At 40.0% G+C, this 72,089-nt stretch overlaps 1 protein-coding gene and 2 long non-coding RNA genes across 3 annotated transcripts; 2 read left to right on the plus strand and 1 right to left on the minus strand.

Annotated features, from left to right (window-relative positions):
* Positions 1-4,806: 4,806 nt before the first annotated feature.
* LOC117527474 (HMG domain-containing protein 4-like) lies at positions 4,807-22,922 on the plus strand. Its single transcript, XM_034189835.1, is given in 13 exon segments — positions 4,807-4,893; positions 10,990-11,126; positions 11,221-11,296; positions 11,402-11,986; positions 12,422-12,541; positions 12,544-12,624; positions 14,042-14,220; positions 14,383-14,467; positions 14,789-14,853; positions 14,988-15,084; positions 16,304-16,467; positions 20,281-20,403; positions 22,269-22,922. Coding segments are annotated over 12 exon segments (1,749 nt in total). The 5' UTR covers positions 4,807-4,893; positions 10,990-10,997; the 3' UTR covers positions 22,314-22,922.
* LOC117527478 lies at positions 12,295-22,371 on the minus strand. The gene is made up of 3 exons (XR_004565539.1): positions 22,223-22,371; positions 17,824-17,825; positions 12,295-12,307 (listed from the first exon to the last, which is right to left on the minus strand). It is a non-coding gene; the product is annotated as an uncharacterized LOC117527478 (long non-coding RNA).
* Positions 22,923-59,797: 36,875 nt separating the features above from the next.
* LOC117527832 lies at positions 59,798-69,017 on the plus strand. Its single transcript, XR_004565613.1, has 3 exons — positions 59,798-60,188; positions 67,443-67,528; positions 68,775-69,017. It is a non-coding gene; the product is annotated as an uncharacterized LOC117527832 (long non-coding RNA).
* The last annotated feature ends 3,072 nt before the right edge of the window (positions 69,018-72,089 follow it).

Consider the following 72,089-nt stretch of genomic DNA (forward strand, 5'->3'; position numbering starts at 1 on the left):
AACTACACAGGAGGACCTGGTCAATGACCTGAAGACAGCTGGGACCACAGTCACAAAGATTACATTAGTAACACATGATGTTGGAATGGTTTAAAATCCTGCAGGGCAGCGCAAAGGTCCCCCTGTTCAAGCCAGCACATGTCCAGGCTTGTTTTAAGTTCACCAGTGACCATCTGGATGATCCAGAGGAGGCATGGAGAAGGTCATGTGGTCAGATGAACCTGAATAGAGCTTTTTGGAGTCAACTCCACTTACCATGTTTGAGGATGAGACACCCCAAGAAAACCATCCCAACCGTGAGGATGGGGTGGAAACATCATACTCTGGGGGTGCTCTTCTGCAAAGGGGACAGGACGACTGCACTAAATTGAAGGGAGATGGATGGGTCATGTATTGTGAGATTTTGGCAAACAACCTCCTTCCCTCAGTAAGAGCATTGAAGATGGGTCATGGCTGGGTCTTCCAGCATGACAATGACCCTAAACACACAGCCAGGGCAACTAAGGAGGGGCTCCGTAAGAAGCATTTCAAGGTCCTGGAGTGGCCTGGCCAGTCTCCAGACCTGAACTCAAAAGAAAATCTTTGAAAGATTTGGAGAAGATCTGTATGGAGGAGTGGACCAAAATCCCTGCTGCAATGTGTTCAAACCTGGTGAAAAACGGGAAACGTTTGACCTCTGTAATTGCAAACAGAGGCTAGTGTACCAAATATTAACATTGATTTTCACAGGTGTTGAAATACTTATTTGCAGCAGTAATATCCAAATAAATTATTAAAAAAATCATACATTGTGATTTCCGGATTTTTTATTTATTTTTTTTAGATTATGTCTCTCACAGTAGACATGCACCTAAGATGAAAATTTCAGACCCCTCCATGATTTCTAAGTGGGAGAACTTGCAAAATTGCAGGGTGTTCAAATACTTATTTTCCTCACTGTACTTTCATTCTTTGAGATTTTGGTGCTGGATAGTGGCATGGATTGTTTCCATTCTCCTATGTTTTAAAGGACATGTCGCACCAAAATCATGAAGGGCTCTCAGAATGCACCAAATGTACCATTTTTTCCAAATTTCCCAGAGGTGCATGCCCCCAGACTGCCCTAGGGGACCTCACGCCTGTGGTGCTCATGCTGTGTGGCTTCGCTGTCCACTCAAAGAAAAATATTCAGTCAGAACATTTCAGCTGCTTGCAGCCATGCTTACCTCATTGACATTTGGGAAATGAAAGTTTTAAGAGTACTGAAACTGTGATGGGTATGTTTCTGCCCTGATGAAATGTCAGTCATTTATTTAACCCCCAACAATATCTCAAATGTTTATTTTTGCTTTCTACAGGTGGATGAGGTGACTGATTTACTGGCCAGTTTCACGTCACTCAGTTTACAGAAACAGAAGCTTGGGGATAGGTAGATGGTACGTCAAATAGAAAAAAGCTTGTGTCCTGCCTTGTTATATAGGTGACATCTGTTCCTCGCTGGACAGACTGTTTTCTCAGTGTTTTTTTTTTTTAATCTGATTTTTCTGAAAACCTGAAACATGATACTTGGGATCTGGCAAAAGAGAAGCGCATTAATATATTGTCTACTGCATGTGAAAGGTTCGTCCCCAGAACGTGCTTATAACAACCTTGAATGATTGTTTTAAGTGCTATGTTGAAATGATAAAGCCTTGTTTTCAGCCTTAACTCACTACTTGAAGCAGAGGCCATGTTTGTTGGTGGAGGCTAAGGCATTCAGCACCCTTGTTTAAATCTGTATTTTATGGTAACTGATAGCTTCTTGTCTGCATCTACCCAGTATTTCTTTTGTTGTTTGTCAGGTGTGCAGTACTATATGACTGACAAATTCACTGTATGTCAAAATACTACATTTTGATATGTTTAAAAAACATCACCAACAAGTAATAAAATTATGCAGGACCCACATTCAAATACCAATTGACAACAAATTTTTATTGGCTTTTGATGAGACTGACTCTTCTGCCAAATTCCACTGAGATTGGCAAAAAAATTTTACCTGGGTTGCAAAAGCAGTGCAGGACTGTTTGAGTCCATACCTATGTGTGTGTGTGTGTGTCTGTATGTATGTTTGATTTGTACATGATATCTTGACAAAGACTTCATGTCTCAAGGTGAAACTTGGTACACAAAGTCACCTCACCAAGACCTCTTACAAGTTACATGTTGCACATGTTTTGATTCTAATTGAAGCCACCAGTGGGTAAAGTCTGTAAAACCATGTGTACATGATAGCTTTCCAAACACTTTGTACATCAAAGGGGCTATCTGTATGTAGCTGTATTAATAATATCAAATTCTATTCATACGTAGCGTTGCCATGTTGGTGGTTAGTTTTAGGGTAAGGATTAGGGTTAAGATTTGGGAGAAGTTCTTTTTTTAACATGGGTATCCAACAAAGCACTTAATAGCAACTTATTCCCGAAGAGCCCACGGCATGTCTCTCCACCTCCCCAGCACTCCTCCAACTAAGCACTTTGAACAAGTGCCAGTTGGGATCTTGGCTGTGATTGGCAAGTGAACCCGGATCGCCGGCCAACGTGCAAACTCTGACTGATTTGTAGAGTGTGAGACACTGTGGTCTAAGCGGTGCAGTGTTTAAACTTTTGAGCTAGCAGCCTGGGTTTGAAACCCAGTCATGTCAGCCCCCTCCCACCTCTGACTTCAACTATTAAGTGGCTGCAGCAAAATTAAGCCACCTTGACACTTGCGCGAATTTGATCCCCGCACTGCCACGCAATTTGTTGTGCCAATGTGTCCCGCTTGAAGGCACACTATGTAAAATAAAGCCTGTGCCATATCATTTCATAGCCAATGACACATTTGCTCTCAGAACTTGGCTGATGAAACCATTCTCTGTGCTCCCAGAATCACAACGAAATTATCAACAGCTACAGGTTGTCTCGTGCTTGTCATGTAGTGGGGAACGCATTTTGAATCTGGTCTCAAAGGTAATTATTGATAATAAATACATATTGGATTGGATTGGTAAAACAATTGCATTTTATTCCTTCTTATGAGTTAGATAATGCATCTGTTTATTATAGCTGTAACATCTCTTCATAATCTAATCTCAGGTTCAGATGCCCTGCGCGGAATGACATGCAGTGTTTTCAAATAGGTTGCACAATGTTCACGACTGGCTCACACAAGTGGCACGAAATGTATGCATGCCAGAAATTTTTAACATTTAAAATTTTCTGTGCACACTGGCATGCAGCTGCTCAAAGTTCATGCAGTTTACGATGCATTTACTCATTGCCACCCAATATTGCGTACCCGTGCGGGGATCAAATTTGTGTGATTGTCAAGGTGCCTTTATAAAGATCGATAATAACAAATAATTTGGAACCACAGAAAGGTTATTTTGGCTCTGCATATGGATAGAAAACAAAAGTAAAGGGGTACACATCATAATTGTGACCTAGATTAACAAATTAGAAGTGCCACACGACTAGAGTTTTGTTTTATTAATACAACTCTGTACGGATAGATACTTCCATTGTACATCGAGGTCTGTGTATATCAAGCTGGGCTGCCTGGACAATTAAGCAAGCACTGTATTTATCTTGATACGTTCTCTTTGTGCCAAACATTATTAGCCAGGTTCACTGACAAATATTTGACGTATATCTTATTGAATAAGTCAGTGTGTTTGTTGTATTTTTGTTTTTTGTTTTTTTCTCAGCATAATCTTTGAATTGCATTGCCTTTTCTGTATTGCACGCTGTTTATCTGTGAACTGAACTGTACTGTAAAAATGTTTAAAAAATTACGTTTGGCTGTTTGGTGATGGATGTATCTGAATTTGTGGTTTAATAAAGTGTGTTTGATTCTCTTTGTGAAGTATCTCTCATTGTGCGATTTCTATCTTTAATACAAACCTCATGGCTGCAGGGGTGGGGGCCAAGTGGTTGGTCTCTTGGTTTCAGTGTGGAAGGTTCCTGATTCAAATCCCACCCCCGCCACATTTCTCCATGTAATGTGGAGTTGCGCCAGGAAAGGCATCCGTCGTAAATCTTGTGCCAATTCAACATGCAGATCACCTTGGATTTGCTCTGGCAACCCCGAGTGCAAACAAGGGAGCAGCCGAAGGGACTTACTTACTTGAATACAAATTTTATGACTGCTTTTATCACCCGCTGACCGAATGCCCGAATGGGAAATTATTTCGTTGTGATTTCCCTCCGTATGTACCAAAAAGGGTATAGGTGTTCTGAAATCAACTCGTCACAGTTTTTTGTCAAACTTGTCCTTGTTATCGGTTGGTAATATGCAGATTTTTATATCATTCCAGTTGTGCTCATTTTACCATTGTTGTTGATTAACAACCATAGTAATAAGTGTATTTGTTACTTTCTTGTGTTATCCTTGTGAATTTACATGTGTATAATCATTGTATCATTGAATTTTGCAGAATAAAATCAATCAAAGCTGTCAGTTTCATGCTTGGGTGCCTGCATTCTGAAATCAATTCCTGTTACATTTTTAGTAGAAATTTCATATTACTTGGTACAAGTCCTTGTTATAGGTTGGTAATATTCATATTTTCATATAATTCCAGTTGGGCTCATTTTTCCAGAGTTATGGCCCTTGATTAACAATCTAGACACTGCTGGTTTTGTGAGTTAGTGCCTGCATTCCGAAATCAACTCATATTTTGAGGAGGAATTTTGGGAAACTTGGCACAATTCCTTTAAATGTTATAAGAACGTAGCAAGTAGTTGTACCAAAGCAGTATCAGTATTGTGAACTCAAGAGCACTGATTAGCTGTCTCTCCTAAGTCCCGCCCCCTGCCAGAGTGCCGTATTGTTGTTCCTCTGACAATAAAGATGGCTACTGGACCCGCGTAAAATTGGAGCTCGCACAGCCAGGTAGTAAAATTTAATAAGCACATTTTTTGCTCATGCTTCATGGTATTCAGAAAATACACACGCTTCATTACGGAGTAGGTGAATGCATGAGCAGGATAAATTCCGTGACGGTGACTTTCTTGAACCACATGAAGCGGCTAAGGCCTACCTCTGTGCGAAAGCCTCGGGCTGTAGTTCGCGGCTCTGCCGGCCGAGCTGAGGGCTCCCACGGTACAGCTTCGAGTTTATAGATGCGCTGCAGCTGGTAGTCCAGGTGAATGGACAGGGGTGTGTTTGTGTAGATTTACAAAAGTAGGCAGGAATTTGTGTAGCTGTCATGTTCTCTCGTTGTGGCGGACTGTATGTAATAAGACTAAACGGAAGAAAGAGCTTCACTAGTTTGAGGATTGTTGAGTTTACTTGCAGAGTTTTGGCTCTTCAGCGTGGTAACTACAACCCCTGGCAAAAATTATGGAATCACCGGCCTCAGGATGTTCATTCAGTTGTTTAATTTTGTAGAAAAAAGCAGATCACAGACATGACACAAAACTAAAGTCATTTCAAATGGCAACTTTCTGGCTTTAAGAAACACTATAAGAAATCAAGAAAAAAGATTGTGGCAGTCAGTAACGGTTACTTTTTTAGACCAAGCAGAGGAAAAAATATGGAATCACTCAATTCTGAGGAAAAATTATGTAATCACCCTGTAAATTTTCATCCCCCAAATTAACACCTGCATCAAATCAGATCTGCTCATTGACATTGACCCTATGTGTCTTTTTGCAAGGAATGTTTTTGCAGTTTTTGCTTGTGCATTTATTGATATGTAATGACAGCCATCTCCCCAGTGCCTTTACCTGACATGCAGCCCCATATCATCAATGACTGTGGAAATTTACATGTTCTCTTCAGGCAGTCATCTTTATAAATCTCATTGGAAAGGCACCAAACAAAAGTTCCAGCATCATCACCTTGCCCAATGCAGATTCGAGATTCATCACTGAATATGACTTTCATCCAGTCATCCACAGTCCACAATTGCTTTTCCTTAGCCCATTGTAACCTTGTTTTTTTCTGTTTAGGTGTTAATGATGCCTTTCGTTTAGCTTTTCTGTATGTAAATCTTATTTCCTTTAGGCGGTTTCTTACAGTTCGGTCACAGACGTTGACTCCAGTTTCCTCCCATTCGTTCCTCATTTGTTTTGTTGTACATTTTTCGATTTTTGAGACATATTGCTTTAAGTTTTCTGCCTTGACGCTTTAATGTCTTCCTTGGTCTACCAGTATGTTTGCCTTTAACAACCTTCCCATGTTTGTATTTGGTCCAGAGTTTAGACACAGCTGACTGTGAACAGCCAACATCTTTTGCAACATTGCGTGATGATTTACTCTCTTTTAAGAGTTTGATAATCCTCTCCTTTGTTTCAATTGACATCTCTCATGTTGGAGCCATGATTCATGTCAGTCCACTTGGTGCAACAGCTCTCCAAGGTGTGTTCATTCCTTTTTAGATCCAGACTAACGAGCAGATCTGATATGATGCAGGTGTTAGTTTTGGGGATGAAAATTTACAGGGTGATTCCATAATTTTTTCCTCAGAATTGAGTGATTCCATATTTTTTCCTCTGCTTGGTCTAAAAAAGTAACCGTTACTGACTGCCACAATCTTTTTTTCTTGATTTCTTATAGTGTTTCTTAAAGCCAGAAAGTTGCCGTTTGAAATGACTTTAGTTTTGTGTCATTTGTGATCTGCTTTTTTCTACAAAATTAAATAACTGAATGAGCATCCTCCGAGGCCGGTGATTCCATAATTTTTGCCAGGGGTTGTAGATTCGGTGGTAGGTTGACACTAGATTTGTGTGGAATACACTTAAAATAGGTTGGCTTGGATTTAAAATAATCTCTTTTCTGTTGTGCTCGCAGCTAATTATCCTGTCTGTATGTTGCGGAATCCCGTGCTGACAAAGGAAAGGCCATGGCTTTTGATGAGATCAGGAGTAAAGAAGGATGGGTAATGTCTTTCTGCGTTCCCTCAGTATGAATGTGTCAGGAGTTTTTGTCAATGCAATCAAAAATACAAATACGAGTACTGGTAGTAGCAAAATATCCTGCACACTGGCAGCTGCATGTGCATTATTATTTACGCACAGTTCTGAGTACAGTAGTCACAAAATAACTGTACACTGGCAGCCGCATGTGCATTATTATGGATTTTTTTTAAATCCCACATTCTGGTATATTTTATGTTGTTTTATTTTGTCTCTGGTTTCACTTCATTTTAATGTGGTATGCTTAAGAGCCATAGTCTGTAACTGTGGAATGGTTTATAGAAGGGGGTGATATATCATTTTTTCAGTAGGCCACTGAAGTTTTTTTTTTAGGGTAAGATATATTGTCCAAACGGACAAAAATTATATTTTCATCCAAAGATCCCTTTGGGTGGAAAATTATGGCCCTTTTTAGGGTAGGGGTTAAAGGGTCCAAAACAGTGACATAGTCGAAATATGGATTTTGACCTTTGAATATCTTGTGTGCCCTCAGTAAGCCTCATTGATCTTATGGTATATGAATGTATGGATGGAGTTCTCTCATGTAGCGTTATATTTTTCAAGGCTAACTGAGGGCGCCGCCTATAGGTGCTTCAAGTCACAACTTTTGGCATTTTGGGCTACATTTGGGACCCTCCCAGGGCCTGCGCCCTGAATAAGCCTTGCTCATTTATGCATATTTGGATACACTGGGACAAGTTCTTTCCAAATTTGCATAAATGGCGGTGGCTGGCCCAGTCACACGGCACACGACGATTCCTGAACGAAGGGAAAAGTAAAAAACGTTACAATTCGTTGAGAAAAGGTGGACGAAAGAGCTTTTATCACCGAACAGTCTGCGAAGCAAGAGCGCAAAAGGGACGAAAGAGGAACTTACCAAAACGAAGCTCACAATCTCAACGAAACGCGCCTGGAGCCAGAGCGTGTCTGCTCCAGCACTCGGCTGGAACGGAGCTCATAGCGCCTGAGTCCTGGAGAAACTGCAAACAGAATCTGTGGAGATGTCGATGGACCACCTGCTCTGGTTCCTTGTCCAGAACAAAAGAGGGATCATCTTCATCATCATCAGAATCCACACTGTCTGTCGACACGATGCGTGCTCCGTCGTGCTCAATTAAAAAAAAAAAAAAAGTGTTCCGTGGTCACTGTTGTATCACTGTTTTATGTTCTAAGCCATATATATTGATTTATAACAGAAACTGTCAAAAGGGAGAATAAATATACGTGTAAAGATGATTGAATATATCAGTGCAGTAAATTAATCAGTGCGTGTGAATGCTCGCATTGACTCGTGCGGTTATTCCACCAGCTGATCACTGATCCACAACGTGAATTCTTCCTTCCAGAACAGCTCTTATATCATCATTTTGATTCATCTGCCTGTTGCCACATGTACAGAAGGACTGGATTATCATTCCTACACTCATATTGTTATATTTAATACAAAATAATAAGCGCACAGAGCAGCGCCTACTGCCGCTGATGCTGCATTCATGTACCGTCGGAAATTACACAACTTTTTCGTTGTTTTCAAATTCAACAGTTGCTTGTGGCAAATTAATTAATTATATCCACACAAAAGATTAATTCTGGCCTATGTAATGTGCCTGAGCCCATTGAAGCTGCCCCCCCCACAGATAAAAAAAATCCAAGCAAGCAGGCTGAGTTTGCCCTGTAATTTCCGACGGTACATGAACGCAGCAGCAGCCTCAGCGCTCACAAACCTGCTTCTGCACTGTGTGAAAACGTTCAGCTGCTCCAACGAAGTCAAATCAAACAATAATGTTACAAAAATTACACAAACGATTAAAAAAGTCAAGAACGACAGCAAACAAAACACAGACGAACTGAGGTTTTCGTTGCCCTTCGTTCAAATTTTCAACAGTTTAAATATCCTGACGAAGTGCCCGCTGCAGGAATGAAGCTGTGCGAAGGTTAAACTATGTCAACGACAGTCAACTAAAGTCCAGATTCTTGTTTCGTCAGGGCTTCTTCACCCTTCGTTATGACCCAGTCACACGGCACACGATTCCTTAACGAAAGGGAAAAAGTAAAAAACGTCACAATCGTTGAGAAAAGGTGGACGAAAGAGCTTTTATCACCGAACATTCTGCGAAGCAAGAACGCAAAAGGGACGAAAAAGGAACTTAACAAAACCCAAGCTCCCGATCTCGACCCAAAGCGCACCTGAGCCACAGCTGCAGCAGTGTGTGTCTGCATCTCTGCGTTCCAGGACTCAGCGCTGGGACGGAGCTCAGAGCACCTGAGTCCTGGAGAAACTGGAAACAGAATCTGTGGAGATCTGTGTGCACGTCAGTGGACCACCTGCTCTGGTTCCTCGTCCAGAACAAACGGGGGATCATGTACATCATTATCAGAATCCACACTGTCTATTGACACGCTGCGCGCTCCGTCTTCCTCCAAAAAAAAAAAAAAAAAAGTGCGCTGTGCTCACTGCTGTATCACAGTATTAGTTCTAAGCCATATATATATTTATTTATAAATAAACAGAAAAAAGGTCAAAAGGGAGAATAAATATAAGTGTAAAGATGATTGACTATATCAGTAGCAGTAAATTAATCAGTGCGTGTGAACGCGACTCACATGTGCGGTTATTCCACCAGCTAATCACTGATCCACAACGTGAATTCTTCCTTCCAGAACAGCTCTTTATATAGTCATTTTGATTCAGCTGCCTGTTGCCACATGTACAGAAGGACTGGATTATCATTCCTACACTCACATTGTTATATTAATACAAAATAATAAGCGCACGCAGCAGCCCCTGCTGTCGCTGATGCTGCATTCAAGGACCGATGGGAAATTACAAAACTTTTTCATTGTTTCAAATTCAACAGTTGCTTGTGGCAAAATAATTAATTATATTCACACAAAAGATTAATTCTGTCTTATGTAATGTGCCTGAGCCCATTGAAGCTGCCCCCCCACACAGATAAAAAAAATCCAAGCAAGCAGGCTGAGTTTGCCCTGTAATTTCCGACGGTACATGAACGCAGCAGCAGCCTCAGCGCTCACAAACCGGCTTCTGCACTGTGTGAAAACATTCAGCTGCTCCAACGAAGTCAAATTAAACAATAACGTTACAAAACTACACAAACGCTTAAAAAACGTCAAGAACGACAGCAAAACGAAACACAGACGAACTGAGGTTTTCATTGCTCTTCGTTCAAATTTTTCAACAGTTTAAAAATCCTGACGAAGCTCCCGCTGCAGGAACGAAGCTGCGCGAAGGTTAAAAGATGCCAACGACAGTCAACGAAAGTCCAGATTTCTGGTTTCGTCAAGGCTTCGTCACCCTTCCTTAAGTGCCGTGTGACTGTGCCAAGTTACGAGCTTTTCCATAGGTGGCACTCCTTATGTTAAGAACGCGATATTTGGCCATATCTCGGTGCGCCCCCTATGGATTTCAGTGAAACCTGTTTATATGTTCCTCTATATCTCTGCTATTCATGATAAAGATACCAAGAAGGTGTTTTTGTGGGTTAATGAGGAAAATGCACAAAGATATTCAAAGGTCAATATCCACATTTTGACTATGTCACTGTTTGGCCCCTTTAACCCCTACCCTAAAAAGAGCCGTAATTTTCCTCCCAAAGGGATTTTTGGATACAAAACATAATTTTTGTCTGTTTGGACAATATAGCTTCCCCTAAAAAAAACTTCAGTGGCCTACTGAAACATGATAGATCACCACACCATTTGAAAATTACATATTTCAGCTCTTAATAATGAATAACTGCACATTTGTGAGATGACCACATTAATATTATGTTTATGGTGACAATTAGAAATATTACAAAGTGTACATGTAATTGAGCTATCATGGATAAATATATATTGTTGTTCTTGTTATTATTATTGTTATTATTACCACTGTATTTTAAAAGTATGTTTTTAAAAATACTGAACACAAGTTTGCATAAGAAAAACCCCCCACAAGATTTACTTCCATCATGTAAACACTGTGAATCATTTTCCAGTGGACATTAATAAAATAATCACTTTTTGTTCTGAAAGTCAAGTGTAATGATAATTTCATGCATTTCAGATTTGTGTATGGAGGGAGACAGGGGTCTTGTAGCGGGTCGTAGTCAGAGAGAGAAAAGGAGATCTTACAAGGATCTTCTAAGGCAGGAGGAGGAGATTGCTGCTCAGGTCCGTAATTCTTCTAAGAAACGTCCCAAGGTGAGTAGTTGTATCTGTTCACAATATCTTAAGTAAATAAATAAATAAAATTCTGTATACATAAATGAAAGGTCAATCTATCATTCATTATCAGGACGCAGAATTGTTCATGCTGGCAGGGGATCTGCACAAAAAGAAGAAAAGACATAGTGATGACTATTACTATGGAGGTGAGTGGTGTTTATAATAAAGTGAAATGAGCTTTAATTGTTACAAGAATTGATTTTGTTCCAGTCTTTAGCGTCTTGTGTTTACCTTCTTCTTTCCTGTATTAGATCACGAGGATTCTGGTCCACCTCCCCACAAGAAAAAGCACAAGTCTATAGATCGCTCCCCGCCTCTTTCTTCCCCCTCATCCTCCCACTCAACAGATACAGCTATGGGACTCTTGCAGGCCATAACCTCCCCTTTAGCTACAGGTTCAGATCCCAGCCCCCACTTGCACAAAAAACCCTCCTACCCTTCGTTCTCTTCGCATTCATCCAAGGACCGTAAACGTGAGAGCAGCAGCAGTGGAAGCAAAGGAAGCCACTCTTTCTCTCATTCCCGCCCTGTTTGTTTATCATCCTCTTCCTCCAAGAAGCACTTCTCGTCTTCCTCAAAGTCATCTCTGTTCCATGGTGGAGCTCCCAAAGAAGAGCCCTTAACATTACGTGAGGCAGATGGGCTAAAGATGAAGCTCATCATGTCGTCAGAGAAAGAGGAGGGAGAGAACATTCCAATTACACCGCACTTATCCAAAATAGGTGTAAAGAAAGAGAAGGACAAAGACCGGCTGCAGCTTTCAAAATCACCTAAGAAGAAAATACAGCAGAGTCGAGATCCACTGCCAGTTGTGGGGAAAGAGGTGGAGGTGGAAGGTATGTTAATCGAAAATAATGGAATGTAGCCACACTACTTCAGTGTACCATATTATTTGGGACCCATATACTGTATACTGCATATTGATTGATACAGTATATTACGATAAAAAAGTGGCCATTGTAAGTTGAATAATAAAAATAACATCCGGAATCACATAGTAAATATATTCACTATAAGTTGGACAACCACAGTGTGTATTCCAGGGTCACTAGCTTCCTCTCCAAATGAGTATAGATCTAGTTAACCAAGTAGGTTAAGTTAATAATAAAGTTAGGAAGAGGGATGTTTTGAAGAAATGGACATAATTAAATATTTAGCTTAGAACATTGATTTACTGCCTACCAGTATGCCCAATTGCTTGTCTTGAATTGTTCAGACATCATGGGTTTTCTTGATTAACTTTCACCATTCTCTTCCCTGCTGTTACACAGGCCATTATGGAGGTGGGATGGGTGATGATAGCTCCTCATCTGGGGGAGAACTGGAAGCAGGTGAACTGGTTATAGATGATTCATACACACACCTGTCAAAGAAGAAGAAGAAGAGCAAGAAAAACAAAAGAAGAAGGACAAAGAAAAAGACAGGGACAAAGATAAAAGCGGAAGGGACAAGAAACACAGTAAAGGATCTGCTGGTGAGTCTATAGTAAAGAACAAATATACAGTAGGTGACTGTGAAATTAAGTCCTAAGTTTTAATTTGTGTAGTACACTGAACAAAAACGCTTTTGTTTTTATTCCAATTTTTCATGAGCTGAACTTAAAGATCAAAAACATTTTCTATACACACAAAAGACCTATTTCTTTCAAATATTGTTCACAAATCTATCTAAATCTGTGTTACTGAACACTTTTCCTTTGCCGAGATAATCCATCCCACCTCACAGGTGTGGCATATCAAGATGCGTGACAGCGCAATTGCTGCCTTAGGCTGGCCACAATAAATGAAGCGAGTGAAACACAACAAAGATGACTTTTGTTATGAATGTGCATGTTATGGAAGAGTATGGAAAGATGGACATGACGATGGACGTAATTTTGGAGTCATTCACCCTCATAAGTAAACTTAATGTTTAATGTAACACATTCAAAGTTCATGTAAACAGGCCTTTACTCACTTGTGAAAAGACACGTTTTTGGTCTCGTTCCAATTTGTGCAACCATAACATGTTCAAGTCTTCGGCATTCTGACTCAGGCATCCCAGCTGGGATATGTATCCTTATAAAAACTTATAAAACTTACTTCTGCGGTAGAGAGCTGATTCCGTACGTACGGTTTTGTCCACTTCCAAAATGGTGACTATGCAGCCTTTTCAACACAGGGTCATGTGATAGGTGCGCCCTCTAGCCTTTGTAATATAACTCAATGTCTTTGTTGCGTCCCCCCTACCCCACTGTGGCCATAATACGCTGTCATTCTGATACACCATTGAGTGGGAATAATATGTGGAGGCAAGCAGGGTGTACGTGTGTTGTGAATCTGCTTACATAAGGCACACCTGAGTTTTGCTTTTTTAGTAAATAGACATAGTGCTGGAGTTCAGACCACCAGGCTTTTGGTGGGTCTAAGAGTCAAACGCTTTCTTGTGATTGATGATATCAACGTTCTGACAACACCTCATTTTTATGCCAACATGTCCACTGGAGCACAAGTGGTCTCATTAGATGATGAGGGTGCTGGGTGTAAAAATGACAACAGTATTTGGTGGATACTAGCATGTCACAGCTAATAACTGTTAAATCGTCATTCTGAATCATGAGGTTAATGAAGATTCATACCCCTGTTGTCTCATTTTTCACTTGGATCAATCAAGCATTGAAATGGAAAGTAATTGTAAGCCAAAGTTGTCTTCAGGTTATATCAAATCAAATAAATTTTATTTATATAGCACCAAATCACAACAAACAGTTGCCCCAAGACGCTTTATATTGTAAGGCAAAAGCCATACAATAATTACATTACAATATGGGTGTAATAAAGTTTGAGCTCCATATAGAGTCACTCAAACATTGTATGCAATATACAATTTCACGTTTTTATGATTTTCTTCAGATGCATCCAGGGGTCACAGTCACTCTCATCCCACCATTGCTCACAGCACTGTTGGTCCGATGTATGCCATGGGAACCCCAATTCCATCCCACCACCACCAAAACAATGAAGGAATGATGGAGAAGAAGAAAAAGAAGGAGGAAAAAGATCGTGAAAGACATGAGAAGGATAAAGATAAGGTGGGTATTTAATCATAATCCCTGTGGATTTAAATATTCAACACAAAACAAGTTTATGACTGAATTTTGGAGTGTGTGACTATTTGATTTGGAGTTGGGGGTGTGTGCATTGTATTGTATGTGTGTGTTAGATTAAGTGTTCTTTTCTGGTTCCTGATTTAGCCCAAGAAGAAGGCCATCACCACAGCATATCAGGTATTTTGTAAGGAATACAGAGTCAACATAAATGCAGAGCAGCCAGGACTAGGTGAGTCAAATTGACTTTCATATTGCACAATCATAGACTGGGGAGTGTTAAAAATTACTGATAGAACACATTGAAACTGTTCATTTGCAGATGTCAGAAATGCATTATGACATGTATGCTTTGTAGTAGTTGTTATATTCAGTTGAACTAAGGCTATATGGGTATAAATGCACACATCACTTTACTTTTCTTTGAAGGAGCAGAAAAGAGGTGGTGGTTTTGTGAGAACATGGTGGTAGCCATTAAAAGTTGTTGTTGATAAACTGCAAAGTTTCTTTTTGTCGTGTACAGAAACAATGTCCTTGTTTGTTTCATCTCCAGATTTTGGTGAGCTCAGCAGAAAATTAGCAGAAGTATGGAAGGCAATGCCTGAGAAAGACAAATTAGTAAGTTTTGATCTAATGTCAGCCTCTGGTGAAATCCTCAATCTCTCCATTTTAGTAGGATTTTCGAGTTGTATTCAGCATCATTTTTGCTTGTAGCTGTCATGGTTTGTTGAAATGGTTGTTCTTGTGTACAGGTCTGGAGGCAGAAAGCCCAATATCTTCAGCACAAGCAGAACAAAGCTGAGGCCACCACACTCAAACAAAAGAGCTCTAGTGATGTTAAAATCAAAGGTATCAGCTTTGTATTGTATAACCTCAGAGCAAGCTAATGTAGACCTATGGGTGAGTTTAAAGACCCATGTTAAAGTTTATAGCCAAAAATGCCCCATAGTAATCAGGTTTTGTTTCCTTAAAAAAAAACAAACAAGATATTTTCCATTACTTACAGTGTAATCAGTAGTAATATGTCTTCTGTTATGCCTATGACAGAAGTCTATAACAAGCAGTTTCAGGCCTACATTTCATTTCCAGCATGGGGATTTAAACATCTGTGACTACAGATTTGTTGATTTGTAACATGAAACATATTTTGCTGTTGAAGGGTCAAACCCAAACACTCTGATTCCTCAATCAGCACTTGAGAAGCCAAGTGAGGAATTTAGGTTTGCAATTGCCCTGCATTAAGATTCAAGATCCAGGCTTTTAATAACTTCCTGGAAGAAGCCATCAGAAGTGTATCTGTATGTTGTGAAAGTGTTGAACTTGTAGAACCATTCCGTTACCTCAGCAGTGACGTTCATGTGCGTGGGTTCTTGGCCCTTGAGATCGATGCTGATGTCTTTGCAGAAGAACAAAGTTACAAGTCTTTAGTGTCCTGGTGCTTCCAGTCTTACTGTGTGTGTTTGTGACTTCTACGCTATCCAGTGAAGTAAGGTGATGACTGGATGTCTTTGGTACTGGTCTCTTCATATGACCTTCGGGTGCTGCTGGAATGACTTTGTGTCAAATAAGCAGTTACTTGGGGAGACTAAGATGAGGAGTATCACTTGCTTTCTGAGGGAGCGTCTGTGTCAACATTTTGTCCATGTGGTGCTTTTCTCTGTGCGTGATCCAGCACACAGGTGAATCTGTGTTGCGGACGCCAGTGGCTGGAGAAGGCCAAGGGCACACACACACTTAACCTGGCTGCGGCAGATAAATAGTTATTTTAGACGCGGTTGCCATTCAGGACCCAGGGTGGTTCTGCAGTGTCATGGATGCAGCCAAGCACAGCACCAGCACATGCTCCCATGCTTGATTTGACAGAAGGTCTCTTCAAAAACAGATTTTTGACAATATGACTCTTTTAACTAGTAAGATAGTTACTGATGGATAAATCTTTAAGTTGATTAGTGTTGTTAACTCCCAGTTCAATTTATTTATATACTACCAAATCACAATATGCTTTTCCTATCCCTGTTTTCCTGTCTTGTCATATTGTTAACTTAAAATCATGTATTCCTCTTGACAGCTGTGGCAGGAGGAACAACAGTTGTGTCACCAAGCAGAGCACCTGGCACGATATCCCTGTCACCAGCTCGGGTCCCAGATGTTGATCCAATTGATGCAGCAGCTCATCTTCAGCTACTAGGAGAATCTCTGTCCCTGATTGGTCACCGTCTACAGGAAACCGAGGTGAGTCTTCATAAGAACGTGTGTGCAGCCTATTTTATGTTTATACCTACAACTACCAACAAACCACCTATGAAACATTTTAGATTTTTGTAGTGACCAGCAGGGTCACCAACCCTGCTCCTGGATATCCCCTGTCTTGCACGTTTTCCAGCTGTTACTGCTCTGTACACCGCTGACTAACTAAGTTAGGTGTGCTCAGCCTATCAACAAAGAGGAAACACCAGACTTAACTAATAAGCTGTGCTTACAGCAGGTACACATGGAAAACATGCAGAGCAGGGTTGGTGAAGCCTGCCTTAAAATAAACATGATTAGGTCAAAATAACACATCAGTCTTTCTATTGGGATCACGTGTCTTTCATGTTTCAGCATTTAGATCAGGATTGCCCAACCTTTTTTGAACCAAGATCTACTTTTAAAGTTAAGTGTATCGAGATCTACCAAGCCATACCGCAAGCTGTAGCATAGGCACAATATATTGTGTACCAATATAATACAATTTTTTAGCACAAAGATAAAGTTTTAACAGTAATAATACATTATTGAAGTAAATGTGCATGGTGCAAAGAATAAGCACAAGTAGACCTAGGGCTGGTAACAACAAATGACATCATTGCCTAATTTGCATAATTGGCTTTTGTTTTCCTTAATTTGTGCTCTGAACATACCTCTTTCATTCGGTTATACAACCCCTGGCAACAATTATGGAATCACCGGCCTCGGAGGATGTTCATTCAGTTGTTTAATTTTGTAGAAAAAAAGCAGATCACAGACATGACACAAAACTAAAGTCATTTCAAAAGGCAACTTTCTGGCTTTAAGAAACACTATAAGAAATCAAGAAAAAAAAGATTGTGGCAGTCAGTAACGGTTACTTTTTTAGACCAAGCAGAGGAAAAAAATATGGAATCACTCAATTCTGAGGAAAAAATTATGGAATCACCCTGTAAATTTTCATCCCCAAAACTAACACCTGCATCATATCAGATCTGCTCGTTAGTCTGCATCTAAAAAGGAGTGAACACACCTTGGAGAGCTGTTGCACCAAGTGGACTGACATGAATCATGGCTCCAACACGAGAGATGTCAATTGAAACAAAGGAGAGGATTATCAAACTCTTAAAAGAGAGTAAATCATCACGCAATGTTGCAAAAGATGTTGGTTGTTCACAGTCAGCTGTGTCTAAACTCTGGACCAAATACAAACAACATGGGAAGGTTGTTAAAGGCAAACATACTGGTAGACCAAGGAAGACATCAAAGCGTCAAGACAGAAAACTTAAAGCAATATGTCTCAAAAATCGAAAATGTACAACAAAACAAATGAGGAACGAATGGGAGGAAACTGGAGTCAACGTCTGTGACCGAACTGTAAGAAACCGCCTAAAGGAAATGGGATTTACATACAGAAAAGCTAAACGAAAGGCATCATTAACACCTAAACAGAAAAAAACAAGGTTACAATGAGCTAAGGAAAAGCAATTGTGGACTGTGGATGACTGGATGAAAGTCATATTCAGTGATGAATCTCGAATCTGCATTGGGCAAGGTGATGATGCTGGAACTTTTTTTTGGTGCCTTTCCATTGAGATTTATAAAGATGACTGCCTGAAGAGAACATGTAAATTTCCACAGTCATTGATGATATGGGGCTGCATGTCAGGTAAAGGCACTGGGGAGATGGCTGTCATTACATATCAATAAATGCACAAGTTTATGTTGATATTTTGGACAATTGAAAGGATGTTTGGGGATGATGAAATCATTTTTCAAGATGATAATGCATCTTGCCATAGAGCAAAAACTGCAAAAACATTCCTTGCAAAAAGACACATAGGGTCAATGTCATGGCATAGGGTCAGTGTCAATGAGCAGATCTGATTTGATGCAGGTGTTAATTTGGGGGATGAAAATTTACAGGGTGATTCCATAATTTTTTCCTCAGAATTGAGTGATTCCATATTTTTTTCCTCTGCTTGGTCTAAAAAAGTAACCGTTACTGACTGCCACAATCTTTTTTTCTTGATTTCTTATAGTGTTTCTTAAAGCCAGAAAGTTGCCATTTGAAATGACTTTAGTTTTGTGTCATGTCTGTGATCTGCTTTTTTTCTACAAAATTAAACAACTGAATGAACATCCTCTGAGGCCGGTGATTCCATAATTTTTGCCAGGGGTTGTATTTTATGTTTATTTTTCTTTTCTTCTCCAGACCTTTCAAGTCGGCCATGCTTTACTGAGGTTTATAGTTGTTTATATTTGCATTGAAAGGCTTGCACCTTAACTTTCGTTGTACTGGTTACAATAACAGTAAAAAAAAATCTCATGCTGTAGGAGAAAAGTGATTAAAAAGATATGTTTAGAAATACAAATGAACTTTCTTCTATTGATTCATGGACTGTGAACCGACAAAAGTGGCCTCAAAGAGACACTCTAGCGGAGTTACTTGTTTTTTCCCCTCTTTTGTTTGTTTTAACTTTAGCTAACTCACTGCTGGCTGTGTGCCTCCTTTTCCGTGCGAGAGACAGCAGCACCCACTGCTCATTGAAGAGAAGTATATGCTTTCACATCAGAGTCTCCAGTTACACCAGGAAAAGTCACTAGATTTCTTGATAGTCCCTTTTTCGAAAAACAAACAAACAAAAAAGTTGCTGGAGGGGTCTGAATAGTTACTAAATTTAGTGACAAAGTCGCTCTTCTTCTGTGGTGTTTCTCCTTCTTAACAGCAGCCAGCATCCTTATTGGTGCATTGCTGCCACCTGCTGATTCAGTCTGTTATAGCAGCACTAAATCCTCTCTATAAGTCCAGATTTTTAAATTTTTTATGCGAACGACTGGAACTCATCAATTACGATCCATCGACTGGTTGGGCACACCAGATGTAGATTTTTAGTACCATATCAATAGACTGTGGCCCACAAATCACAGCATGAGGTTTGTTGTTACTTCCTGCTGGCAACATGCAACCCGGTGTTGCTGAATTAAAATCTGCCTGTGCCACAGTGTCAGGCTGCCCCATATGTTACCAAAAGAGGCTGTTAATCTCGTTTGTGTCCATTTTTGTCCAGTGTTCTGGACTTAGATGTTATGCTTGTCCATCAAATGCTTTTAACTTTGGCTCATAGCTTAAACTGAGTAAAAATCAAATGAAATGGGGTATTAAGCTTGTTCCGACTTTATGAAGGAATTGGGCTCTTACGTAACTCTCAACATCCATAATTTGTATGACTGTGGCTGTGTTACTTTTCCAATCACAATAGCTGGTGTTTTTGCAGATAAATCCTGTGGTGTCACAATTAATTCACACTTAAAATTTCATGGATCCACATCTAAATGACAGTCCTGATATTTTCACCAGCAGTGACTGGACCATCACAAATATTTACATTCCAATAAAAAGAAAGACATGTTCTTTGTGAGGGAAGTCGTATTGTCTCAAACTTCCATCTTTACTGTTAGAATCATAAGATCATCAATGTTAACCTAATTCAGACTGGGACTGGGAGCATGCAAGACCACCACCCATTGCTGCATCCAACACACCATGGAACCACCCTGGCTCCTGGATTGAACCCTCCCTGGGCAGACATCTTTCAGAAGACTGATTTACAAATAACATTTCCAAATATATGTGATAACATGAATGTGAAAGCACACAAAAAATCTATACAGTAAAATAGACAGTCACGACCAACTCCACAAATTGCTGTCACTTTGATTTTTCATTGCAAATTGTGATATCTGGGTTTGGGAAGATGTTACATTAATATGCAGCGGCATATGGAAGCAATGTGACTGGTATTTGTTCTGTGTCAGGGAATGGTGGCTGTGTCGGGCAGTCTTTCTGTACTTCTGGACTCTATCTTGTGCGCCCTTGGACCACTGACCTGCCTCACAGCACAGATACCACAGTTAAACGGATGTCCTCGAAATGTTCTGGTAGAGTACTGCCTGTCATTATCGTTGAATTCACCTTAATAGCGCCAATAGATTTCTGTTCAAGTTGTCCACAGTTCAATAAGCCAGTTAAGCATCATATGCTTGTTTGTCTGTGTCCACACAGTGCATGCCGGGCCAGGTCAAAGTTCACCACTACCCAAAACGCACCATACGCTCTAACAGCAATGTAAATTTTGAAGATTTTGAGCACTGGAAAGTTGTCATTTTGAAATAATTTTGCAAAAGACAGGGCTAAAAAAAAGGTGAGAAATGGAAGAAAGAACTTGTGGCCCTATCTTATGCACTCACACTACAAAATTCCCCCATAGTACAAACTAAAGATAACACAGCAGCGAATATCTCATACTGAAAGATGAGCAAAACTTGAATGGCCATGAAACACAGACTGAGACATGTCCATTTCTTTTTTTTTTTAATATATAGACTATATTCTGTGTATTAGTATATAGAATAATGACAAGCCCTGCAGTGATACTTCATGCTATGACACACTATGAATCATCAGATCTGTGCAGTAGTTTACTGTAATATAGACATCATCAATTATTTATCTGGTTTTATTTGGCTATACAGTTGTGCTCAAAAGTTTACATACCCTGGCAGAATTTTTGCTTTTTTTGGCCATTTTTAAGAGAATATGAATGACAACACAAAAACTTTATTTTCACTCATGGTTAGTGGTTGGGTGAAGCCATTTATTGTCAAACAACTGTGTTTCCTCTTTTTTGAATCAAAATGACAAGAGAACTACCCAAATGAACCTGAGCAAAGTTTACATACCCCTGTTCTTGCAGTTAGAAGCAAGTTAGACATAATAAAACACCGGCTGATTTCAATAAGGCAGCATACAGACCTTAATACTGTGTATTGCCCCTTTAACATCAGTGACAGCTTGGAGTCTTTTGTGGTAGTTATGGAGGAGGCTCTCTGATGGTAAAGCTGCCACTGAATATGTCTTGGACTTTATTTACATCAATTACAAAGAATACAAACAGTATGGCACTTTATGGTAAATCTGCATGGAGTAGACAGTTCTCAAAAACTGAGTGAGTGTGCAAGAAGTAGAAGAGTGAGGAAAGCCACCGAGACACCCAGACAACCCAGAAGAAGTTATAGGCTTACGTGGTTGTGATTGGAGAAATTATGCACAGTGTGAGCTTTGCACTGGGCAATACACAGTATTAAGAACAGGGGTATGTAACTTTGGATCAGGGTCATTTGGGTAGTTCTCTTGTCATTTTGATTTAAAAAGAGGAAAAGGTTGTTTGACAATAAATGGCTTCACCCAACCACTAAAAAAAGTGGGGGAAAAAAAGTTTTTCTGTTGTCATTCATATTCTCTTAAAAATGGCCAAAAAAAGCAAAAATTCTGCCAGGGTATGTAAACTTTTGAGCACAACTGTATAACAGATAAAAGTAATAATTATAATTTACTAATTTAGTTCCCTCAGCACGTCCGTCGGGATCTTACAATTCCAGTGGAAAAGTGGCAGCGCCTTGTTTTCACTCCTGTGATGAAAAAATTTGCTTTTTCAACTTCTGCATCCCACGTGTATCATCCATGGAACAATGTGGACCTGGCATGCTGCTTTAATTAAGGATGAGATCTAAATGGATGGAACACTCCGGTAATACACCATATGTCCTTTGATTAGTAAAGTATTGGTATTGGTGAAAGTATTGGTGAACTTTGACTGGAAGATTCAACATGGTCACAGTGCATGCATATTGACAATGCTGATTTGGCTTATTATGAAAGGAAAAAAAACCCACATGATTCAATAAGATGCATTTTTACAATGTTCAGGAGCAGTTTTCTAACCGTTTCTTTTTTCTTATGGCAGTCAAATACATTGGACAACATCGCTTACATCATGCCGGGACTGTGACTGAAGGACAGTGATCATTCCGGTCATCAGATCTGGCTGGAGATGTTCTTTATAGGACCATCATTAAACTTTTAAGTTATTGCCTAGCAATTGCAACCGTAGATAAGTTAAATTTTTACATATTTCTGGTGTCAGCGTATTTAAAGTGTATTTTTAAATGTCTCAGTCTTAATAATGGTGATATTTTTAAATGAAAATTTTTACGGAACACCTTAATATTTCTTGGCATGTCAGATTCTGTTTAATATTAACGTAAAGGAATGAATGGGAGTCTAATGGGTTTGAATGTTAATGTATGACTTTTGCAGTGTGTTATGTGCATCTGCACAACCAGTGGTTTGTGCAACATTATATTTTTTTACTGAAATGTACAGAAACAGTTTTCTTTTTTGACATCTGCTTTTATTTGCTCTTTTACCATTATAAAAAGCACCATCATTCCTTGCAGTTTTATATGTTTGATATATGACATTTAAGTTTCTTACTGTACTGTAGAATTTCACAAGGAAGAGGAAAAACTCAGTGCAGCATAGCAATCAAGAGTTATTTAAGAAGTTACAGTCAGTTTCACTTGAAGTGGCAAAAATAAAATTATAAATTTACATGTTCTGCTTTCTCATTTTACTGAGTTGATCTGGGGGATACAAATACATACAATACTTATGTTTCTGTATCTATATGAAAAATGACATTGCATGTCTGATTCAACATTTGCTGTTATAGCAGAAAAATGTCAATTGAATTTATTTTGACAAAACTTTGTCAGAGGATTGGCAAAAGTTTGGTTATTTACATAAAATGATGTAGCCAGGCAGATTAGGTAGTTAATTCAGATGGACTGTGCGTTTATGCTGCTTATTTTTATCATGAGGCAGTTATTTAGCCACTTTCTGTCTGAACTAAATATGAAGTAGAATGTTTCCCTTCAGCATGAGGCATATGATAAATTTTAAAAAGTTTGCACAACTTTATCAAAAGAGGCAGCACAACTTGTTTGACACTGACTGTTCACATGACGCCAGTGTTCTGGTTGTTGACCTTATTTATATTATAGAATTGACATCAGTAGTTTAAACAGTATTTCACTTATGTTCATACTTATGTTACAGATCATAGTTTTAGATCATTCTCTCAGAGTGTAACATGGCTCAACCCCATTACACCCCCTATGTCTTGGTTGCAAATGCTGTTAAATCTACATGTCTGCAATGCAGCTTAAATAGTAGGCTAAGATTGGGTATACTCCACTACTCCACAAGTCTGATCAGATTAGCTGCTTTGGCCTTATTCGGATAATTATTCACGTGGCCATGTCTTATTCAGAATATGGTCTTCAGTTAATATTGAATTTTACAGGCCTGTGTAAACGTAGCAACGTTGAAAAAAAATTCTGATTCAATTACAGTGGTTCTGTTGATTTTGATATTTTGATCAATTCTGTTCAAAAATAGAACAAATTCATCCTAGACTAATCCAAATCCCTTCCACCATATTTCATCCATATTGTCTCCAAACTGTTTATAACCTTGATCTTGAATTGTCAAGGTGACTGAGGGTCAAAGGTGTGACGTGTCATGTGACAAATAGAAAGGTGATATGACATATAAATATTTAATTGTAACCATCGGTGTAGCTGTAACCAACCTTGACTTTTAATTGTTTTTTCTCTTCAGATTAATCATTTTGTATGTGGCTGACCATCAACCAAGTTTGATCCCAATCAAAAAGAAGTTATTTGTTCACGCAAGAAGACGTGATATACAACCACTATAAAATCTGCTTCAAAGCTGCAGTGTGAAGAATTTAGGGGTGTGTGTTAGCAGAAATGGAATCTAGCATTCATAGCTATATGTTATTAGGTGTGTAATTACCTGTAATGGCAAATTGATGTTTTCACAAGCTCAGAATTAACCCTTCAGATCTCTACTTAGGAGGTGGGCCCCTTCCTGGGCACCACCATGTTGCAGTGTCCTATTGATTAAAATAGCCAAAAAGGCATCAGTTGGTTGCTCCCCTATACACTGCCTAATGGTTATTAGTACAGGCTAAAAAGTAAAAAAAAAAAAAAAAAATTCTGAAAGGTAGGGTTGTACATACTGCTTGTCATGAGAGAAGGCAAGGGAGCATGAATGCTAGTCACCAAAAAAAGCAAAACCATGAAGGGAAACAAAAGTGACACGCAACGGGATAGTGCAATCTGCAACTTCACCACTAGATGGCACTACATCTACTGTGGCTTGATTCTGTGTCAACATAGTAGCCAGTGTCCACCATACATGGATATACAAAAAGAAATGCATAATTTTTTCACTTTTTTTTTTTTTTTTTTAGCTAAACGATAAATACTTAGCATTTTTTATTTTTATTTTTTTCATAGCTCCCTTCACTGAAGTGGCGGCTTGGTTTGCACATACGCAGTTCCACCGAAAGGTGGCATCGCTGCGTCACTTTCAGACTCGTCCAACTGAGCCGTCAAAGTTGGCGCAGCTTCAATGGGATGCTAAAGAACGATTTTGTATATCTGGAAAAAAAAAAAAACAGCTGAGGTAAATGTTAGCGCGATCTTTCGCCTGTTTTTTTTTCTAAATATAGAAGGGAACAAATGGACTGACGCGAAAAAAAAACGTGTTTGACCCACATCATAGTTATTAAAAGTGCTGAGTCACACCGCGGAAACGCGGAAGTGTTCGTCCCAAACACGACAGAAGAGAACACAAGAAGAAAAATGGAATCGTATTCACAGACAGGTAAGTTACACGATGACTGAGCCGGTGAACTTGGCAGAAACACACAAACGTTTTCCGTGTTAGTTTAATGCGGTTTGTAATGGGAGGTAGCTGCAAAGGGCACTGCCACAAGTTGTAATTATTCATTAATAACCCCGTTATTAACACCACGACGACCTGACAAAAAATAGTAAGAAACAGCAGTTGCTACCTGTTCAGAGTGTGTAAAAAGCTGTTTAAGTTGTTGTGTTGACAGAGCTGAGGCTGGTGGTGCTGGGTCGGGAGGAGGCTCGGACCAGTTCAGCGGTCTGCACCATCCTGGGTGTGCAAGACGACCAGAACCGCTTCAAGCACAGAGGCCGAGCTGCAGGGAGGCAGGTACGATGACAAAGCAACAACTGCAGCTTTTAAAGGGGCTGTATTGTAGAGGTGGGCGGATCGATCCTAATATCGATACCAACACTGGTATTGCTATTGAACGATTGTATTATATTGTATTGTGGTTTGTCAGCCCTCTACCTCAGGAGATTTTGTTTTAAGTTGTATTAAGTGATATTTTTTAAACAAAAATGTTGATTATGATGATAAAGTATTTTGTTGTCACATATAATGTTTGGCGAAATTCTATCCTAGGTCTTTTGGATCTATGAAGCTTAAATATGAAAACTATCGGTATCGATATCAGCGTTACTGGGCCGTTATTTACTTGGTATCGTATCAATACCAAAATTCCCGGTATCGTCCACCTCTAGTAAAAAGATCGATACTCAAGTTTTTTTCTCTCCCGCACGCACTGACTGCTGCGCATGCAGATTCACCAAAGTCTACTCTCTGTAAGAGCAGCGCTGCATTGTGTCACACAGCTCGGAGGAGCACACTCTCCCCCTTCTGGTCTTTTGTTGCACCGTCACGTGGCTCAGTGGTGCCAGCCAATTTTGTTGTGGTATGTTAATTTTGTTGTATTGTGGTTTGTCAGCCCTCTACCTCAGGAGATTTTGTTTTAACTTCTGTTGAGTGATATTTTTTTAAACAAAAATGTTGATTGTGATAATAAAGTATTTTGTTGTCATGTACTATGTTTGGCAAAATTCTATCCTAGGTCTTTTGGATCGTTTGGATCTGTGAAGCTTAAATATGAAAAAGTATCGGTATCGGTATCGATATTGGTGCTACTGGGCCTGTATTTACTCGGTATCGGATCAATACCAAAATTCCCGTATCGCTCACCTCTACTATATTGTGCAAAAGTGGACATTTTCCTCTTAAGTGTGTTTGATGTTTTGTGTCATATAGCAGGAAAATAAAGTGAGAGCTGCAAGAAGCTGCTGATCACTGGAAGTAGACTTCAAAGTAAATCAAAGTCATCAGATGGCTGATGTGTACCATACATGGCACACTGACAATGACTGACTGATATAAGTTTAGATTTTGAACACTTATTGTCAGCAATATATGCAGCGAGCTTTGAGGGACCACACAGTTGAGGAACTTTTTAAAAAAGTATATATGATGTCATGTTACAACCCCTGGCAAAAATTATGGAATCACCGGCCTCGGAGGATGTTCATTCAGTTGTTTAATTTTGTAGAAAAAAAGAAGATCACAGACATGACACAAAACTTAAGTCATTTCAAATGGCAACTTTCTGGCTTTAAGAAACACTATAAGAAATCAGGAAAAAAAATTGTGGCAGTCAGTAACGGTTACTTTTTTACACCAAGCAGAGGGAAAAAAAATATGGAATCACTCAATTCTGAGGAAAAAATTATGGAATCATGAAAAACAAAATAACGTTCCAACACATCACTAGTATTTTGTTGCACCACCTCTGGCTTTTATAACAGCTTGCAGTCCCTGAGGCATGGACTTAATGAGTGACAAACAGTACTCTTCATCAATCTGGCTCCAACTTTCTCTGATTGCTGTTGTCAGATCAGCTTTGCAGGTTGGAGCCTTGTCATGGACCATTTTCTTTAACTTCCACCAAAGATTTTCAATTGGATTAAGATCCGGACTATTTGCAGGCCATGACATTGACCCTATGTGTCTTTTTGCAAGGAATGTTTTCACAGTTTTTGCTCTATGGCAAGATGCATTATCATCTTGAAAAATGATTTCATCATCCCCAAACATCCTTTCAATTGATGGGATAAGAAAAGTGTCCAAAATATCAACGTAAACGTGTGCATTTATTGATGATGTAATGACAGCCATCTCCCCAGTGCCTTTACCTGACATGCAGCCCCATATCATCAATGACTGTGGACATTTACATGTTCTCTTCAGGCAGTCATCTTTATAAATCTCATTGGAAAGTCACCAAACAAAAGTTCCAGCATCATCACCTTGCCCAATGCAGATTCGAGATTCATCACTGAATATGACGTTCATCCAGTCATCCACAGTCCACATTTGCTTTTCCTTAGCCCATTGTAACCTTGTTTTTTTCTGTTTAGATGTTAATGATGGCGTTCGTTTAGATTTCTGTATGTAAATCCCATTTCCTTTAGGTGGTTTCTTACAGTTTGGTCACAGACGTTGACTCCAGTTTCCTCCCATTCGTTCCTCATTTGTTTTGTTGTGCGTTTTCGATTTTTGAGACATATTGCTTTAAGTTTTCTGTCTTGACGCTTTGATGTCTTCCTTGGTCTACCAGTATATTTGCCTTTAACAACCTTCCCATGTTGTTTGTATTTGGTCCAGAGTTTAGACACAGCTGACTGTGAACAACCAACATCTTTTGCAACATTGCGTGATGATTTACCCTCTTTTAAGAGTTTGATAATCCTCTCCTTTGTTTCAACTGACATCTCTCGTGTTGGAGCCATGATTCATGTCAGTCCATTTGGTGCAACAGCTCTCCAAGGTGTGATCATTCCTTTTTAGATGCAGACTAATGAGCAGATCTGATTTGATGCAGGTGTTAGTTTTGGGGATGAAAATTTACAGGGTGATTCCATAATTTATTCCTCAGAATTGAGTGATTCCATATTTTTTTTCCCTCTCCTTGGTCTAAAAAAGTAACCGTTACTGACTGCCACAATTATTTTTCTTGACTTCTTATAGTGTTTCTTAAAGCCAGAAAGTTGCCATTTGAAATGACTTTAGTTTTGTGTCATGTCTGTGATCTGCTTTTTTTCTACAAAATTAAACAACTGAATGAACATCCTCTGAGGCCGATGATTCCATAATTTTTGCCAGGGGTTGTAGGACTTCATCATAAAGTCACTTCAGTCACAAATATTTTACTGATTAGAGCTTTTGATCAAATCTCTAGCCATATTGGTAGTGGAGATGTTATTTTAAATGTGTTTTGTTTGTATTTCATCTTGACCTTTAACTAACTGTTCCAAAAGTTAATCATCTTGACATATTAACGCAGGTAATATCTATATATTAACCCTCTGGGGTCCGAGGACATTTTTTGGACAGTTCACTCACCTGGCATAAATGTTTTATTATTGCTGTTAACAGCTCTCCCTGCATCCCACAATCAAGTTTTATGTCTCTTCTTTTTCAGAATAACCTGTGCTTTCAGAATATATATGTTTTTGTTGTTTTATAAGTGTAATAAAGGTTTACAATCAAAAATAGGCAAGGAAAAAATAAAGCGAAAAATAATTTTCCACACACATTTATTCAAAACACACAGCAAACTATAATAAACAACTATTTTGACACTTTATTAAGGTAATTTCAGGTCTTGTGTGAAAGACTGCACAACAAAAAGGTTCAAACAATAAACACAAATGCACATTTTGAACAATATATACAAAATGGTCTATGCGTTTTGTTGTCCATTGATATGGTAAACAGTGCTTTACGCAGAGAAAGCAACAGAGTTATCCAGTAACATTCACTCCTGAAAACGATCTTTGGCTTTTCACATGAGGTAAATCTGCCCTATGATTGGATTTTGGAAAACCATGTGACGGTGAACCAATTCCGATTGGACACTCACATTGCGCACGTCATCACACAGCTTCTATGAGGAGTACAAAGATGGCTGATGGCTGGCTCAAAAGTCCGCGGAGTTAACTTTTCAGCAAAATAAAAGTAAGTTTCTATCTCATAATATTCAAAAGTTATTTATAATTTAGTAAAGCTTGGTCTTAGTCGTCGTATACGATGGCGTCGGCCCCAGAGAGTTAAATCCATGTGGCCTCTATGTACATATCTAACTTTGATCTTGGAGAAACTGGGGAGAGCTGACATTTGCTGTTTGGTATGCTAATGTATTTTGGGTCAAGCATGCACACCGTGAAAACGGGAAGTTGATGGGACTAAGATTTTTGGAGAAATTAGGGATATTGAGTAAAAAAAACAGTGAACAATGGACATTGATATCACCATTAATCAGTCCCTGGTAAGCAGACAAGCTCTGAACAAAGGAAATACCTTAACCTTGCCAGTTGTAAAGCATGACATCAACTAAATGTGCCAAATAATAAATACAGTAATTCACAAATCTTTCTCATTTTAATTTCCTGCTCTTTCAGTTAAAATCATTATAGAAACTAAGGTTGAGCCGGATACTTGTTTCAGACGAGTATCTGGTACGGATAAAGCATTTTTACGAGCATGATCCGAATAAAACTCATCAATATCTGTACTCAAGGTCAAGTCAAGGTCAACTTTATTGTCCCATTAGGGAAATTTGTCTTAGGCGTTGCACTACATTATCGCTTCACAGGGCAGAGAACAATTTACAAAAGGACACACATCACATAAAACACAAGAATTAAAATCTAGACTAAAATCAGGAAATACATTACAGTGACAACACAGAGACATTCAACTATTTAAAGTGCTGAGAAAAGTGCCAGATGCTGAAGTTTATTGCACGTTGTACTATTACACTAGTTACTTGCATTGTTTAGCAGTTTGATAGAAACTGGAACAAATGATCATTTGAGACGATTTGTTTTACACTTTGGTATACGAAATCTTCTTCCTGAAGGGAGAAGTTCATACTCTGAGGACAGTGGGTGAGTGGAGTCTGAGCAGATTTTTGTTGCCTGTGTCATAACTGACTGGTTATACAGCTTCTCAATGGACTCATACTTTTTCACTTGTGCTGAAGGAAAATTCTCATTGGCTAACTGACTGTCTTCACGCTCTGTGATTGGCCAGTCACATACAGCGCCCGCCCCTCCCTACACAGACACGTCTGTCTGCAGCTTTCTCTCTCTCTCATTCACACACACACACACACACACACACACACACACACACACACACACACACACACACACACACACACACACACACACACACACACACACAGACAGTCAGGAACTGATCTCCCTCTGTGCTTGGGTGGATTCTACCTCACATTGCTCTGTCAGTACTCTTAAATTTTCTTCAGCTCACCTCTTTTTCGGTTAGTCTGATATTTAAAGTTAATTGGTGAACTTGTTTCGTGTCGTACGTGGAGCATTTGACAAGATAGAGCTGAAAACGGCTCCTGTCGCGTCGGTCCCTGCGTCAGGTTATTTATTTTTCTTTTAACCATTTGTTTGCTCTTCGAAGTCAGTAAAAAAAAGTCAGTAAAAAAAGTTGGAAAACTTTGCTCGAACTGAACGCGGTGCTTTTGAGAAGAATACAGTGAAAAGGCTGACATTATTTCCCTGTTTGCCATCAATGGATGTTTGCATGAATCACCAACTTCACACAGATCATAAAAAATAAATAGTCTTACAGACCATTTACACACATACACACACATAGGTGAACACACAAAGTAGCCTATATTAATATTTTTATTGTATATGGGTGCATGCAGTATCTGACTATTTCTCACTGTAGTTCATAAAAATAAACTGGTCAGTCGAGCAACCTCGCTCTCCCTCTCTCACACACACACATACCTTAATCAGTATTGTTTAACTTTGTGAAAAAAAAATGCCAAGAACGTTAGGTAGTAAAAACAAATAATTAATTGAAAAAAAAATCACAGTTTGATCATAAAATTAAAAAAAAAAAAGTTGTGTTGAGTATGACAACTCTTGTTCATGCATACTTAGTAGTTCATAATTTCCTACTACAATGAATCTCAATTCTGAGACTGTTCTGTTACTCACTCATACAGTTACGAATATTCATGTTCTGAGTTTATTAAAAAAAACTTGTTCTGTAAAAAAGTTCCTTTACTATTGTGATCAAAAACATATTCATGTTCTGAGTTTATAAAAAACTTGTTCTGTAAATAGTTAATTTACTATTGTGATCAGAAACATTGAATATCAATTCTGAGGCTGTTCTGTAAATATTCATTCATAAACTTAAGAATATTCAAAGACATTGATTTGAATCTCAATTTTGGGGCTGTTCTGTAAATAGTTTTCAAATAAACAATAAATACAGCAACTTCTGATCAATCCATATCAATTTCAGACTTAATGTACTGATTAAAGACCCAGCCATTTCGTGTTAAACCACGCCCACTTCCGGTTTAGGCCATGCCCACTATGAATACAGATACAGATCATTTAGATGGTTGAACAGATACAGATAGTGCTGTACTCGCTCATCCCTAATAGAAACTTTGCATCATTTATTACCACCCTTGGAAAAATGCCAGCTACCTATTTTATAAACACTACCCAATCTAGAGCCCATGGATCCCCACGGGCAACACGCCAGTTCCTGTAAGTTTTGTGGAAATCTGTTATTTTATTCACTCACACACACACACACAGGAGTGATTACTGTATCCTGCCTGCATGGTGGCTTGCAGGGTAACATAAGGGATCAGAGGGATGATGCATACTCTGAGCTCATGACACAGAAATGGATTTTCTTAAAAAGGGAGCATGAAATTTCTACTACAGTTTTTGAGAAACCATATGGGACACTCAGGCCTAAATTTAATCTGTTTTCTTGTCATAAAAGCTTTCTGTGTTTCACTCCATTACAAAACTGACTCATGGTCCAACAGGCAAAAGTTGCACTTTGCACAGTTTCTCCAATCACAGCCACAGAAGCCTATAACTCCATCAGGTTTGTTTGAGTGTCTTGGTGGATTCCCTCACTAGTTTCCATTTTGCACGGTCACTCAGTCTCTGAGAACTGCCTACTCCAGCCCAAATTACCCCACACAGCGTCACACTGTTTCAGGGCTCTGACAGCTCTGTGGATCCACAAAATTCAGCGGATTTCATCATTGGTGTGTGTGTGTGTGTGTGTGTTAGTGTTTTACTTTGCAAGCGTGATCGTCACTGAGTTTTTAAAATGTCTATCGCAAAGTGTTCTCTCTTTTTTTTACGACATTGTGCAAGTTTTATAAGACTGCGGCAGTCCACGACACTGATACAGATACAAATCACTGTTACAGATACAAATCAGTGTCCTCGGATCTGCGTAGTTTCGAGGAGAAAAAAGCGTAGCTGTTACGACAGTTGTCGTAAAGCAGGACTGGTTGGTTGCTGTGGTGCCGCTGTATGGCTCCTGCATGAAGCTTAAGCTAAATGTAGCAGGTGGACGTCGCAAACCTTGAGAGCTCTGAAGTTTTTAAAACAAGACTTGTGCAGTATGTCTGTGTCACGGACCGACGTCGGACAGAGAGAAGATGGCAAGAAAGACTGTTTGAAAAAGTCTGATAAGGACGAGAAACCGTGGAATTGCCGCTGACTTCATCACACATCTGAAAGATAAAAGAAACGGGAAAAGCGAACTGTGCTCTCAGACAACTCTCTGGAAAATAAACATTGTACTGTTCAAACTGTATTTTAGACAAGTTTATGTGACTTTTTTCATTCATCTAGACTTTCTTTCATTGGAAAAAAGACTGTGGCTTTGAATGGATTTACATGAATTTACACAAGAATGTAAATGAGTTTTTATTAATGTAGACTTTTTTCATTGGAAAAAGACGCTGTGGCTTTGAGTAGATTTACAGGAATTTATACAAGAATATGTGGCTGTTTTACTATAAGGTATGTTATTAATATTTTACCACGATTTTCAATATTTCAATATTCTCCAAGTTTTAGCTGTGCTTGTCGAAATGCTTTAACAGTCTGTTCAGTCTTCATGAATTTCATGTAATTTCATTGTTCTGAGTTAATGCATAATTTGGTTTACAATTAAAAGGAAAATCATTCCAGGTCCTACTTCCACATCATATTCTGTTATTTCAACATTATCATTGATGGTTCAAATGAAAGGTTAAATACAGGGTCATTATATATGCACTAATTTTGAGACTTTTTGTTCCAGAAGATGCTGTATCATTAGATAAAAAACTTACTTGGTTTGTGGGATCCCACGGGTCCCGAGACCCCGGCTCCTGGGGGCCTATGCCCCCCCAGACCCCCTGCAAATTTTCCTCGGATTTCACAATTTTCATTTCACAGCCCTGCTGTTTGTATTTCTTAATGACTGATGTAAAATCCAAGACATGTTCATTGACTTAGGAACGTTTGTGTATCCAGCCCGACTTATCTAAAGAAAACTATCTGTAAAATTGATGCTTTACACTGAAGACAAGATTTCCTATTATTAATGGGCTCTGCAACTTAAATAAGATATTTTTGTTTCAGTTCAAACCCATTTTAGCGGTGTAAACATGCAAAATTACACAAATTGTCACTGTCCAACTACTTCTGAACATGACTGTAAGGTACTACTAATTACAAAAAAACCTCAAGTAAAATTACATAATGTGTTGAAGTTGTGTGTGTATGTTTGTTATTGTGCACTGATTTAGATATGTCTGGCCTGTCTCAACAGGTGGTGGTTGTCACCAGTCCAGACTGGTTTGGTTCACACTGCATCCCAGAGGAAAAAAGAAGACACATCTCCTCCTTCATCACCTTCTCCAGCCCTGGACCACATGCTTTCCTGCTGTGTGTCCCTGTGAACCTGCCAGCCGATAGAGAAGCTAAAGTGCTGGATGTCCTGGAGAAGCTCTTTGGCTCTGATGCAGTCAGCAAAAACACAATTGTTCTCTTCACCAACATGGATGAGCTGGATGAGGATGAGCAGCTGGAGGAATATCTTATCACATGGCGTAAGGACCTCCAAAAGCTGGTGGAAAGATGCGGCTACCACTACCACACTCTGGAAACACGGAGTGGAGAAGCTGGAGAGAAGAAGGCTGTGGAGATGCTGCTGGATAAGGTGGAGCAGGCTGTGAAAGACAGCGGGGCGCCATACTTCAGCTGTTCCCTGTACCAGCAAGCTGAGGAGAAGGTGAGAAAGAGACAGGCAGAGATTGTGAGACAAAAGAGAGGAGAGGAACATGAGGATGAGGTGTCTGTCAGTGACCCACAGCCAGCAGAAGTGACTGAGGAAGAGTTGGAAGGAGTCAGGGAGGAGGCAGAGAGGAGCATAAGTGACTTGAATGTGGATGTAGATGATATTTTCCCATGTGAAAGTGTCTCCTCTTCCTCCTCTGCTCCCTTTTTTGTCTGGGGCTTGTGGGAGAAGTTGTCAGGCTGGGTGACGTGGTTATCCAAGTTTGTAAGAAGGGAGGCCCTGCTGGGAGCTCTGGTCGGGCTGTTTGTTGGGGGGCCGGTTGGTGGTGTGGTGGGGGCCACAGTGGGATCAGTGGCGACTGAAGTGGGCAGAAGGAAAACACAGAAAACTAAATGAAAAGAGAAGAGCAAAGCCTTGATGTATTATGCATCAAGTTGCACCTAAAAAGTAATTTCACTTGGATTCAGCCTCCCACTGTGTTACTGAGCTGTTAGCTTTCCTCGCAAAACCAGAACATGTACACTTGAACACTAACGGACCACCGGTATTTATTTTCTGATGCAGAGTGAGTGTTATGTTTTTTCCCAGCAGTCATCGGTATGACAGCATTAACTAATTGTGAACTGAAAAGTAAAGTTCAAATAGGTACATTTATCCGTTAAACCACTTACCACTATCGGACATGTTGATTTATTTTATTTTTTTCACCTAGCGACGTTAAATCTTCCTTGAATAGTCTCACAAGAGCATCACACCAACCTTTGATGCAGAAGTAGCAGTGAAAAATTAATTCAATTTATAACATTAAAATCGATCCATTGATTGGTTCAGATGTCCATGTGTTGAAGTAGTCAGAGATTACTTTAAAATTAATTTTAGTAGTAGTAGTAGGGATGGGAATCAAGAACCACTTCCACTGGAGAATCTGTTCAAAAGTTTTCAGTCCATTGGAGCTGTATGTGTTATCAATTCCGGTATGTTTTTTTTTTTTCTGATAGTTCTGCCTTGTAAACTCGTGTCATAATTTCAGATGTAACGTCATGATGTCAAACTCGGCATGTAGGAACCAGAAAAGCTGAGTTACACAGAAAACATCATAAATGGATAAAGGAATTGAAAAAGAATTGGGCCAACAAGCACAGTCGATAATGGTATCAGTATCAATCAAATCTTATCAATTCCCATGCCTAATAAAGGATTTCTGTGTGGAGTTTGCATGTTCTCCCCATGTTTGCGTGGGTTTCCTCTGGGCGCTCCGGTTTCCTCCCACATTTAAAAGACATGCAGGTTAGGTGAAATGGAAACTTTGTAATTGTCCAGGTCTCCCTTGCAAAAGAGATCTTGATCTCAATGGGACTAATCTGGTTAAAGCCATTAATAAGGAGAAAAAAGTGAAAAATATTAGTTACTAGATTTGAAAAGTTAATTTATTTTGTTTATATCCTTCAACTTAAAGGGGTCATTTTATGTACTTTTTAAAATCAGATTAGTAGAGGTCATTGGATGTTTTAAACAAGATACTGAGGTGATGTGTAGATATTGTTTTACTCAAATTCTTATTAATTCTTATTAATATTCCTGTCTCACAATTTTCAGTTCAGGTTAATTTATTCCAGACGTCAAAAACCACATGAACAAAACATAAATACACCCACATCTACATATCTTTAACACCAAGAGATTTTAATATATCTACACATACATACATACATACATACATATAAACATATTTACATATGCACATACTCCTATACTTTCTGATATATGCACTTACACATATGTTTAAGCATATAAAAAGCCTTAAAAGCTGTTTCAGTCCCAATTCTGGTTAAAAGCAGGAGAAGTTCTCCATAGACATTTAAAAATGTGACATTTGTAATGTTTTACATGAAGCCCCAACTATACAGTAACTGATTATGAAAGGTTGATTAAAAAAGGTTTACACATTATGACCACTTTAACTTGTGTTACTAGCTAGCTATTTATTTGAGCATGGTATATTCTTACTTAAACTGAGTTAGAAAAGTTGTAAGTTTCATTATTTAATTAATATTATTTCAAATATGTGTTACACTGGAGATTAATTCAAGACCGAGATTTGAAAAAACAAACAATAAAACATGTAATACTTGAGGAGGGTCAGCCAAACATTCAAACTAGACATATTCTGAGGTTTTCCTTATTAATGTCTTGTTCTACTACATTTAATGGACGATTACTTGGAGTTTATGAACTTAAGTATGCCTATTATAAAGAAGCAATACAAGTAATCATCCAGAAGATGGAGACATTGTTCTTTATGTTGAAGTTTAGCTAAGCTATTGTTGCTCTTCTAAGCTAATAAAAGCTGTTGTTGAAGTACATGTGCCTATTTCTTACTTTTAAATTTTAAATTAGACATTCATATCGGAAATGATTCAGAACAATCTAATGCAATGTATTTATGGTCAGTTGTGTCAAGTTTAATCCCTTGCACACTCACTTTTTGGTTTTATGACCTTACTTCAGCCACATCACTTTTCAGGAGACAGTGTGGACAGACAGGCTGCTGCAGACAGCTGTGCAAGGAACAGGAACCTGGGACTGTGCAGTACCGCATAAACTTGTCTGACCACTGAAACGGTGCATTCATTTCTCTCCTCTTCACACAATGGAAGGTTACAATTTTGACAACGATTTAATTGAGACTGTGCTAAAGCCGTCAGTCATAACCCATCCTTACATCTTTTTCCTCTCGCTCTTTTTGCCCTTGTCTCTGTTTGAGGAACAGCTAGGCGTTTCCTAATGTGGGTGGTCCGGTTGGTGTGGGAGAGCGAGTGAGAGAATTAGCCCTGTTCTCATGTTTCCAAAAAAAAAGAAGGAGGGGAAGACTCGCGAAAGAGAGTGAGAGGAGCAAACACAAGAGAGAGTCAAAGGCAGAGAACAATCTTAGGAGCTACATCTGTCTTCCAGATGTGGCCTCCACCATTGTCTGAAACAGAAGAGGGGAAAAAAAGGTTTTAAAAGTAAAGGAAAATTGGTGCTAAACAGTTTTTTATTGTTACGGATTACACACAGTATACAATACCGGTTTATGAATCCACCAGCCAGGATATGTTGCCTTTTTCTCATTATGAAACTGCAATAAAATTGCAAATTAGACCCCTTGAAGTTATTGTGTATAAAAAAAGCACCTGTCCACTTATCCCGTTTTTACTGGATACACATCGAGGATCGGGCAGAGAACATAATGATAGAGGTGGTGAAAAATGAAGGGGAATATTATTCGTCGTGATAGGATGGCGAAGCATTGCACATGAGGGTGACGCAAATGAAGTTCAGATATTGATGAGGCCTTACTGAGAGAGGAAGTTGTGGTCGTTTGTACTGTATAAGCAAAGTCTGAGCAAACATCTGCAGGCATCACCGGCGAGCTATCATTAACACGCCGCTCCTCTCCCTCAGAGCAAAAATGTTGTTCTAAGAGCCTTGTGGTCCGTTTTTGGATTTGGGAGACTGCAGCGCAGAGTGAATGCCGTGGGTTGTTTTTTTGTTGTTGTTACCATCTTCACCCTGTGAGTTGGAAAAGAAAGCAACACAAGGAAAATAAACAGGATGACAGTTTTTTCCTTGACTGCTGGTTCAGTCACAAGAAAATTGTGTTTGTATGTTTTATAAGTAAGGATCACTTCTTTTATCCAACATGAGTGGATATTTGAACAAACAGTAAACTCAGGTATGGGTTAGACTTGATTTTGCATGAAGCGATTGTTACCTTTGTGTTCTTTGCTTTTTTGTTCAATGAAGTTAAACATTTACAAACATCAGATTTGAACAAATTAATTTACATCCAACAGGATGCCCTATACAATTTTTTTCTCATTCTGATCAGATAATGCACTTGTCAAAAAATGTAGAAAATTTATTTCTTTTAAAAACTTACATGATCTAAATGTATGTTTTAGAGACAGTCATCAGCACTACCACAGTTTAACATGGTGTGTGTGTGTTTGTGTAAGTATTGCTGTTATTTCACATACGCAGTGTTTTTAATGCAAATTATAATTTCACTTGAACCGCAGGAAGACCAGTTGTTATATAAGGTGACAACTAATCAGAATGTAAATAAATAATAAAAATGTGCATATGCATTTACAGTTGTTGTCATCATGATACAGGAGTTTTTATCTGAAATATATTAAAAATACACAAGTTTCCATTATGTATCTGTTCCTCATAAGTTAAGTTTTTAAATTTATACAGTGTTCATATGATTAAAAAAATATTTCAATTATGAGGAATAGATACACAATGGAAACATGTTATAAGCCTTTTTAAATATAGTTCTAGGTGAAAATAGTAATTTCTGTAAATTCTTTCATTTTCACAATATCCGGAAACCAATTTTTACTACTTGATAGTTCTGAGAATTTACACTCATTTTATTCAGTGGAGATAAGTAACATGAATGCAAAATGAGTTAATATAAATGAAATTGAGGCATGATTAAATCAGCTATGTGCAACTACTTGGTTTAATTATTTTGTGCTTATGACATTCAGATCATCACTCCATTTTGAATAAAATATTTAAATATAACAGTGAGGTCTGACAATGTTTAAAAACTAAACATTTAATGTTTAAATGACATATATGGTTTGCATTATAGAAGGAATAAATAATGTTACGCATTGTTATTTATTTTTAAATAAGTAGTTTGACAATTGTGAGATTTTCTACCAGGAACAGCAGCAAAATCTTCAGACAAACAGTTGGAAAATGGATAAATAGAGTAATGAAATGAGTTTCTGAGGTGAGAATTTTTTGTAAACTAAAGCACAAATCCTGCAGGTGAAGCATGCAATATAAATTAGTGGATACAGAATGATAATAGAAATATCATTTTTGAGTGCCAGTGGAGCAGAAACAGCCGATTCTCTCCTCCTCTCTCTGGGTGGACTCACTGCAGGCTCGCTCATCTTTTTCCCATTAGTGCTCTTTTTATTTTTCTTCTTAATGCGAGTGTGTGGCTGCAGTTGTTTATGAGGCAACGCTCATGCATGTGCATGCTATTGTCTTTGTGTGTGTCCATGATGTATTTATTTAACGCTATGCTTTATACAATATATACTGTGTGTGTGTGTGTGTGTGTGTATAAACCCGAACAAGTCAGCCAAACTCAAAAAATATTGAGGCAATCAGTTGCCACAAAATTTTTGAGTTCATAGAGTTAAAAGTCAGTTGTTCCCAGAACATAAAAATTTTTGATGCTATGCTACTTTTACCTCACTTTTACCTTACAATTAAATTAAAGTGTTCACTAAGTAAAAGTCCCTTTGGCTGCTCCCTCGTTTTTTACTTTGGGTCACCACATGTTGATTTAACACAAGTTTTTTACACTGGATGCTCTTCTTGATGTAACTCCACATTACATGGAGGAATATGGCACGGGTGGGATTTGAACTGGGAACCTTCTGTACCGAAACCAAGCGCACTAACTACTTGGCCACCACCCCTGCTAAACTGTTCATTAGGTCAACTCAAATATTTTCTTATATAATTACTTAATTTTTTAAGTTGTGCTTAAGTTATGCTTTGAAGTTTTGCTTACTTAATATATAATTAGTTCAAGTCAATCAAAAATTCAGAGTTAAATTTACTAAAAAGCAAGACCATGTTACACAAACTTGAAATAATTTAAGTACAATGTTTTCTTAAAACTTTTGAGTTTACACTAAATCTTTTTAATTCATTTGAACATTCTGGTTTACTGTGTGTGTGTGTGTGTGTGTGTGTGTGTGTGTGTGTGTGTGTGTGTGTGTGTGTGTGTGTGTGTGTGTGTGTGTGTGTGTGTGTGTGTGTGTGCGCGCGCAAAACTAACTGAAAGTGTGCAAGTTTAGAAAAAAGCAATAAAGTTTAAATATGATCCAATAATTGTGGCATTTGTTTTCACTGTGCACAGTAAATTACAGGAAACAATATCCAACCAGTTGGACACCAAATATGCTGCATAGGGACATAAAAGTTACAGGTTAAATACAAATCATAAATATTAACAGAACCAACATCAATAACAAATACAATTACAGTGTGTGTTGTGTATTATGTTTTAAATTTATGTATTAATTATGGATTTATTATGTATTAAGTAAATCAATAACCTAATGAATTCTCCAGTTTCAAGTAACCCATTTTTAGTCTAAGTTTTAACATTAAATGTGGTTGTGGTATCATGTTAAATGTCCTCAGAGTCAATAGTTCTATGACTGTATGCAGAAAGTCCTGAGTTATAAGCAAAATGTGGACTAAAAAGACTTCTTTTAGGTTCTTAAACATATGTCCAGGTGTCGCAGACCGAACGGTCCCACCCCCCCTAAAAATTGGTCCACCCTGCCTTCACTGTGCATGCGTCATTTGGGACCACAGCAGCTTGTCTGAGACTCTGAGTCTCAGTGAACGCAGCAGCAGCTCGTCTGGCTGTGGCGCTCTGATCACTTCCTCTGTCTTTTATTATGAAATAATGCTGAATTTATGTGGAAATGATTGTTGTACAAAAGCTTCAGATATCTGTCGCTGAGATAGATGATGACTAAAGTGCAGTTTTAAACAGAAACGAGGTGATAATCGGTGAATCGCGGCTGATGCACAGAAATGATACATGTGCAGTGAAGGCAGGGTGGATGATTTTTAGGGGGGACCGTTCGGTCGGCGACACTGGAAGTCTGTCTGCTTGCTGTGTGAGACACGCCCACTGAGTCATTCTGAGACTTGTTCAATACGCCCACACAGTCTGAAAACGGCTTTCAGACGGCTTTCGACTTTCTGAAAGCAGCTCCTTTCCATTTAAAGCAACAGACACAAATACAGTTTGCATATTAGACAGCAAAAACTGCCTTAAAATGAATGAATAAATAAATCCTCAGCGGCTGCACAGTAAACTCCTTAGTGTTAATTAAACTCATAATGTTAAAATTAACACTTCCTGAATTTACATAATTTGTACAGGTGCTGAGCTACAATATTTGTGTTCAAAATAAAAGCATTCTGGTCCGTTTTTACTTGATGACATGTAAATGTGTATTTTCAACACTTTTCAGACTTGAAAGTGTAATTGTTTGGGGCGTTGTTTCTGGGAGTACCACAGATGCAGGCCGCAAAGCCTTCTGATTATGAGGCCAACCATCAGTGTCATAGCACCTACAACCATCAATTCCATTTCTATTCAATTTATTTATATAGCGCCAAAAAGACATTTCATAAAGGTAAGGTCTGTCCTTACCAACCCTCCTGAGCAAGCACAAAGGTGACAGTGGTAAGGACAGTTGAATCAGTAAGTATATGAGCAACGCTTAGAAATAGCTCCAACAGTGTACACCTCTGGAATGTTTGACTCCATTGTTGCTGTATAAGGGGCACTTGGCACAGTTTAAGACACCTGTTCCCGATTTCATAAAGCAGTCTAATCTTGTTCAGTCAACAAAACTCAGTCAACTAATTTTTTGACATTAGTTGTTGCACAAAGCCTTTAGTCAGTTAAGGTTTCGCATTACCTGACTAAAGTTTTTAGCCTGGTAGAGAGGAGGCTAATCTTATTTTAGTCAACAAAACTTGAGTGTCTTACCTCAATTAAATGGCGGCTATCATGTACCACTACTTGATGGAACACTCAAGAGCACCCCTACGTTGCTCGTATTCCTCCAAAAGGAGAGCTTCATTTGCTTTTGGTCATGGTTGTAGCAGTTGGAGCATGACGACTGTCATGATGTGTTTGTGACAGTTCTCACATTAGCCACCGGGCATTGCTGTTATGCTGAGCAGTGTTGTGTGCACAAAAAGGCTTGATGGAAAGTGTAGGAGAAGAAACTGAAGATTGAAACTGCTAAAGCCAGTTAATGAAACAAAGGCTGGATAGTTCATCACAATCACCAACCCCGAAGTAAACAAAATTGTTGCGCATTGCACTGCGTTTCTTTGCAACTGCACTCACAGTGCAGCTATGCTCGTGAAAATGATTGACTAATGTAAAATGGCTAATCTACAAGTTTAGCCATCAATGTGCAATGGTGATTAGACGGACAATGTTGGACAACTAACCGTAGTTGTCTAAGTAAGTTCAATACACTAAAATATTACACTGCTTTATGAAACCAGGCCCTGGTGTTGACCTGCAGTGACTTGCTGAAGATATCTACAGTACGCCTTGTCAGCCCTAGAGCCTATTTCACCAAACTCACATACCCATACATTATGATTTATTTCGCAGCTTGTACAAGGTCAAAAATGCAAAAGTTTGGGTCAGCTAAAAGACAGGTCCTAGGGGATGTTGTGGATGCCAAAAAATTGAAAGTAAATAATACTTGGTAGGAGTAAATGAGGTTTTTTTCCCCCAAAAATGAATTCTGATTTATGTCTTTATTTGCTTGGCGTTTCAGCTGTGGTTAGTTGATATGTGATTGAAGTGGATACTTTTGTAGAGGAGACTTCGCTTGACATTTTGATGTATAATAAGTGTATGTTGGTGTCAGCATCGGTTAGTTATGATTGTTCAAATGTTCCAAAACAGAGCAAGTCCTCAAATTTAGGGACTCTAGGGTTTAAGAGGTTAAAGAGTTGCATGAGTCATATTCTCAAAAAAAAAAATCCTTAATTCTTGTAAAAGTAGACACGTGTATTGTTTAAGTCACAGTACATTTGTGTTTTAGCTACACTGACAAAAAAAAAAAAAAATGGGCTCACATAATAAAGCTGACAAAATACTGCAGGCTGCATAGAGTTTGACTTGAACGTGTCTCCACTGCACAGAAAAAGGTGTCAAGATGGACAGAAAAGCCAACAAGAAGAAAAAAACTGGAAAATGACAGCAGTACAAAGTCACACACAGCTGCTGATGTTGGCGTACTTCGTGAGCGTGTCCTGGTGATCCAGGAGCTCAACTGCTTTCGTGTATAAAAGAGGTTGCCTTTTAGCTGCTCCAATCTGACCTGCAGCCTGGACCAGATGTGAAGGAGGAAGTCCTCTTATGGACACACATAGCGGGGAGGGAGGGGGGGTGGTGGTGGAAATGGGTGAGGAGGACTGAAAGAGAGATTCAGATGATGCTGTGTGGTCTGGTTCAGGTTTGCACGCCCTGCCGTCATCTGTCTGCAAATTCTCAATATGGTCTCCATATTTCTGTCATCTATTTTCACTCTTACAACCTTAACATACGTTCTGTCACTTGGATTCCAAAGAGGCACTTTGCCATAACTAATGTCCCGTGGCAGCCTGTCAGAATCAGACGACAGTAAATGAGTTCCAGTTTGACTCAGATCGCTTGCCAAGAAACAGATAGAATGGGAGAGTGAGGTCGCGGACCCGCGTGTTAGCCTACTGTGGGATGTTTCCTGTGTTTTAAGGAGTGTGAATGGCGATTGCATTAAGAGTTACAAAGCTGAAACGCACATGCTGCCAGCCAGATTTGCAGAGGAGCACATGGAGACAGAGAGGCTTGGAGTTTACTGTTTGTGGGTCGTTTGAAAGAAGTGGGAAAGCAGGAGTGACGGCTCCTCGGAGTTAGTGGTCTCTCGCGCCACACCTCCTCCAACAGGCTTTGAGGCCAGTCAGAGAAGAAGACAACTTACTCCTTGTGGAGCGGTGGTGTGGATGCTGGATGGCTCCTGAGCTGGCTGTAATTGATGAATAGTGTGGTCCACGGTAACTGACATACGCCGTTGGCTGTAAGTGGGTGCGATGATTGGGGTCCGTTTGAAGCCGGGGCCACGGGCTGTGTTTGAACCATCAACAGAAAGCCGTCTTCTCTGTAAAGGACACCAGCCTGCGGTTTGGTCACAGGCTTGGCGCGGGCCAAACGAGACACATACGATGCCCTTCAGTCATATTACAGGGTTTTGGGGGAAGTGATTGTATTATTCCTGCTGCAACACTGACTTAATTCAAGGCAGATCTGACCCCAGAAAGCTCTTCTCTACTTGTGCTCCACTGGATCAAGACTTAATCCGGTCTTTGCCACATGAATGGGAGACACAAAGAGGAGCTGCACTCGCTCCTGCCACAGACATCAAATGTCACGCAGGTCCATGTGCTGTCGTGCGTCTTATGACGGGTATCGCCGTGTCATATGAAAGCTGAAGGAGCTTAATGGAGGCCAACAAAGACCAGAGCTGGAGACAGACAAGCAGGAAGATTGGAGCCACGTGCACAGAACTGCTCTGTCAACCTGGACTTGATCTCCTGCCGCTTCGTTGTTTTCACAAATCCCTAATCCCACACATCCTCCGCCAGGAAAACCAGAGGAGTTGACCCGTGACACCACTTCAGAGCCGGCATGCATGAAGCAATTTCTAAATAGTAGTGTCAAAGGAGACACGTTACACTAAGTTATGACTAACAAACCCGAAGTGCCTCAAAACAACACTCGGGAGTGTTGGACTTCCATCACAGCAACATGAGCTCCCAATTTCAGCCAGACACATAATAACTCTGGTTCAAAGGCCTGATATTGTCATATCTTTTCAAAGAATGCAAACCCAAAATGTACGCTTGTGCATGACCTTGAGCTAACAAGGGGTGCAGACGAGGCTTTTGGGGCTTTTCCAATGACTGCGCGCAGCAGATAGCAAATCAGGAGGCATTTGTGGCGGACTCGACGGTTGGTGCGTGTCACGGTCCAGCTCCGACACAGTGGAAACACAGAGGCCCCGGGGCGGCGGGTGCTACTGAGGCCCCTGATCCCCGCTGACGCCCAAGAAACAGACATGCCCTTCAATCTCCATATGAAATGAGAGACAGGCCATCAGAGTGCAGGGATGGGCCTCTGATTTGTTCTGTGGTCCCTTTGAAACCATGCATTCTGCAAAGCAGGAGAGAGGGAAACAAGGAGTAAACATGACAGGGAGGAATCAGATGAAGATGTGCTGCAGCAGTGGATTCACTTTGGCCCAGATAGGGCAGTGGAATCAATGTGTAGATGAAAAACCAGCGTCCAAAGGTGCTCCACCACTAATACCAATGTGACAATCTCATCATTAATATTGCAAAAAGTCAGTGGTGTGCACACCAGCTGTTTGGCTAACAGCTAACTAGCAGAGCTAACTTTTTTGTCAGCAGATTAGCTTTTCAGCTAACTTTGAAATCCATTAGCAGAGAAGTTAGTTTCCACTAAATTTAACTTTCAGTGTCAGGCTTAAAGTTCTACTCCCTTTCAAATTTCATGAAACTGACAAAATTTAGTTTCTGCTGAAATCCAAGCTTTATAATGTCAGTTTATTTTTGTAATATGTTTAAAAAATACAGCTCATTTTAATGAAGAGCGCATACCGAGGGGGAATTCCATAACAAATATTTCATTTTACTTTTAACGCTGTCTCCAGGAGGACATACATGTGCGCATGCATGAGGATTTGAAATTACCGGTTGATACCTTTGACTTTGCGTGATGCACATACACGGGCATCACTGTGCCTCTCTACTCTGATTGGCTGTCACCATGTGCTTCCCAGCATCCCTCACGCAAGCATCTGATCCATGACTTCGCTATCATAGACTGTGGGGGTCATTACCATAAGTAGTTTGCATTGTTTTTTTTCCCCTTCAGGGAAACGATTCATTTTTTTCCAGACAACGCAAATTTTGATTGTATTGGTAATGAATTGCCTATTTAAAGGGTAATAGATAAAATTATAGTGGTGCCAAAAAATTATTTTTATGACTTACAGTAGTGTTCAGAATAATAGTAGTGCTATGTGACTAAAAAGATTAATCCAGGTTTTGAGTATATTTCTTATTGTTACATGGGAAACAAGGTACCAGTAAATTCAGTAGATTCTCACAAATCCAACAAGACCAAGCATTCATGATATGCACACTCTTAAGGCTATGAAATTGGGCTATTAGTTAAAAAAAAGTAGAAAAGGGGGTGTTTACAATAATAGTAGTGTGGCATTCAGTCAGTGAGTTCGTCAATTTTGTGGAACAAACAGGTGTGAATCAGGTGTCCCCTTATTTAAGGATGAAGCCAGCCAATAACCAGAATGGCAAAGCCTCACCCACTGATCAGCTCCAGCATGATCAAAGACAGTCTGGAGTTACCTGTAAGTGCTGTGACAGTTAGAAGACGCCTGTGTGAAGCTAATTTATTTGCAAGAATCCCCCGCAAAGACCCTCTGTTAAATAAAAGACGTACAGAAGACGTTACAATTTGCCAAAGAACACATCAACTGGCCTAAAGAGAAATAGAGGAGTATTTTGTGGGCTGATGAGAGTAAAATTATTCTTTTTGGGTCCAAGGGCCGCAGACAGTTTGTGAGATGACCTCCAAACTCTAAATTCAAGCCACAGTTCACAGTGAAGACAGTGAAGCATGGTGGTGCAAGCATCATGATATGGGCATGTTTCTCCTACTATGGTGTTGGGCCTATATATCGCATACCAGGTATCATGGATCAGTTTGGCTATGTCAAAATACTTGAAGAGGTCATGCCCTTGAAATTGGTGTTTCAACAAGACAATGGCCCCAAGCACACTAGTAAACGAGCAAAATCTTGGTTCCAAACCAACAAAATTAATGCCTCGCAGATGTGAAGAAATCATGAAAAACTGTGGTTATACAACTAAATACTAGTTTAGTGATTCACAGGATTGCTAAAAAAGCAGTTTGACCATAATAGTTTTGCGTTTGTAGCGTCAACAGCAGATGCTACTATTATTGTGAACACCCCCTTTTCTACTTTTTTTTTTACTAATAGCCCAATTTCATAGCCTTAAGAGTGTGCATATCATGAATGCTTGGTCTTGTTGGATTTGTGAGAATCTACTGAATCTACTGTGCCTTGTTTCCCATGTAACAATAAGAAATACACTCAAAACCTGGATTAATGTTTTTAGTCACATAGCACTACTATTATTCTGAACACTACTGTAAATCTTAAAAAACTCAAAGGTGTCACACTTTTAAATACTTATTCCTCATGTAGTACTTCTTAGTCTGGGAATAAACAGTATGTTGAATGGAATCTCCTGTTTCATTAATTTGTTAATTTTTTTTTCTTACGTAGTCTAGCATCCAAAACCTTTTTGAAAACCTCCATGTTTACACTTCAATAACTACTGTATTCACATCCATGTGTTTTTGCTTCGTGTACACTAACTGTGTTTATTCCTTCCTCTATCTCTATGTGTGTTTATGTGTCTGAGCATGTTGAATGTCAATCTTTTTCTTAAAATAACTGTATTTGCGTGTCTGTATCTCAATGTCAACCCTGTCTTAACAAACGTACACTTTGTCTGTTAAAACTATAGATACACCTCTTTGTACAGCCCACCTTCAAACACAGCCTCATATGACCATTCATGAAAAAATCTACTTAAGCTCCCAATTTTCTATAGGAATACAAACTACAGGCACTGCACTAGTTATGAAAATTTCAGGTCTTTATGTATGGTTTTTAGGGTTTTGAAGCAAAAAAATAAAAGGCCTTAAAAAATCTAAATTGTAATTAAGGTTAGTGGTTATCGGTAGATTCAGCTAAATTGGTTTTGCGTCATGCTGTGTTCACCACTACCAAAATTATACATCAATTTCAAGAACGTTAATGGTGATGATTCTTGCCGTGTGCTTGTTGTTGTTTTGTAAAGGAGTTGTGGCATGTGAACAGGGATCAAAGAACATGTCAAGCTCCTCCCAGAACACGTCCTTACACAAATGTGTTTCAGTTTGTGCATGGTTTGTGCACAGACACGGGTTGGAGAAAAAGGAGGAGTGTGCGAGAGACAAATCGTGAGAGAAACAGACAGACTGTGGTGGCTTTGAAGTGTACTTCTGTGCTCGGTGCTTAGAATAGATACTAGGTGGGAAAAAAGCCAATATCACAGGACAAATGTCTCGCTGCAAACCACTACACTGGAAGAATGTGCAAGTGCGTCTCTGTGCGTGTGTGTCTGTTGCACCATAATTTGAAAATGGTTTGCACGCACTTATCCATGCGCTCAGACTATCGAGATGTCAATCACTAAACGCGATGAAGTAGAAAAAAGGTTTTTCTTTCGAATATCCCCAAGCAAGGCCGACAACTGACACGCCTTTAAAGGGAAACAAAACAGCCCCTACCACATCTAAATCTTGTTGTATTCTCTGGAAAGGAAAAAAAAAAAAGCACTTATGTGATCAGGTCCCTGCCACCAATGTGCTCCCCATATGTCCAGCCTTTTGTTTTAAGGACTCTCCCCTTTTGGCACAGAGCTATCTGTTTTTTCTCTCTCTTTTCCTCTGTATCTTGTACGTACAGTAGTGTTCAGAATAATAGTAGTGCTATGTGACTAAAAAGATTAATCCAGGTTTTGAGTATATTTCTTATTGTTACATGGGAAACAAGGTACCAGTAGATTCAGTAGATTCTCACAAATCCAACAAGACCAAGCATTCATGATATGCACACTCTTAAGGCTATGAAATTGGGCTATTAGTAAAAAAAAAAAGTAGAAAAGGGGGTGTTCACAATAATAGTAGTGTGGCATTCAGTCAGTGAGTTCGTCAATTTTGTGGAACAAATAGGTGTGAATCAGGTGTCCCCTATTTAAGGATGAAGCCAGCACCTGTTGAACATGCTTTTCTCTTTGAAAGCCTGAGGAAAACGGGACGTTCAAGACATTGTTCAGAAGAACAGCGTAGTTTGATTAAAAAGTTGATTGGAGAGGGGAAAACTTATACGCAGGTGCAAAAAATTACAGGCTGTTCATCTACAATGATCTCCAATGCTTTAAAATGGACAAAAAAAAACAGAGACGTGTGGAAGAAAATGGAAAACAACCATCAAAATGGATAGAAGGATAACCAGAATGGCAAAGGCTCACCCATTGATCAGCTCCAGGATGATCAAAGACAGTCTGGAGTTACCTGTAAGTGCTGTGACAGTTAGAAGACGCCTGTGTGAAGCTAATTTATTTGCAAGAATCCCCCCCAAGTTCCTCTGTTAAATAAAAGACGTGCAGAAGAGGTTACAATTTGCCAAAGAACACATCAACTGGCCTAAAGAGAAATGGAGGAATATTTTGTGGACTGATGAGAGTAAAATTGTTCTTTTTGGGTCCAAGGGCCGCAGACAGTTTGTGAGACGACCCCCAAACTCTGAATTCAAGCCACAGTTCACAGTGAAGACAGTGAAGCATGGTGGTACAAGCATCATGATATGGGCATGTTTCTCCTACTATGGTGTTGGGCCTATATATCGCATACCAGGTATCATGGATCAGTTTGGATATGTCAAAATACTTGAAGAGGTCATGTTGCCTTATGCTGAAGAGGACATGCCCTTGAAATGGGTGTTTCAACAAGACAATGACCCCAAGCACACTAGTAAATGAGCAAAATCTTGGTTCCAAACCAACAAAATTAATGCCTTGCAGATGTGAAGAAAGACGCTACTATTATTGTGAACACCCCCTGTTTTACTCTTTTTTTTGTTTTTTTTTACTAATAGCCCAATTTCATAGCCTTAAGAGTGTGCATATCATGAATGCTTGGTCTTGTTGGATTTGTGAGAATCTACTGAATCTACTGGTACCTTGGTTCCCGCATAACAATAAGAAATATACTCAAAACCTGGATTAATCTTTTTAGTCACATAGCACTACTATTATTCTGAACACTACTGTATATTTAACGGAGCCCAAAGTTTTGAAATATCATGCATGGAAAGTTATGTGTAACTGGTTTCTAAACAACCAAAAAAATTAACTGAAATTAAAAAACACTTTTGTCACTGGTTTCAGGTCATTTTTGGTGCTTTTCCACCACATGTTACCACCTCAACTTGAATACTCACTTTTGGTACCAGGTGACCCACCCCCCCACCCCTCGACAATTCAATGCACAAAAGAAAAAGAACGCGATATAATAATCAGTTTTTGCATTATAGCACAGAACAGAGTAGTACAGTAGTACATGTCTTTTGTCTCCTGTCTCACACAATGTCAGTGCAGTGATAGTGACAATTCCCTCTGACCAATCAGTAATCTGCACTGTTCTCCTGTCACCTCTTGGTTTCGCCTCAGCTCATTTCAAACTACAATAGAGGTGATCCCAAAAACAGACCAGGTACTAGGTACGCCTCATGGAGCTGAGGTGATCCATGCAGGCACCAACCATGCAGGGTAAAAGCACCTCACTTGCTTTACTTAAATCAGTGGTTTCCAACCCTTTTTCTTTGGAGACCTCCCTGTTTGTATGTAAGATAGGCTGAGATGCCCCCCACCTACCCAGTCCCTACAAAGACCACACACCCTTTTTTTCCCCTCTTTGGTTCATTCAAATAACATTGATCTTCTAACTACAACTCAGTCTCACCTTTTTGTGATGGCGGCACGAAACGTGGGCTGATGGGGGGGTCATGGGTAGGGTTAGGGGAGGGTAGACACTTACACTGTGGTTATGGTTAGAGCAGCCTGGTCTCACTTTATTTTCATGCCCCTTCACGAAAAGCGCCCGCTTTTCATGACACATTTTGTTTTTAATATATACGAGGTCTGTTAGAAAAGTATCTGACCTTTTTATTTTTTTCAAAAACCTGAGGATTTGAATCACGTGTGCTTGCATGAGCCAACCTTGAACCTTCGTGCGCATGCGTGAGTTTTTTCACGCCTGTCGATTGCGTCATTTGCTTGTAAGCAGCCTTTGTGTGAGGATGGGTGGAGTCTCTCGTTGTTTTTTTCTTTGCAAGGAAATGGCGGAACGACTGGAGCAGCGCGACTGCATCAAATTTAGCCAGAAACTGGGCGACAGCCAGGTGGAAACCATTTGGATTATTCAGACGGCTTTCGGTGATGATGCTATGGGCATCACACAGATTAACGGGTTTAAAGACGTCCGCACAATGGTGGAGAGCGAGCCACGCTCCGGGTGGCCATCAACATGCTGAAATAACCAGGTAATTTCCAAAGTGAACGCTGTGGTGATGTGGAACCATCATGTGACTATCCGAGAAATTGCGGAAGAGGTGGACATCAGCACTTTTTCGGCACATTCCACTGTGACAGAAGATTCTTCCGAATGAATCTTCCGAATGGTTTCCGAATGGTTTCCACCTGGCTGTCGCCCAGTTTCTGGCAAAATTTGATGCAGTCGCGCTGCTCCAGTCGTTCCGCCATTTCCTTGCAAAGAAAAAAACGACAAGAGACTACACCCATCCTCACATAAAGGCTGCTTACAAGCAAATGACGCAATCGACAGGCGTGAAAAAATTCACGCATGAGCACGAAAGTTCAAGGTTTGCTCATGCAAGCACACGTGATTCAAATCCATCAGGTTTTTGGAAAAAAATAAAAAGGTCCGATACTTTTCTAACAGACCTCGTATTTTGCTATTTATAATCTTCCCTTTCTCCTAACTCTCACCATAACTATAGCGTAATTGTGTACCATCCCTAAATGTTAACCATGACCCCCCAGACCCCTTCCCTTTCACCCCATATTTTGTGCCCCCGTCACGAAATGAATTCGTGCCCCTGTTACGAAAAGTGCCCCATTTACTTACCCCTGTCACAAATCCATAGATTAATGTACTTTTCATAACTGTTAGATATAGTTGTGTTTAATTAGCATTTTCTTTATTTGTTTTGGTATTAAAGTAATTATTTTACTTAGGTTTGTATCCTTAATTTTGCATATTTTTCTGTGTTCTCTTATGGAATGTGCCTCTGCTGGAATGTGCATGTCGAACTGATTTGAACCAGTTTTACCACTTAGGCCAAAGAGATTTAAATTACATTAGAAATCATACGTGTTCCATTATTGCGCGGGTCATGGGCAGGGGGGTGGGACCTCCCTTGAATGCACACGGGGACCAATAAGGGGAGGATTTTTCAAAATAAGGTCCACCCTTGTCACGTCTAGTTGTGTTTTATAAAAATTGTTTATGTATATTGTTCGGGGTTCTGAAAGAGCGGATGTCATCTGTGAGAGAAGTTCTTCAGAATCCAGGCCTGATTTTTCATTGTGACTTTGAAAAAATTAAAAGGTGTGGAATAGTTTGAGTTTGTACTTGGTGAGGGGCAGTGTTAGAGAAAGAACTGGGGGAAAATAACATAACATAGTCCCACAAACTGGCGTGAGACTGGGTTAGTTAGAGTTAGGAGAAGGGGAGGATTATAAATAGCAAAAAAACAAAACAAAAAAACGTGTCACAACAATTGGGCACTTTTCATGACGGGGGCACGAAACAAAAACGTGAGACTCGGCTAATTACTACTGAATATCCAGTAAGTTAATATGACTTTATGTAATGTGCATTTCTAATTTTGACGACAGACCAGACAAAACCTCATGACTCCCCTGTGATCATTGGTGACCCCCAAGGTGGGTCTCTGACCCACTTTGGGAACCAAGGACTTGAGTAAACTTGCTGATACATGAAGTGGGTAATCTATCACATTGAGTGATGTGGCCAATCAGTATTTATTTTTCAAATGTATATATTTTAGTTATTTGCAGTTGCAAGCGCCATTGGTGTGTGCACCAGCTGCTGTACAAGTTCAACAAGACTTTCACATCAAGCTGTGTTGTAATCATATTGGGAAATTGCATGTCAAAGAAAATCTAATGCAAATTTCTAAGCCAAATGTAGTGTTTGATGCTTCCCCCACCCCCATCGCCATCAATTTGTCAATTTCAGATCGGAATGCCAACAAAAATCAAATGTGATGTTTATCAAATTTAATTAAAACCAGTAATCAGACTAAATGCCTCACAGGGGAAAAAAATTTTGATGTCTTGATTTTTACAACAAAGGCAGTTGATTACTCAATAATAAAACTGTTAAATGCAGTGTGATTTTCTTATGAATTATAGGAGACAATCTAAAATAAAATTATACAGTGCATCCATAAATTATTCATTTTTGTTCAAAAAATGGATGAAATAAATTTTTTTTTCCTTAAAATTCTACAAACTACACTCCATAATGACAATGTGAAAACGTTTTGTTGTTGTTGTTTGTTTCTTTGTTTTGTTATTTGATTTTTGCAGATATATTAAAATCACATGTACATAAGTATGCACAGCCTTTGCCATGTAGCTCAAAACTGAGCTCAGGTGCATCCTGTTTCTACTGATCATACTTGAGATGTTTCTACAGCTTAATTGGAGTCCACCTGGGGTAAATTCAGTTGATTGGACTGGATTTGGAAAGGCACACACCTGTCTAGATATAAGGTCCCACAGTTGACAGTGCATGTCAGAGCACAAACCAAGCAAGAAGTCAAAGAAATTGTCTGTAGACCTCCGAGAGAAGATTGTCTCGATGCACAAATCTGGGGAAGGGTACAGAAACATTTCTGCTGCTTTGAAGGTCTCAATGAGCAGAGTGACCACCATCATCCATAAATGGAAGACGTTCAGAACTATCATTTTTCTCTAAAATTCTGGAAAAAGTGGTTTCACGGCAGCTCGTGGACTAGCTTACTGAGAATAATCTCTTTGAGCCACTGCAGTCTGCTTTTAGAAAATATAATTCCACAGAGACGGCTCTCACTAAAGTGGTGAATGATCTTGATGGATTCGGACACCACTACGGTTCTGTTCCTGTTAGATCTCAGTGCTGCATTTGATACAGTGGATCATCATGTTCTACTTGAGAGGCTGGAAAATCATTTTAGGATTACTGGGAGTGCTCTTGCATGGCTGACGTCATACTTGACCAGTTGTTCTCACTGTGTTTTGTACAGTAACACTACCTCTAACCATAGTGACATGAAATTTGGGGTTCCACAGGGGTCTGTCTTCGGCCCCCTGCTTTTCTCCCTTTATATAGCACCCCTTGGGCACATATTGAGGTGTTTTGGGATTACCTTTCACTGCTATGCAGATGATACTCAGTCATACATGCCGATAACTGCTGGTAATCTCGTTCACATAAAATTCTTAGAAGATTGCCTTGCAGCAGTGAGAAGTTGGATGTCTAGAAACTTCCTACTTTTAAACTCTGATAAGACTGAAATGATGGTTCTTGGTCCAGTGAGACATGTTTCTGTGTAGGCTCTCAGTTGTCCAGGTGGTTTCCATAGTAGAGAAGCTTGAATCTTCGACTGGACTGGGTTGCTTGACGCGAGGACGTTACAGAACACATCAACTCGGTGGATTCCAATATCAAGTTCACACGTGAGGATGCCAGAAACAACCATTTAGCCTTCTTGGACTGTGATGTTACGATTGGAGAGAACAGGCAGCTCCAGACAGGGGTTTACAGAAAACCCACTCACACTGACCAATATCTGCTCTTTGGCTCAAACCTCCCCCTTGAACACAAGCTCGAGGTGATCAGGACTCTTCAACACAGAGCCCTACAGGTGCCCACAACTGCAGAGGGAAGGGCTAAAGAACAACAACTTGTACGGAAAGCCCTCACAGTATGTGGGTACCCACGATGGTCCCTGGACAAAGTGCAGAAGTCCCAGAAAACAAAGAGACCAGATAGACAGGAGACGGAGACAAGAAGAAGAGGAGTGTCCCTCCCTTATTTAGCAGGAGTAGGGGAAAAACTACAGAGGATCTTCAGACAGCACAAAATCCCAGTTTACTTTAAACCGGTTAACACCTTGAGACAGAAATTAGTTCACCCTAAGGACATGATCCCTAGTTACAAGCAGAGCAATGTAGTGTATTCTATCAGATGTCAGGAAAACTGTATTGAACACTACATAGGTGAGACTAAGCAACCTTTACACAAAAGGCTATACCAGCACCGCAGAGAGGGCGCAAATGGACCTCAGTCTGCAGTTCATCTCCACCTGAAAGACACTAACCACATGTTTGAGGACAAGGAAGTTAAAATCTTAGCCAGAGAGAAGAAATGGTTTGAGAGAGGTGTCAAGGAAGCATTCTTTGTGAAACAGGTGAAACCCAGCCTTAACCGAGGAGGGGGTCTGAGACACGCTTTGTCCCCTGTTTACAATGGGGTACTCAGGTCAAAGTAGTTTTAGTCTTTTGTTCATGGTAATGAGTCATTCACGTCATCAGGAGAGTCGTCAAGGGAGCCATTAGGAAAGGCTTCTGTCCCATCATTAGGAGGGACAGCTGCCCTGTCATTAGGAGGGTGCTAACTAGAGCACAATAGGTGCTAATTAGAGCTATTGTTTAGTCACTAGCCTATAGCAGTCGGTCTTTCGGTAGGAGGGGTCTGGTTAGTTTTAAAAAACTCCAGCTTTTGTTGGCTTCTGTATTTTCTTCTCTACAAGAGTCAAGACAGAAGTCAGACTACCAGAGCAAGAATTTTAGCTGAGGAAGCTTTTGCGATTTGAAGCTGAACGTCCTCGCGTCAAGCAACCCAGTCCAGTCGAAGATTCAAGCTTCTCTTCCAGTGAGACATCAGCATCAATTTGACCAGTTAACACTTAGCCTCGGCTCGTATGTCATACATCACACTGACAAAGTGAGGAACCTTGGGGTAATTTTTGATCCTTCATTGTCCTTTGGCCTCCACATTAGAAATATTACTAGGACTGCTTTCTTCCACCTGCAAAATGTAGCGAAGATTCGTCCCATCCTGTCTATGGCTGATGCTGAGACCCTGATCCATGCATTTATCTCTTCTAGATTGGACTACTGCAGTGTTCTATTTTCTGGTTTACTGCAGTCTAGCATTAGGGGTCTCCAATTGGTTCAAAATGCTGCAGCCAGACTTTTGACACGAAGCAGAAAGTACAACCACATTACACCCATTTTGGCATCCCTTCACTGGCTTCCTGTCCCAGTGAGATCAGATTTTAAGGTTCTGCTACTAACCTATAAAATTATTCATGGTCTGGCACCTCCCTACCTAGCTAACCTAATTAAACCTTACGTACCGGCCTGGGCTTTATGTTCTCAGGGTGCAGGACTACTTTGTGTCCCTAAGGTAAATAAGAAGTCTGCGGGTCACAGAGCTTTCTCTTATTGTGCCCCTGTTCTGTGGAATGATCTCCCTGCGTCAATAAAACAGTCAGATTCTGTGGAGATTTTCAAGTCCAGACTTAAGACGCACTTATTTTCCCTTTCATATGGCTAGCATACTGGTACAGTTTTGTTTTACGCTTTTTACTGTTTTAATTCATTTATTAGTAATTGGAGCGGGCTGCGGTCTCAACTTTACCTAAATTCTGGGTCTTTTAGTGACGTTTAGGGCTAGTGGCCGGCGATCACCTTAGTATTTCTCTGTTTTTCTTGTTTTTTAATGCTGGCAAATTATACAGTATTTTTTGTTTCTGATGCCTGATTCTGTTTTTTCTCTCTATTTAAGGTGCAGCTCCATCCAGAGATGGGAGTTGTATTTGTGTTGACGACCCTCCTGTCCTGTGCGCCAATAGCATTTCTTGTATATTCATCCGTGAATTGTTCTGTGAATTGTTCTGTAATTTATGTTTGTTGCATGGCCCAAGCAGAGGGTCACCCCTTTGAGTCTGGTCTGCTTGAGGTTTCTTCCTTAGAGGGAGTTTTTCCTTACCACTGTTGCTCTGGGGTTGGTAAGGTTAGACTTTACCTGTGTGAAGCGCTTTGAGGCAACGCTGTTGTGATTTGGTGCTATATAAATGAAAATAAATTGAAATTGAAATTAAAATTGAAGTGGAATGGAATGGACAAAACTGCCCAAAGATAGGTGTACCAAGCTTATGGTATCATATTCAAGAAGACTTGAGGCTGTAATTGCTGCCAAAGGTGCATCAACAAAGTATTGAGCAAAGTGAATACTTATATACATGTGATTTCTTAGTTTTTTATTTTTAATAAATTTGTGAACATTTTAAAAAACCTTTTTTTCATGTTGTCATTATGCGGTGTTGTGAGTACAATTTTGACGGAAAAAAATGAATTTACTCCATTTTGGAATAAGGCTGTAACATAGCAAAATGTGGAAAAAGGGAAGCGCTGTGAATACTTTATGGATGCACTGTAATTCTTACATATTTTTTTATATTAATTTGAGATGACTTCAACATGATTTGGTGCAATAAATAAATTGAAGTGAAAATTTAATTGAAATTACACACGCGGTTCTCTGTTTAATATTTCTTTTCTATTTCCTTCTTCTGTTTTTAAATTTTCAACATAATTACAAGGCAGCTAAATGTGATTTCTGTTTTTAAGTCAAAGGTCATCATCAGTTTCTGAATGCATTGTTTTGCAGCGTGTTGCTCAGCACTTTCCACTGCAAATAAAAGTTTAAATACTTGCATTAGAAAAATGCCTGATCTGTTATATTGTTAGCTGTCAAGGATACTCCGTAACATCTCAGAAATATATACAAATGTCATTTTTAATGTCTCTCTTTCAGCTATATGTTTGAGAAAATTGGTGCCAGTAACGTGTGTATGACATAATTTGATTTTGGACTTGGACATCAAAATGCTCCTCTAAGAGGATCCTAGTTTTGCATGAATGCTGACAGGCCCTCATTTAGCACCTGCTTGATGGTTTACTTTATCAATAGCACACTTCTCTGCATTGGGAAAACAAATCCTAAATCGGTCCAAACACTGAGATTCATGGCTTTAGCAAAGCAACAAATCATGCAGATTTGAGCAACGTCAAGAAATGTCAATGTTTTTTTAATTTAAATTCCAAGATTACTTCATTTTTCTGCACAACGCCAGAATCTGATCACAGCCAACATCTGAATCTGCCATCACTCACTGAAATGTTACAGACATCACAAACACACAATGAATCAACGTATTCACGCAGCCCTTCTAATAATTATCGGATGCTATGACTCAACATGGCCACGCCGCTGTAATTATCTGAGGAGGCTGTCATATTTATTTAACTAGGAAGCTGAGACTGGTGAGGTCCGGCCGCCGTGTGCGTTTGAATGTGTCAGATTGAAACTGTGACACATTAGGCCTCTGTGTGTGTGTGTGCGCTGAGACAGGGTGGTCCTCATTCCAGCTGTAGCACCGCTGCGCGCGCGTGAGACTGTCACAACAACTTGACCCCGAGATCGTAACGCGCGCGTTAGCTCTGGTTATACACGCACAGGCGTGCACACAGACACACTAAACCCTGTCCCACAGACAGGAGAGGAGTACTCCCCGAAACAACAAAGCTGCCATTGACCTTACGCCCCCCTCGGCCTTCATCACCCTCCCACGTCGCCCGAGCCCTCTCTCTGGCCACAGGGCCTAGAATGCGGTTCAGGTGCAGGATTCTGCTGTTTCCAATTAGCAAGGTATAAATTAGCTGCATTCTCTCCTGTCCTCTCTCCAAACATTGCTGTCTCTTCATCCCTGTCGACCCTCCACGCTTCACTCCGGCTCTGACCTCCAGCCCCGATCACTCTGACACATAAATTTACCTCCTTTATGGCTCTTGTCTGCAACCTCCTGCACTCCCCTAACTCACAATCGGTGCTGTTAATGTGCGCCGCATCTACTACAAAACTCACTTGCAGTCATAAATCGAGCATCTTTGAAAGGATTATAACTTCTGGTTTTACTGTAAGTCTGGTTAATGTAACCGAGACCTGCTGCACCGATAAGACCGACGGCTCTGCGAGAGGAAATCTAGAATTATTCCTGCGCTTTTTACACAGCGTGTTTGCGAGCTCCCTTCCGCAGGTCAGTCTGTTAAAGCGAGTGTTATTTTTCCAGGGTGGAGAGATCAGCAGCGGTGTAGCCAAGTAGGACCTGAGGTCACCCTGGCACTGAGAGTTCACATCTGTTCAAATAAATCCCGCACTGTGCCATCAGCAGTAAAAATACACAAATGCGCACCGTTCACACGTGCATGTAGAAAATGCGCCAACAGGCCTGCGTGCAGCGGCGGTGAAAATATGAAGGTGTTTTTCACATTCTTCACTTTGGCACGTGTCATGTGTGTGGTTTCTCCTTGGATTTATTTAGTTATTTTTTGTTTTACAAGCTGAAGGCAGAGAATCCGGCACACGGGAGAGAACTTTACAGCGCGTGTTCTCTCCAGGGTGCTGCGCTGCTCAGAGGGATCAAATACTCCCAAGGTGCACTGTGTGTATACACAAGTATATTGTTGTCCATGCTGCTGCCGGATGCTGTTGCTTCGGCCCTTTTAAAGAGCCAAATACCTCGGGGTGCCCTTTGTATTTTCTCTTTATGAGCCCGAGCTCATCCCCTGACTTGTTTGAGAAAACAAGATTTTATTGGACTCCTGGGGGAAAATAATCTGTAGAAGTGTTTTTTATCAAGAAGAGATGAGGACGGTGGGAGAAGAAGAGGTCAAGTGACCATTACTGAATCTTCTGCAGCCGCCGACCTTCACATGCCTGGAAGATGTTAGAAAAATATATATGTCATATGTAAGAAAAAAAAAAAAGAGCTGAAGCAGATGATGAAGAGAAATGGAGAGCACACACAGGGAGGGTGTGAACTCCCTCCTCCACTGACACGAGCTCACTTATGTGGGTTCCTCCTCCGCAGGAGTCCCACGCCTTGCAAGATAAACAAGACTGTTCGTTTAACTTATTTCACCTCTTCTCCGACCTCAGTTCATCCCTTTTCTTCCTTAACGGTCTCTCCTTCACTCCTCTTTCCTTGTCCTCGCTGTCTCTCTGTCCAGATGTTTGCAGCACGCACACACACACACACACACACACACACAGAGGACCTGCTGCTAAAGCAGTGGGGATCTGCAGCGTGGACCGGACTGGAATGCTGACCCTCGATCCATCTCCATCAGCGGAGACGCATTTGTTTGACTTGAGATGTGATTATGTTTTCTCTTCCCCACACCTGCAGCTTCCTCTGGATATATCCCCACACCCCCCCCCCCCCTGTGCCTTTGGACTCTCACTGATCAATTACTTCAACTTGGAAAAATACTGATGCAGCTGCTACTGCTTTTCATCGTGTTTTATATTTTCTGTTGCAGTTCGTGTACGGGCCTAAAGGAAGAGCGAGACGTCGACCCGAGCAGCAGCTGCATCACAGCAGAGGGTCACGCAGAGTCCATCACTTAGGCTGGCTATCAGCGATTAAATGTCAGCTTCAAATACCTTACAACAGCTTTTTAATAATTCCTAGATATCTCTTATCTGACTGATCGTCCGGCACCAATATGTATCCTGACTACATAGGAACTTTCTAGAATTGCAGTGGGCATTTTAAATGGGGGACAGAACGTCTTGAAAGCAATTAGGACATACAGCACTGTGTCTTTTTCAATCCAGTCTCACAGCAGTTCGTAGGACTGGGTTACAAAAAGTACATTAATTTATGGGTTTGTGACGGGGGTACGAAAGTGGGGCATTTTCATAACAGGGGCGTGAATTCATTTCATGATGGGGCACAAAATGCGGGATGAAAGGGGGGTCTGGGGGGGCATGGCTAAAGTTTTGGGAGGGTACACACTTACACTATAGTTATGGTTAGAGTCATTAGGAAGAGGGGAAGATTATGAATAGTAAAATAAAATAAACTGTGTCATGAAAAGGGGGCACGGAAAAAAACAAAAAACGTGAGACCAGGATGATCTTTTTATAGTGTTTCAAGAACTGGCTTTATGACATCACAAATCTTTATATACAAGCAAAATTTTAAAACTCCTCCCGTCATGCAACAGATGCACACACACACCACAAAGTGTTATGTGAGCTCAGGGTTTCAAAATCCACCCCCTTGTCTGTGTTGTGACACCTGGGTAACACATCAAGTAGGGGATTGCCTGTTGGAGGGAAACACGGTGGGGAACTTTTGTTCCCCGTGGTCGCTACGGTAACCATGAAGGCCCAACAGGAACCCTGAACAAGAGACGGCTAATGGGGCTCTGATGGAACAAGAAGTCTTCAACAGCGTTTCAGATGGAGGAGATGATGGCTTGTAACCCAATGGCTGTGAAGGCGGATGAAGGCTACAGCGGGTCCTCAGACTTCTATCGTCTGGGATTTCCCAGCCATCAGACCAGGCTAAGGATCTGTTAAGGACTGTGTGTTTGTCAGCATGCAGTGACATTCCCAACAAACCCACACACAGGCATCCCGCGATCAAGCCTGGATGTGGAATTCCACCATCCCATCCAGGAAATTTTTTTTCAGAAATTTTTAACTCCAGATTATCCAAGTGATGATGAACTCACTGAACTTGCAACCAATTTATTACAGGTGCACGAGATTAATGTTATTCCAAAGTAACAAAAGCTGAGCAATTCTAGACAAAAATACAACAGCCAAATAAAAAGAATTTGCAAGACTGAAGATTCAACAATAAGAAACTGGAGTGTCACAGATTACTATAGATCTGAAAAAAATACACTAGTTCATAACAAACACATGAAGAAAAATACAAGTATATGCACATAAATAGACCATCTCAAACATACACTCAACAAAAATATAAACGCAACACTTTTGGTTTTGCTCCCATTTTATATGAGATGAACTCAAAGATCTAAAACTTTTTCTACATACGCAATATCACCATTTCCCTCAAATATTGTTCACAAACCAGTCTAAATCTGTGATAGTGAGCACTTCTCCCTTGCTGAGATAATCCATCGCACCTCACAGGTGTGCCATATCAACATGCTGATTAGACACCATGATTAGTGCACAGGTGTGCCTTAGACTGCCCACAATAAAAGGCCACTCTGAAAGGTGCAGTTTTGTTTTATTGGGGGGGATACCACTCAGTATCTGGTGTGACCACCATTTGCCTCATGCAGTGCAACACATCTCCTTCGCATAGAGTTGATCAGGTTGTCAATTGTGGCCTGTGTAATGTTGGTCCACTGCTCTTCAATGGCTGTGCAAAGTTGCTGGATATTGGCAGAAACTGGTACACACTGTCATATACGCCAGTCCAGAGCATCCCAAACATGCTTAATGGGTGACATGTCCGGTGAGTATGCCAGCCATGCAAGAACTGGGACATTTTCAGCTTCCAAGAATTGTGTACAGAGCCGTGCATTATCCTGCTGCAACATGAGGTGATGTTCTTGGATGTATGGCACAACAATGGGCCTCAGGATCTCGTCACGGTATCTCTGTGCTTTCAAAATGCCATCAATAAAATGCACCTGTGTTCTTCGTCCATAACAGAAGCCTGCCCATACCATAACCCCACCGCCAACATGGGCCACTCGATCCACAACACTGACATCAGAAAACCGCTCACCCACACGACGCCACACACGCTGTCTGCCATCTGCCCTGAACAGTGTGAACCGGGATTCATCCGTGAAGAGAACACCTCTCCAACGTGCCAAATGCCAGCGAATGTGAGCATTTGCCCACTCAAGTCGATTACAACGACAAACTGGAGTCAGGTCGAGACCCCGATGAGGACGGCGAGCATGCAGATGAGCTTCCCTGAGACGGTATCTGACAGTTTGTGCAGAAATTCTTTGGTTATGCAAACCGATTGTTTCAGCAGCTGTCCAAGTGGCTGGTCTCAGACGATCTTGGAGGTGAACATGCTGGATGTGGAGGTCCTGGGCTGGTGTGGTTACACGTGGTCTGCGGTTGTGAGGCTGGTTAGATGTACTGCCAAATTCTCTGAAACGCCTTTGGAGACGGCTTATGGTAGAGAAATGAACATTCAATACACGAGCAACAGCTCTGGTTGACATTCCTGCTGTCAGCATGCCAATTACACGCTCCCTCAAATCTTGCGACATCTGTGGCATTGTGCTGTGTGATAAAACTGCACCTTTCAGAGTGGCCTTTTATTGTGGACAGTCTAAGGCACACCTGTGCACTAATCATGGTGTCCAATCAGCATCTTGATATGGCACACCTGTGAGGTGGGATGGATTATCTCAGCAAAGGAGAAGTGCTCACTATCACAGATTTAGACTGGTTTGTGAACAATATTTGAGGGAAATGGTGATATTGTGTATGTGGAAAAGGTTTTAGATCTTTGAGTTCATCTCATAAAAAATGGGAGCAAAACCAAAAGTGTTGCATTTATATTTTTGTTGAGTATAGAAATAAAGACAGCACTGATGTCTGTTCTTGAGGAGGAAGTGGTTGTTGCACAACAGTTAACATTTGCCCATAGCTATGTCATAATTTATTTTAAATTATGGAAAAAACACCATTTTTATTAAATCATTCCAAAAAAAGTTATTTTTTATTGCAAATCAAATGATACATTTTATGTAAAATATACCAAAACAACTGTTAAATATGAAAAATAATGGACCACATTTATATAGCACTTTTCCATCTGAATCAGATGGCTCAAAGTACTTCATAGTGATGCCTCACATTCACGCACTGATGCCAGTGTGCTCCTAAGCACGGCATTCAACCACATACCAGGAGCAACTTGCCCAAGGGCTTTCAGTGTTGTTACAGTCTGATGGGGATTTGAACAGAAGACCCTCTTGTCTCAAATCCACCGCTTTAACCACTAGACCATCACCTCCCCTGCAAAAGACACCTTATTCAAACATTTTTGATTTATGTGAATAATTAACTGAAATTCACGTTTTCATTAATTAAACCTGCTGAATGTATTTAATTTGCAATAATCTTCTCATGTAAGTGTGCATCATATAATGATTTTTTTTTTTTTTAATCTATCATCCATAACATTTGCAACCAATATTACGCAGGTGTATTCACAGATTTGAGTGGTATCTTAAAGTACTTGGTGATCTAACTCGATATTGCCCATTTAAGTTAATGACCTCTGACAGCAAATATATCTCAGTGGATTTCTGAGATTAATGTATTTAATATATTTCAGATTCAACCAAAAGTAATATTCATAACAAATACAACATGTGCAGTATATTTGTACATCATGCCCCGTGTAAACGTCATGTACGACAAAGATAAATGTGAAGAGATGACAGGCAGAGTAGAAAGTCAACATATGTATTTAATATCTGTAAAGTCTACTGTATAAATATCCATGCTGTATCTGCCTCTGTGGTTTGTAAAAATGAAGACAGAATGATAAATTACCATTCCTTTTTTGAAGCTAGAAATTCTGAGGCTTCATGAAGGCATCAGTCTGACAAAGCCATATGTCACACACGTCTTAAAGGAGCTGTTTCAGTGGTAAATTCTGTTTTATCATGGAATAGGTTTGACATGAGCAGATGTAGAATTGTAGAACTTAAGAATGTTCAGCATGGAATGCAAAACATATTTCACGCAAAATCTGATTTCACACAATATGACCCCTTTAACGCGTTCGCTGTATTTCATACCAACTGCATCAAATAAAATACAAGCCTGATTTAGCTGTGATTGTTCTGCCACCCACATGTGGTCTTAGGGCCCTATCTTGCAGTGCACCCACCACTAAGCAGCTCACAGTGCATTACATGTATGATTGCTAGCTTCCAACCTTCACAGTTGTCATTTTCACACCTAGCTCCCCATGATGTAGAAGTAGCGAGTGTTCTAACCCTCATCGGTGTGACTGTGAGCTTAAAAAGAGGTGTGGTCAACTGCAGTGTCGCAAAGATGGGTTCACGATGTGTGTGTGCATTAGCACTCATCAAAGTACACAGAAATTGAATTGAACTCAAAAATTAAAAATGAAATGTATGAAATTTCCCCTTTGTTTGTTTTGCTCAGATGCTCTGGCATCGTGTTGGTGACATCATCATAATATCCCAATTAAGGAATTCATAGGATATGAAGAATATGTAGAAATATCAGTGCATTACTTTTTCATGTATTTTACTACAACCATTTCATAAATGGACTGCATTTATATAGCGCTTTTCCATCTGCATCAGACGCTCAAAGCGCTTTACAATTATGCCTCACATTCACCCCGATGTCAGGGTGCTGCCATACATGGCGCTCACTACTCACCCTGAGTGATTTTCCAGTCAGGCGAGGATTTGAACCCATGATCTTCTGGACTCAAGCCCAACACCTTAACCACTAGACCATCACCTCCCATTCTTTTCAGAAAAAAAATACAGGCTGAAATACAGTCAGAGTGGAGTTGGATATATCCCAAATGCACTTGCTCTATTCCAGCCCAGTGTCACACCTTGTTTTGTGCCCCCGTCACAAAATGGGGTGCTTTTTGGGATACTATTTTTTTTTTATTTTACTATTTATAATCCTCCCTTTCTCATAACTCTAACCATAACCCCCCCAGACCCCCCATCACCTTGTATTTTGTGCCCCCTCATGAAATTAATTTGTGCCCCCGTCATGAAAAGCGTCCCATTTTCGTGACAATATCACAAACCCATAGATTAATTGACTTTTCATAATGCCATCACAAACTGCCGTGAGACTGGATTGCCTATTCCCTTTAGACTGTACGTACACTATAGATTGTCAAGATAGGGCCCTTTGAGTTTTTGCATTAATTTGGCTGTTACGGTGAAAAAAAAAAAAAAAATACATTTAGCAGCGACATGAAATGAGTGACTTGTTCTGGTAAACAGATCAGATGTATTTTCCGCAGACTTTGAGTTTGACGTTTGTGGTTTAGAAAATATTTCAGTCAAATGAATTGACAGACATTCTGGGTCAGTGAATGTATGTTTGTGTTGATTGTTGTGACTCATGTTTGATTGAATGCCGCGAAAGTGGGCCTTGGGGTGGGGGAGCATTGTTAACATGGACCGGCGTAAAATAACAAGCCGCTTCAGCTATTGTGTCTTTCACCAAACTGCAGCTCCGTGCAGATCACATGCTGCTCTAACCTTTGAAATGATCATGCAGCAAACCCGCCCTCATTAGTCAAATGGCACTCAGCAACTTGTAGCGTCTAATTCTGTGGGGTCGTGCAAACTTATCACCCTTGGTTTCAACATGGTGGGCTGCCCCTTCACTGAAACCCTCTCAAGTGGTTCCAGACATCTGACAACAGCCACATTTATTTATTGACTTCATTTCGCTCAGAGTTTACAGCTCCCTCGAGTGATACAGAGTTAATGTAGAGTTGCTCATTGCTCATGAGTGTTTTTTCACTCCTCCTTCTACCACCACCTCCTTTAAACTGTTCTTAAGTGTTTAAACACCCGGGTAATGATGTGCTGTTGTGGAAGCAAAAAACCATGTGAGATTAAAAAAGGAAAACATCCATGTGGGGTTTTCCCTGAGGAGAGAGTGAACCATCAAGGAGGGGATGAGAGCGAGGAAGGTCCCCGTTAATCAAAATGAATGAGCACCTCTCAGGGTCCTTTTTGTCAGAGGGGCCACAGAGATCCCTTTAGCCCACTCCCACTCCACAATCACCGGTTTAACGAGACAAGCAGACAAGTTATCAGCAACCTGAACTCATATCCCATCAGTCCCTCTTCCTCTGGTGTCTTGTGCTCGGCAGGTCAGAAATAAAACCGTTGTTTTCACATCAACGGTTGCAATTGTCCAAATCAGATTTTTTTTCCCCACTACATGTTCTAAATAAATAAATATTAAATATTTAGGTCACTTCAACTGGCAATGTGCACACAACCTTTAAGTTATTATTTAAAAAACAAACAGACACTGACCATGAAATAAAGTAAAGAAGACAATCAACTTAAAATCATTAGCTGAGTCACGTTAAATGAACAAGTTATTGTGATATTTCAAAAATTAATTCCCTTCTTATTTTTCACAATATTGTCAAAATTTACTTTGTGTTGAAATCCAGTTCTTATAAAGTACCTTTATTTCTGTTATATTGCAATACTGTGTAACTTCGCTCTGAGAAACGTTTGTGTGCATTTGGGGAAAACTGGGAAATTTGAATTTATAACTTACACTCTTAAAAGGAACTGCTGTCTCAACAAGAAAAATTGATGTAACAATTTGAATACATGTTTTTAAGTGATTTCAACATAGTTATTTCAACTTTCAACTAAGTTAATGCCACAAGACTTCTCTAGTTAAGTTTAAATAACTGTAGTTAAGTTGAAATAACTTAAAAACAATTTCTATGCAAATTGTTACATCACTTTTTCACGTTGTCAGTGGTTAATTTTTTAGAGTGTACAATCAGGAAAAAATACATAAAGCTGTAAAAAAAATGTTATGTCTCTCCACTGACTCGTTTCGGTAAACCAAGTAAAAACATTGTAGCTGTAACTAACTTTAGTACTGATCACTGACACAGCATGCTTGTTGTTCTGGTCCAGCAGAAGGAAAACGTTTTAATAATGCAAATCATTAAAACAAAGCTCAAAGTGAACCCAGCTTTAAGTTTGGACAACTTAAAATTGTTCTTCAAAATAACTCACACTCTCAAGTTCAATGCACTTAAATTAATAAGTGTTAAATTTGAAATGATGAGTTGATAAAGATTTTATCTTTAATTCTGTCTTTTAGAGCTCAATAGTGTGAGATCGTTAGACAGATTGTGGCTGTATCTGAAGTCCTGTGGACACCAGACCATCATGGTGAAGAGTAAGAAGGTGAGGCTCTTGATTTTCAAGTCGATTTACGCTCGTATCCTTATCTATGAAGGTGAGCTTTGGTAATGACCAAAACAAAAAGGTTGCAGATAGAAGTGGCAGAAATGAAATTTCTTTGTCCGGTATCTGGGCCTACACTCGGGCAGGGTGAGAAGCTTGAAAATGTGGGGGAGATTCAGAGTAGAGCCGCTGCTTCTTCATTTTGAAATGAGCCAGCTGAGGTGGTTCAAGCATCTGGTGAAGATGCTCTCTGGTCTTCTCCCTGAGGATGATTTCCAGGCACATCCAACTGTGATGACACCTCTGGGAACAATAAGGGCACATTAGAGGGGTTATATTTCCCAGCTGGTTTGGGAACAACTCCAGATCGCCCATGAAGTGTTAAAGGACTTGGCCAAGGATAGAGACATTTGGATTTAGCAGCTTGGTCTGCTGCCACTGTGACCCAGACTTAGATAGGCAGCAGAAAATGAATGAATGAATGAAAGAATGCCCTGCGATGGATTGGCGTCCGGTCCAGGGTGTACCCTGCCTTTCGCCCTGTGACTGCTGGGATAGGTGCTAGCCCCCCACCCCACCCCGCCTGGACCCATGTAGGTATAGAAAATGTGTAGAAAATAAATGAATGAATTATTTTGCCACAGTCATTCAGTCCAATTTGTATTAGGGGATGAGCAGAGGCAATTAAATATTTATTGTTGCTCAAGAGCACTTCATCAAACAGGAGAAGTGAGGGATCAATCCACTGACCTTTTGGCTCATCAACAGCTTGTCCTACTTGAAGTATTACCCAACAAAAGAAGGTTGAACATCCATCATCCATCCATCCATCCATCCATCCATCCATCCATCCATCCATCCATCCATCCATCCATCCATCCATCCATCCATCCACCTACTGACTGTAAAACCTTTTCCAACATATAAATATACTTTTAAATGAGAATGCAATTATTTAAGTAAATAAAACAGAAGGTTGTGCATAGTCAGTAGATAGGATGACAAAGCAGGTCGTCCATGAGAAAGAAGGTTGGTAGACCAAATCCTGAATTATCCTGTATGTCAAAATAAATCACTACCAATACCGGTCTGATTAAAGTCAGCTAGTGTGAGGAAGGTTAAAACAATACTGCCGAATTACATTTTGAGCAAACTTCAGATTGTCATTTGATCTGACTCACAATTTTAAGTTTGATCAACTTCATATATCTCTTTGAGTAAACTTCATTTTCTACTTCTTATCCAGGTCTGGGTCGTGGTGGCAGTAGACCAAGCAGCTCATACCACACTTCCTCATCCTTGGCCAAGTCCTCTAACGCCTCGTGGAGGATTCAGACTGGAACAAATTTGTTGAACTAAAAATATGTTGTTGAGGAAAGTGCAAAGGTTTATGTAACATTAACTTTTCATTTTTTTAAACTTTCTTTTTGTTTCTTTTTAATTAAAATGAAGGTAGGTATGAAATATTTTATAATCTCCTTTGAGATAATCTCAGTTTTTTTTTTCTTTCTTGTAGCGCAAACAGAAATTGTATTTTTTTGAATTACAGGAACACATTTTATTGAAATAAGTTCATTAAAGGAGACATTTCTGTCTGCAGTTTATACAAGCAAACTGTGATTATTACATTGATGTCATCCATCTTTGGAGGCTCATCACGCCTTCGCCGTTTCCTTTCGGTGGAATCAAGGCTCTCTTTCTCCTCTCCCCGCTGCCGCTCCTACAGCTTTTCACAGAACGCCTTCAACTCTGCAGCTTTTTCAAATTTGGGGCTTGTGACACTCAGCCAAAAGCCGCAAATTACCCCCCTCTAGCAGCAGCGAATTAGGAACAATTTTGTGTTAGCTATAAAAAAAAGACAGAGAAAGAGAGAAGTGAGGGGAAAATATAGCTTACACAGGGGACCACCAACAGAGGCAACATGGGACGAACGGCTCGTTGGCTGACGTTTTGGGTGGCAGGGCGGTGCTAAAAAGCCGGTTTGCAGCTATCAATCCTGTTATATCACACGTACACAGTGTGGCACATCATCCATTAGCAAGCACAAAGGCATGAAGTCGTGGATTCACATTGCTGTTGCTGTATGTTTGCAGGTCAGAGCACTTGGGACCTGCTGATTAAAAATCAGGCCTGTCCGCCGACACCGACCTCCTCGACAAGGAAGGCGATACATACAAGGTGACGAGTCACCACCTGGAATTTTCATTCTCTTTTTCGAAGAGGGTGGTATTTTCAATTTCCCCCTGCTCCGTGGTTGGTCCTTAAGTCTGAGCATTAATGTTAAAAGGCTCTTTTTCTTGCTTCTTACAAAGCGTGAGGTTTGGCATGCCCACTTAATCTGCTTCGATTGAGCCAACCCATGTTTTTCCCATTCTGGCACCGTTTTCTACTCCCTTTTAAAATCCATTTCCAAGTTGTAATATGCCACTGCAGACATTACCGAGGGGAGAAAAGTGAATTTGGTGGTGGTACGGAGGGGGGGAGGGATGAGAGAGATAGAGAAAGAACAGTGGGAGGGAGAGAGAGCGAGGCAGGATTCCAGCTATTTAACGGCTTACTTTCCAAACTCCCCTTCTCGACAGGGCATTCGCTGGCGTGTGAGGTGGACCACTTTGTCTTCTTCACATCAGTCGGGCCGCGTGCAGACTGGGGTTTGGTGACACTCACGAGGCCACACGGCACCGGGTCTCACTCTGACCCCTCTTTGACACATGCTGACCCAAATGTTAATTGTGCTTCCTGCTCCCGTTTTGATTAAATGACGTCCTTTTAAGTCTGTGTTTGGAGGTCACTGTGCTCATTGGGACCTTCAAAGCAGCAGAAATGTTTCTGTACCCTTCCCCAGATTTGTGCCTCGAGACAATCCTGTCTCTGAGGTCTACAGACAATTCCTTTGACTTCATGCTTGGTTTGTGCTCTGACATGCACTGTCAACTGTGGGATCTTACATGTAGACAAGTGTGTGTCTTTCCAAGTCATGTCCAGTCAACTGAATTTACCCCAGGTGGGCTCCAATTAAGCCGTAGAAACATCTCAAGGATGATCAGTGGAAACAGGATGCACCTGAGCTTAATTTTGAGCTTCATGGCAAAGGCTGTGAATACTTATTTATGCGTGATTTCTGTTTTTTTTTTACTTTTATGAATAAATTTGCAAAAATCTTCCAAAAAAAAATTTCACATTATCATTATGGGGTGTTGTGTGTAGAATTTTGAGGGAAAAAAAGAATTTCATCCATTTTAGAATAAGTCTGTAATGTAACAAAATGTGGAAAAAGTGAAGTGTTGTGAATACTTTCTAAATACACAGTAAGTTAAATTTTAAAGCGATGTGGACATATGATATAGGGGACAGTATGGACATATCACCTACACACATGCTTTGCAGCTACAAGCTGTGCTTTTATTTTGAAATGCAACTCAAACTTTGCAAAGTCTGACAGCTGGTATTGAGACAAATTAGCACAGATAATTGTAACCAGATACAGTTGAGCCTAACAGCAATAATTAGTGCCACTGTGGTTTTTAGTACCATTACTTTGTTGCTAATGCTCAGTCACCACCTTCAGGAACTTTTATCCACAATATTAAAAACAAATCAACAACAAGTGGATCCAGTACAGACCCACACTGGATTTGGCACAAGTTTCATGCCGATTGTCCTTCCTGAAACAACTCCAGCTGCACCCTGAGGAACACACAGCTACTCTGCTTCACTTCTGAGAGCTGATGCGATGAGGTGTACCTAAAGCCAGAATAGCCCCTAATAATAATAATAATAATAATAATAATAGTCCTGTCCAGGGTGTACCCCACCTCACGTCATATGACTGCTGGGATAGGCTCCAGCCCCTGTGATCCTTAATTGGAGTAAGCAGGTACAGAAAATGGATGGCTTTATAATAATAATAATCACCATCGTGATAATGATGATGATGATCATGATGATGATGATGATGGATCAGGGTAAAGTTGTATGTTGCTTCACTCAAGTAAGGGGTCATGTCTTGCAAAAATGTGTTTTTAATCCTACATTTAATTATGGTTTGGGTTTCATGGTGCATTTGGAAACTTCACAGCTTTAAGCAACATTTAGGCTTAGAATGGCTTGTCACAGACTCTTGGAACATATGTCACAGAAGTCCATATCTGGACTCTGGCTCACTTTGGAAGAGACACCCACTGAGCTGGTCCATGCTCTGTGTGACACGCCCACATGTTCTATGAGGGAGAGGGGGCGTGGTCGTTAGCAGCTTCTTTCTATTTAAAGTGACAAAGACAGAAAGTAGCAATTTATCAGGTTATCCTCATGAAAAATTCATGATAAGCAGCATCAGAATTATTGCTGGTGGTGATGACATCATTGAAAACAAGAGAGCAAGTTTTCTGTAAAGAAAAAAAGAATCTAATCTTGCAGAAATTTATTTTGGATTTATTATTGTTATTCTAACCCTAACCCTAACCAAAACACTAATGCATATTTATTAATGTTTAATGCAAAATGCTTGTTGTGCATGCATGCAGAAATTCATAGACATGCATGAAATGTTACACTTTACTTT

Source organism: Thalassophryne amazonica, chromosome 16 (genome assembly GCF_902500255.1).
Source record: "Thalassophryne amazonica chromosome 16, fThaAma1.1, whole genome shotgun sequence".
Taxonomy (NCBI): domain Eukaryota; kingdom Metazoa; phylum Chordata; class Actinopteri; order Batrachoidiformes; family Batrachoididae; genus Thalassophryne; species Thalassophryne amazonica.